Genomic DNA, 72,089 nt, shown 5'->3' on the forward strand with positions numbered 1-72,089 from the left:
CCACTAAAAAAATCTTAAAAACTTCATTTGGAACCATTATAAAATATTTAGCAAACTAATACCGGTTTTAATTGTTTTAGTTCTTTTTTACAGAAAATCAATTTTTCCATTAACATTTTAAATTACTTCTTAAAAGTAATTTCAAACATAACATGTTCTTACTTCACCGAAAGAAAGAAATTTAACGTGTTCTTGTAGTGCATTTTGATAGACAAATTAAACACTTGTATATCTAATAAACTTTCATTTGATAGCAATATATTTAACTTATATATACACTTATATATCTAAAAAGCATGGAAGGTTAGATAGAAAGGGGGTTGTTTTTTTTAGGGCGCATTGTGGTCACACGCATGTCTGCCTTGGTCCCATTCTTGGCTCTTTATTTTCGATCTGTGTATAATATTCCTTCAATTCCATGAATTTTCTTTTTGTTTTATATTTTTTATATGTTTAGATTTCAATTGTCAAAGAACCCTATTCAAACATTTGATGATAGCTGCACCACCACTACCAATACCATAACCCACGAGGAGAGTCCCCTTTTGGTGGAGTTCATGATGACATCAATCCCACCTTGTCATGACGTGTTCTCTTTTCAATATTAGTGCCCATGGTTCTCTGCAATTATTTTGCTATAACATTGGCCACCAACCTATGAAAAATATTGGCTTTTTCATATGAGTTGTTGTCCATGGTGGAGTTCATTCTCTTTTTCCTATGTACCTAAGTTTCATAACTCACAAAATCATGCATTTTTTATTTCTGTTTTCGTCGCAAAACTATTAAGAGGAAAGATGACAAGATATAACACATAACTTAGTATTTTATTTGACTTTCGATATTTGTGGCGTGTCTAGATCCGGTGATATAATAATAATAATAATAATAATAATAATAATAATAATAATAATAATAATAATAATATTATTATTATTATTATTATTATTATTATTATTATTATTATTATTATTATTATCAAAAATGAGAATTATACATATAAGTCATACAATTATAAATACATAGTTAAAATTAGCAGTTTTTTAATAGTTACATTACCACTTAAAAAGTTAATAGATTTTCTTTTCAAGTTTAATGATCATACACAGTGTAAGATATTTTTATATTATTTATCAATCACAATATTCTGTAATATTCATAATAATTATCATAAAAATAAATATAATTGTCATATATGATGAATTGTAAATAAATGATAGCGTAAAATTTTTTATATTATTATTGTATACCTTTATTTCTTTCCTTTAATATTAACCATTTAAATATCATCTTAATGATTCATGTTTTCAATTTTTGCATATTAACTAAGTATTCTTAGATTAGTCCTCTCTCTCTCTTATATATAATTTACACCTATTTATTTTTAGAAGAAATATATTAATAAATTATAAATATGATTCTCTTAAAAAAAAAGGCATAGTTTAAATACATATTTTTTTCTAATTTGTATAATCTACTCTCTCTAAATATAAAGATTTTGTTTTAAGGGGTGATGTTACTTGTCATATCCATATTCATTTCCTTAAAAAAAATATTAAATGAGTTTATTTTATTTTTAATTCAAACAAATATAATTATGATAATTAATATGAATCGTGTAAATTAGAACAATCGAATTTTATATTTATTCTATTTTTTTGAATTCAAATTTTGTAATTATTCATACTTAATGGATAATAATTACAATTAATTTTATTTTTTATTTATTTTATTCTTCTCTATTAAATACAATCAATTAAAATATTGTTATGATGATTACATTAACAAATCAATTCATTAAATCTTAAAAATGTTTTTTATCATAATAAATACAAAATAGTTATACGATTAGCCTAATTATATGTTTCTTGATTATTTCATTCTAATTACCACAAAAAAAAGAAAAAAAATCACAATTTCAACTTTTTGATGTTAACAAATCAATCCATCAATTCAGTAAATCTTAAAAATCATTTTTTCCCTATCATAATAAATATAAAATAATTATTCAATAATTAGATCACATGTTTCTAATTAATTCGTTCAAATCAAAATTGAACTACATCAATTTTTTTTAAAAAGTCAAAAGAAAACATATAAAATATCGTTAAAGTGAAAAAGATTATACTTAAGACAACACTTTCAACAATAATAATTTTCAGAAATATGTATGTATATAAAAATATATTTAAATATTTATTTACATATCTTTTGATATATTTTATTAAAAATCAAAGTATGTAATTAATAATATATTAAAAATTTAAAATAATATAAAAATTTATTTATATAAATTATAAAATATGAATTTAATAAGGTATAAACGATAAACTAATTTGTGGTATAATTTGTTGATGTACTCATTTACTTTTTATGAAAAATACTTTAAATAGTTATAAATACGATTATTTTAACATCCACTAAGATGTAACATTATATATATTCTCGTACTACAAGGAAATGTTAGTTAGATTTTTTTAGTTATATAGAGATTTGAATCATCGGATCCGATTGTTCTTTATCATGATACTACTGGATTTGATTTTGCACATGTCGAGTATATTTGAAAGCTTTTACCACTAAAATAACACCTAATTTGTACTGAAGTACTACTTTCACATTTCAACCAGTGTGTATCTGAGACGAAATATTGGACTAGATTACCTGTATTTATTTATTTTTAAAGTGAAAATCGTTTATCCTACCAAACAGTGATTAAGAGGGATTGATACCAACAAACGTGATTATATAAACAAAATCGTACAAAAAATTATACCGAAAGATCAGAGCGTGAATAAGTATTTATTTGAACATGCACGTTACGTGTGATGATGGCTTGAATAAGTGACTTCTTCGATATAAATGAAAACGACTATATATCTAAACAGACTCTAAATCCTGTTTATCCAAACACTAATATAATAAACACTTAATTAAGTTATTTATTCGAACAGGTCCGAAATTTTTAATGATGTATCTCATATGAGCTGAAATCAAGTAATGATGGCCAAATTTTTCTTTACATTTATTTTCTTCAACTGTTCCAAAAATACAAATATAATTTAATATTAATTAAAAAATATTGCTGGGCTTGCCTCAGTACAGATTTCGTTTAATTTTGACAATTTTGACAATCTCGCATGGGACATGGATTTTGGTTAGTCCTTCCAAGCTTGTATTTATTTCTTCTTTTGCAGTAATCAATAAATTTTAGGCCTGACGGTAGGGGATGGATCGAGTTTAGGGTGTCAACCTTATGGGATGCTTCTCTTAATCCTATATTATTTCATGTCTTTTTTCAAAAAATTAAAAAAATATTGCACCCGTAGTAATATGACATGCATGTTTGAACATTCTCTCAATTTCTATAATACCTTTGCGCAAATCTAGATGCTATCACATATTTTTCTGTATTTTATTCTGACAACCAAAAAAAATGCTGAAGCACGATCTATATTTAAGTATTTGTACATTGATATAACAATAGTGGTCAGGTTTTCTGTTAGGCTACTCATTCATAAGAGTGCGTTAGTTCTTCCGTACGACAATATGGATGAATGGTCTTTAATTTGGTGGTGAAAGGATGAATATATCAAATCGCACTTTCTGTCTTGTTTGGTATTTTATATTACGAACACGAATGCACATATGAGGAGGATCAAGGATAGATATGTAGCCCTATGAGCCAATATTGGCTTGTGGACTAATCTTTTTTAGTTTTAAATCTGCCACTAACAAAACATGAAAGAGAAAGGGGAATCCAGGCTACCCACTATAGATACTTGCCGTAATGTGACAGAATAAATAAAAATATGTTTGTGCAATAAAAATAATTAAAGAAAAATATATAAAACATTTTTTAGTTTGTTAAAATTGGGTTGAAAGGAAGAGTAAGAGAATGAAAGAAAGCCAGCTCCAAGGGCGGTAGCCGGTAGGTTCGTCCCACATTTGGGATTTATAAAATTTTATTATTCACTTAAGATTTGATATGTGTTTCCATGTGATTGTTAAATCATCTTGAGAGGAAAAATTTACTTTAATTAATCTACTTCTTCCTTGTATTAAGGTGATGATATTTTAAGTAAAAAAGATCTTACAATGTATAAGTGTTTTTGATGGGTAAAAATTCAAAAGAAGAGGATGATATTTCATTTCAAGACTTAAAAAGTTTTGGGACTTAGAACTTTATATGGAAGAGCACACATTTACCTTATTCTAAAAATAAAAAAAAATAAAAAAAACATGAGAAAACTTCAACTTGTGACTTATCATATGCAAAACTCTCTCTCCCTTTACTTGATCAATCCCTTAAGATTATCTACAACTTATTTAATTGAATAGGAAGAAATAATTAATTAAGTAAAATGGTAAATAATATGATATACTAAAGAGTAAAGAGCTTCTAATGCATGTTTTACCCAGAGGCGCATGTGTTTTATACTCAGCTTTAGAAAAGATCAAATGCAGCTTGTCCCCTGGAACACTTGAATTAAATTTCTCTGTTATTATAGGACATCAATCGAAGGGAGCTAACATATATCTATACTAAATTTCTTCTTTCTCAATTTCTGACAATTTTTTTAACGGAAATCACATATATCTTTCAAGAAACAATACTACTCAAAGCAAATAACACACAATATTGAAATATTTTTAGATTATTTCCATCATAACTTATTGCAGTTACAATTAAGATGAAGTCACCGGCTTCCACTTTGCTTGGTAAATTGAATAGATAGAAAAAAATGACCGTTTGCTCCTTAATTATTCCTCATTTGGCACAGATTTAAAGAGGTAGAAAAACAGGAATTATATGCTTTTGGAGCCTTTAAAACCGTAACACAGACGCACATATATATAATGAATCATTTACATATTATACAAACATAAGTAACTATATATATATTTGAAGATTCCGGAGATCTTCTACAAGAACTAAGCGAGTACCGATATATATTAACAGGCATGTGACTCACTTCATAATTCAAAATCTTAATGTATTTTTATTTTTTATTTTTGGGGTTTACACTTCATTGTTCTCTCTTTGTATATCATTTTTTTCATAAGCAAAAGTAACAAACAATATTTGTATATCAATTTACACTATGAGACTATACTTCTAACACTAATAGCTACAACTCAAAGGCATTGCTCATCATTGTACAAGAAAGTAATTAAAATGTCAGGATAACCAATTCTTAGTTTTCGTTCAGTTTTAATATATAGAGCTACAAAGGATCTTTCTTGAAGATGCACGTGGTCCCTTGAAATGGATATTCACGTACATATATTAGTAGGAAACATAATATAGATCGAATTTGACATTTGAGTATATATCATATGCTTCTTTACATGGAATTTTCCTTCTCACAAAAGCTTTGCTACAATCAGAGAATTTTCAACCTGACTTTTTTAATATTCAAAATACAGACACACAAATATATATATATATATATATATATATATATATATATATATATATATATCAATGCTATCACAAGTTTTTCTTATTAAAAAAAAAAACACGTTGTCACAAGTTTAAATGTTTATTTTTGTTTGGTTCCATAGATACTCGAACCATGTTATTGGGTTTCAATTTCTTTCAATGTTCCTGCTATTCTTTTTAATTTCTAGCCAATTACCTTTTGACAAATCAATAAAAAAAAATTCCAAAAAGTCATTTTCACTTTGTGCTCTTCCATGTATAGGTACTACCAAAACTGAACCTTTCCACCTAGATCTTGTATTAGAGCCGACTCACATAAAAACTATTAGTTTAGGATTTTATATATATATATATATAGTATAGCAGTATCATATCAACAAATCATTTGGGAGCACAAATTACCCCACTACTGAATTTTGATAAGGTTGATTCCACATATGAATGAAGTGCAAAACTAAAATTTAATGGAAGTGCGCATGGGAACTTTTCTGACCCGGGAATATCCAACATTTTGCAATTAGTTGAATTAATGAGCTCATCTTTCTTGTTTTTGTATACAGCTGCAAACCACATCCTTAAATATAACTGAAAACTCTAAAAGATATTCTTGTTGGTACTTAAGTATCAGAGTGCTAATATTGGATCAACCTTGCCCAACTAAAATCTTCACCATTATTTTATGATTATTCAGAGATTAGAGTGTTTTTTGATCGGTAAAAACAACACAGGGTATATAAGGGTAATTCAACCCATAGACAAAGTTCATATTTTTTATAAGGCTTTCATGCAAAGCATATGATCCATTAACTCTCATGGGCGGTACTCGCAAATCCAAAAGAAAAAAATGATCCATTAACAAATTAACTTGTTTTTTTTTTAAAGTGGAAAAATTTATTTCAAACATTGATCCATTAACTAATAAAAAAAAAGAAGAAAAACCTCTCATTAGTCGTTATAGCAGGTAATAACAACTAAGATCTAAATTTTATTAAATCCAGCACATACTCAACATTACAAGATCTTGCTGCAGATATATATATATATATATATATATATATATATATATATATATATATATATATATATATATATCATGTTTAAAATAAGGCATGAGCCTATACAAAATAATAATAAAAACATTAAAAGATCCTTCTGGTGTTTATAATAATTAAAATCATATATAAATTATGTTTATTTGGTCCAATCATTCATAAAAAAAAAAAAAACATATCAAGTTTAAAAACAACATATGTAAAAAAAAGATTAAACAATAAGTAATATTATACTTTTTTGATATAGTCAAATAATTAAAATTTCGGAGAGTCTTGTTGCTGGTCATCCTGTTGTTGTCGCTCCTAGTCCCGTAGTGTCGTCCCTTAATTGTGCTTGCCACCATCAGCTTGGGCCTAACATTGAGTCCTAATACTCTCCTCCAAAGTAGGTTCAAGAGGGCTGGTTTCTACTTCACAAGCAGATAATGCAACCTCAGACCTAGTGTAACACCCTGTTATACTAGACACAACCCACACTAATGTTTTTATTTGTTTTAGTCATTATAAAAATGAGGGTAAATTTTTTGCGATTAAATGAAATATTTATTAAGCTTATTGAAAAATGTTGGATTAACAATGATGTAAAAGCATAAAGTATCATACAAAGAATCGTAATCCTCTTTTAATTAAACATTAGTTCATGATATTAGAATGAAGACAAAGTTTAACAAATACAGAGAAATTATGTACTAGCTACTCCCAACCTATACATCAAATAACCTAGTTAGAGCAATACATAATTCTACCCTAATCCAAACATATACATAAGTAAAATTGACCACTGACTCACGTATCTTCACACCAATCTCTACAATCTTCAAAATATCTGCAACAACAAACGGATTTGATCATTGGGCATGACCATCATCTTCGTGTATGCATCAACAAGCACATACATAAAAAAAGAAAGAGAAAGAAACTAGGGAGGAATACTGGTTTCACACTTATTTATACATTGATAGTAGGGCATCCTACCGTTAATCATAAGATTGACAAGACTCTATGGGGGCTAAGACTTGTCTAGTTATACAGTTTTAATCCTTGACTCTATGGATCCATACTTCTTATTTTGGAAGTGTCTTGGAGCACATACGCCTTAACTCATGCCAAAAACCTTTATCTGCCATAGATGAACTAAATTTATCTTGATCCATGATATTCATAATCTTATGTATATATAACTTGGGCGTACCCTCACACCAATCTACAATGAACTATTAAGTACCAAGTCCTTCCTTAGCTAGAACCTACCCAAACATGCACGCCTTCCTTTGTAAGTCTTGAAATCTACACGTGTCATTTTAACTTATCTTATACTTCTGTTTCTCAACAGAGAACATAAGAACATACAAAGTATCCTATATTCTTGTCTATCAACAATGAGTATACGAACACAACAAAAGAATGTCAAGTCCATAACCCAGGTCTTGATAGGACTAACTACTCTCATATTATGACTAATACTTTATGATCTATATAATTAAAAAGTGTAGATTGTAGATAAAATTCTAAAATAACTATTAAAATGAAGATTATGCATAATTATTAATCACTACTAGAAAATTGACATCTAACATCAGTTATAAAAATTGATGTTGAAATTCACTATACAACATCAATTTTTACGAAAACCGATGTCGTATGATAAAAAATATAAAAAATGCAAAAACTACATATACAACATCGATTCTTTTATAATTGATGTTATTTATACATTTTTTTAATATACTGTTTGTTTTATTAATTAACCCGATGCAAACAGTATCCAGGCAGTGCAAATATATATATATATATATATATATATATATATATATATATATATATATATATATATATATATATAAACATGATGTCGTTAGACAAATGAAGAAAAAAAGAAACATATACCATTGAACTGTCAATGAATATGCAAAGTAACCAAAAGGAAAATTAAACATCAATTATCTTAAAGTTGAAATCAAAGTTACCCTTTACCAATAATTTGATTCAGCCTCCACCTTATGAGCAAATCACTAAAAGCAAATTAGCATGTGACCCCAACCAATGACCTTTCATCTATATATTGAAAAATTATTGAGTTGAGGTCTAGATTAATAGCAACATTAGTGGCCATTTACTGAAATGTCAATTATCACATACAAAATTAAAATTGCACTTGCGAACAAATCTTAAAAGAGCTTTTCGAATTCTATGATTCTGGGGTAGGTAGCATATGACATTAATAGTCCACATCCACCGTTAACATGGTAGCATACATGTATAAAGTAGTGAAATGCACAGGAAGAATACCAACATACCAGAACTTTTGCACTCCCAAAATCGCAGAGCTTGACTTGGTGTATGAGTCGATCAATCTACAGAACAAATGGAAAATAGGTTTAGAATAAATAAATGCTACTCCTTATGGAAAAATAGCAAACTAATAACTTACCAAAAGATTTTGAGGCTTCACATGTCTATGGTAGATTCCTGGTGCAGTATGGATATACGCCAGTCCCCTAAAGATCTAGACATCACATCCCAAACTCAATCATTATAAAATTTCAAAAGAAAAAGTGAGGAACAAGAACAACACATCAAACCAAATTGCAAACAGAGAAAACCTCATACTTGATATGTATATAATTTCACATAGATTAGGGGAATTCTCTGTTTCATGCTACTGTAGTGCTTTATAACACGGAAGATCGTCTCAGGGACATATTCCATCACCAAGTTCAGAAAAAAGTTCATCTCTACTTGTTGTAGAGAAGAAATAGTTACTCAGGGAAATTATATTTGGGTGATCCATCACGTGCATAAACTGCAGTTCATGATTTTAGTATTGCCTGTCCTGCAAGCCTTCTTTATAGTCACGGCCTCGCCAATCTCCAAGCACTTCGCCTTTGTTTCAAGTCAAAAAGGAACATAACCCAAGGGTGTGAAGCAATATGAGAGACTTGACAACAGAGAAAGCAAAGTAGGAACAGTTATCACCTAATGAGGTAATTACTTCACTTATCCTTACCTGGAAAACAATTCCGAATGATCCAGAGCCAACAACACGTTCGGCCATGTAACTGATGGTCTGCAAGTGGCATTAGAGCACCAATTTATGAAGAATAAAAGAAATTGAAACCCGTGGATGTCATCATCAATCTTAAGCATTCAATTTTATTCAAAAGTCTTCAAAACTGTACCTTTTAAGGCCAAAAATGGGGAACCAAGAACAATCAATCAATGGAAGGGGGAGAACAAAATTAAATTAAAAAAAAAAAAAGCAATTAGATTAGATAAGCATAGAGGAAATTTGCCAACTTCTAGCTGACTACCAATATTATATTTTTGGATGGATCCATAATTAAAAGGTTTACTACCCAAAACCACAATGTAGTTCCTGTTAGTTTCAAAAAGGAAGTAAATATGTATATATAGTACAAAATGATTTTTTTTTAATAAAAATTGGAAGTAAAGAAAGGTTAGAACACGCTGCACTTGTTTAGGTTCGCCATTTTTGCCTGAAATTGTGGTTGAGATTATGTGACCAGTGAGTGCATCATTACCATCTGCAACAAGAGTTGGCATTTCCTGCAATTTGTACCAATAAATAGATAAATATATTTAATATTGTAAATCAAATCTCTTAATAGAGAAATAGAATATCAGACTCTTCTTGATACAATATCAGAAATTGTTTATTGAGTTATTTTCATTGAACTTTGTCTTAATAGCAATTATCATCAATAATTTGGTTTAAAAACATTTAGTTAACATAGCAACATCATATGCCTATGGACATACATACATTGATTTCGACATCCATATGCTCGACCTATAATAGAATATCAGGACTCTTCTTGATACAATATCAGAAATTGTTTATTGAGTTATTTTCATTGAACTTTGTCTTAATAGCAATTATCACCAATAATTTGGTTTAAAAACATTTAGTTAACATAGCAACATCATATGCCTATGGACATACATACATTGGTTTCGACATCCATATGCTCGACCTATGCATGACTTAGCAAAGTCACTAATGGACATACATACATACATTTTACATAAACAACAATTTAGAAGTCAATACTTTGCTTTCGGCACCTACTCCTATGCTGCTTGATTAAAAGTTTCATATGATAAGAGAAAAACACAGCAATGGAACAAAACCAGCAGAAATGAATAGATAGTCACCAATCAATAGGCGAAGTTGAAGATAGGTCAAGTGTAAAGAGCTCCAAGGTAATAAGGTATATGCACAGACAAAGTCAAATAAGGTTACCATGGTCCACAAGAAAGCATCAAATGCCAAAGAAAAGCTTTGATATCAATTACGAGTCAACACATAGAGAGAATCTAGGAACACTTATTACCTGGAACAAACAAAAACCGTTTGAACAACAATCCCTAATAAATGAAGGAAATCCCATTTTAAACAAGGAACCCAAATTTAAAAAAGAAAATATACCAAAATTATACAACAAAAAATATAGAGATTAAGTGAGAACAACCTGGCCTAAAAACTAAATGATGAACAACTATTATCACAGAGTACAGTAGCGGCTAGAGAATTACCTTTATAAGAACCAAACCTTCAATTGAATAGTATATATCAATCAAGGTGGAGACTAGGGTGGGAAAGTAAAACATCTTTTCCACCATGTGTAAGTGATTGGAAAACAAATATTGAGCGTAGGATATGTATTCTTTAAAATTAACGAGTAAGATAATTAGAGACTACCGTAGACATGTTTACACAGAAATAAATTAATAAAAAATTAAAATGCATTGTCCTCCTTCCTTTCATCTTCTCTGTTGTTTTGCCGGCATCGTCGGCACCACTCATGGTCAAGCGTGACCTTCCCTTGCAGCTTGGTTTTTGTCATCGGAAAACCTTCCCCCATGGCCTAAAATCCCTAAGCTCGAACCTATACACAAGTGCCAGAAATCGTCTCGGGCGGCGGCAAATGGAGGTCGGCTGTTTGAGTACGACCACAATGCATTTTAATTTTTTATTTTTTTTTTTAAACATGTTCAAAGAGTGCATATCCTATGCTCAATATTTATTTTCCAATCACTTAGACATGCCACCCTAGTCTCCACCATCAAGCAAAGCAATATCCTATATCAAAATAAAAAAATAAATAAACACTAGCATCAATTTTCAGCACACAAACAAAACTTTCATAAGTAACGACACTCAAACTGCAAGCATAACAAAAATAATAATAGAAAAGTACCTTGAAAACGTTTCCATTGACATTGCATTTTAAAATGGCCTTAACAAGGTATAGAACAAATCCTTGAGAGGAGAAGACGAGGCTAGATTTTCAACCACTTTCTGACAAGTGTCCTCGCTCACAGGATTATTCTTCTCTTCGATTCCGAGAATCTGAAAAACTCTAAGAATTGCGTATACGTCTTCTAGGCTGTGATAAAATAACAGATCAAAGAATGACAAATAGTTGACTTCAGTTACGCAGAACGGTTCAAAATCTAACAATAATCCTTTCACAGTTTCACGTCCTTAGGATCGGAATCAAACACAACATTTTAAACATTTATTTTTTGGGAAAATTAAACGAAATTGACGGAATCAGAGAATAACAATGCAATGTGTGGGATCGTGATGCGAGGGAGTTTAATTATTAGGGTTTTTGGTTTTGACCTTGTGGGAGTGGGAGCGAAGAGGTTGTTTGCAGCGGATCGGTGAGAATGGGAGATGGAGAAAGAGAATGGCGTGGTCTAGCTGTCGGATCCCGTAGTCCAGCTCTGGAAACGATGACGACGTCGCAGCCTCGAATCCTGGCAGGAACCAACGCGATGGATCTGTGAGGCCTTGAATCCCAACAGCGCTATCGTCGCAATACCGACAGTGAGACCGAGACCACAGTGACAACGAGTAGAGTGAGAGTGAGGAGTTGAACCGCCATGGAGAGTGAGAAAGTGAGAGCGACAGTGAGATGACACTGACAATGAGAGTGAGAACCGCCATGGAAAAAACACAACATTCATTTTTACACGAAACTGATCCAACATCTTTCAAGTCCGACAACGGATTTTACAACAAGCCTTACAGGGAGCTCTAGGAACTCTAAAGAGTTGCTTGAACAACGAGTTACATTTACGTACTGTCAGTGCTAATATTGGCATGTTTGGGATGATGAAAGAAAAAATAACTGATTAGTCTTTCTATTATAAAATAGAGTATAGGCATTATTTTTTTCTTCTAAAAAAATAAAATTAAGAAATTTTCATGGTAACCATTCGTGCAGATGAAATTAGTAAAATTATCCGTATTAAAAAACCGATGTTAATATTAGTTTTGAAAAATTGATGTTAACATGATTTTTTCAAAAAATTGATTAATATGGGCTTTTGAAAAACCGATATTAACATCGTCGTGTTAACATTAATTTTTTCAAAAATAAATGTTAACATTGTCACATTAACATTGATTTTTTCAAAAATCGATGTTAACAAAATCAATTTATTTACAAAAATGTCATCACCTTTTCGTTAACATCAGTTTTGTAAAAAATCGATGTTAAAATTGAAGTGTTGAAAACATTCTTTTTAGTAGTGAATATTTGTGACAAACGTGAGAATAAGTATCAAATAATTATAAAATATTTGTTGAACTTAAAATCATGTTTTGTAGAACAAAATATAGTTAGGATAATTTTCTAAAAAATATTAGAGATTTATGAGAAAAATTTCTAGGACATCCTATATGTCCGCTTGTCTACTTGTCTGACAGTGTGTTTAAGACATATTTGGGTTAATGAATTTCATAAATTCAATTTCATATTTGGGTTAATTGATGAAGAATTATAAAGCAATCGCATATAGATACACATTATAGCATGTGAGTATAGCGATAAAATGTAAAATGTTATTGAAGACAAACTTGTATTTGCATTCATCCCCAGAGGCGTGTGGCTTGATGATAGAAACCTTTAATTACTCTTGAGAGGATTTTTATCCACTTTCTAGGGGACTTTTAAGAGAATATGACTAAAAAAGAGACAATCATATAGTTTAAATTTGCTTAATGGGATAAATTTATAATCCCCTAGCAGTAGGTATTGACCTCTCAATGAACTATTTACTGGATGATTGATCCAACGCATCACAAGGTCAATCTTATCATTAATCTCATCTAAAACAATCTATAATCCACATATGATGATTATCATATCTTTAATTGTTGATTGATGATAATAAAAGATAATGTATTAATTCTTCATTGATACTAATCCACAACAAATATTTTAACATTCTCTCACTTGGATAGTATTAACCAATAATATGAATCATCAAGGCTAGAACAACAATTTCAATCATATGTCGACAACGATGTATGAAATCTAAAATCTCAAAGTCACAAAATAATATTCGATAGGGATACACTTCCTAAATACCAAATAGTCATATTTCTCACATGAAAAAAGTATATGAGATAGCATGGTCTAATAGTCAAATATGCTATAATGGTCCAAGAATCTAAAAATGATACAAGAGATGTTACTAAGATAATATTACTTTAATTTATACATATCTCATGAGAGAGTTTTCAAACTCCCCCTGACCCAAAACATCAAAAGACTTAACCAAACACATGTGAGCTGCAAAAAATTCTCAAAAGCTCCAATAGTGAAGTCTTTAGTCAATGGACCATGCCACTTTAAGCATGAAAAGTTGTAAATCCCAGGATGAAATCCACATGCATCTAAATGCTCACGATAACCTAATAACAAGAGTGATCACATATAGGCTAAATCAACAAATGCTCTTACTATATTTGACATTCTATTAACATGAGTTTCACAAAATAAGTCACTATGCAATCTCAAAGACAATTAGAAAATACATTAATTTCCTACTCGGGTGACATAGACACCTAGCTTAAATTGATTGATACTCTAGATCTAGATTAATGTGGCCAAAAAATGTCAATAATGAGCAAGCACTTAGATCGATCATGGGTCCAAACATAAAATTTATAAGTATGTTAATGGTGCAAAATTGTACTCGATAGGAGTACTATCATCACCAACAACTTGGCATTGTAGAGAATCATACTCAATAAGAGTATTGTATTTACAATATACTCATAAATTTTGACCCAACAAAATGTGAAGTTTTAGGTAAAAGAGATGCAGAAGATAATTGCATGTCAAAAGACTAATTATGCAATTACCAATAAAATGGTCTTGACATCTACTTAAGATGCCTACTAAAATACAATGAATTTTATGTGTCTCAACACAATAGGACAAGAATTAATAACAAAGTCCTTAGAGTATGTCATATGATCATTAAATGTGCACAAGAATATATGACAATACAAATTTGATAAATCTCGAGACATAACACAAGATTATATACTTCCTCGAATCCTTTATATGCCATAATAAGATTAGGATTCTCATTAGAATTAGTTAGTATTGAAATACTCTAATGATAGTGGGGATCATAACTCTAAAAGATATTACTCAATGTGAATCATAACTCATTGTTTTGTCTCTCTCAAAGAAGTATTAGAGAGAAGTAGAGTAATGTAGGATTAATGAGAGAAGTGCTTAGAAACGAGAATATGAAACACAACATACAATCCATCTATCAATTACATAGCTTTAGAAAATGATTTCATAGCTAACCATGTGTTAATTCTAATATTGACCCTCAAAAGGATCACGTTAACAAGGTAATCATGAGTGAGATAAAAAAAATCGCCTAATATTTTGGAGTAGAGAGTGAGATCATTTGAAAGTTTTCAACATAAAATCAAGTTCTACAATTATAAACAATATCCACACCCTTGAGTAAAAGATTTGGTTACACTCAGTGGAAGAACATCGAATATATACTTAAGAAATATTAAGGATATAACAACAAATATTCTCTAACTCTCATCACAAATTATAATGGACATATATTTATCTATATATCCCAAATTAAAGCATATATAGCTTTAACAAAATTGTGAAAATACCATCAACAACGATACAAAATATGGTATGGAGAGATTAATCTCTTCAAATTTGGGATTCCTATATTGTTCTTACAAGAATTGTCTATGAATAATATACGATAATAGAGAGTTATCATACAACAACATTCTATAAGAGACTAACACACAATTCTTAATGTAGGTCCCAACAACAAAATGATCACAAATAGTATGCAACAAGAAAACATTTTATTAAAACAACTAAATTTGGTTGCACATTTGTGATTAATTGGACATTTGAGGTAGAGATCTTGTATTAACATCATTCCATTTATAGGACATTACTTTCAATATGCAAGATTAAATACATATAAATATAATTTCTACAAAAACATTGGATATTTATCGAGTTTAAATAAATTTAATATGATATTTAGACTAAAACTACCAAAATAATTCAAATTAATTATAAAAATTTAACTTAATTCACAAAAAATATATATAATCATGAAAAAATAAGGTCTCCATAAAGTTTAAATAAAAATTAAATTAGCTTACTATAAATATTAAATAATTCAAGTTGTATGCTCATAAATAGGTGTTGGCACTATAAATGAATTGGGAGGCCTCTAAGTTGATACTTGTATGATTTGAGTCACCCATAGACCCTTTTTTCATATGAATTTTGTGTTCTCTCTCCTCACAATTAAAACATGTTTTAAGATTATGTCATTATAAGTGATGCAAGCCTTATGATGTCTTATTTCTTTCTCTCCAAGCTATTTCTCTCTATTTATGGAACCATTCAGCAACTCCATTTTCATCTTCTCGCATACAACACACATACACCTTGTAAGTTCCTTTGGTTTCCATTTTTCTCACTTCCTCTACAACATACCACGACACCACCTTAACCCATCCTCTCCTACGTCTAATTTCCATCAAAGCTAGCTTTCTTCTTCCAACAACAAGCCTTGGAGCAAGCTTCGTCTTCCTTTCCTCTCTTTTCTCAGGCGTCAAGGAATGGGGAGAGCAGAAAAAATGATTTCTTGTTGCATGTTTACATGTTGGCGGTTCCTACCACAAACCCTTAAGTTTGTTTTCTAACTTGTACTATTTGATTTATTTCCTTTTTTGTGGAGTACTAAAATTCATGAAATTTGTGTCTATATCTTCAAATGAATGTTGCCTACAACATATAAAATTTGCAAAAATTAGAAAAGTATTTCCTTAGGAAAGTTTACCTTTTCTAAACCTATTTAAACTTGACGTTTAAAATCAACCAATGGAGATGCTTGAATTTTTGTGATTGACTTTTTCATGATATGAATTTTTTTTCTATCTTAAACTAGACACATAGAATAGCCTTCATAAAACTTATCATAATTTTTTAAGACCTTTTACTTAAAAAAATACAAGAAGTATACTCTAAAGTCGTTGCTTTCTGAGGTGTTTTTTTTTGGAAAACTTTGTCTTCTATTTTGAGTTTACTGGGGAAAACTCAAGAAGTTTCTGAAGTGAATCGGTCGGTCACTACAAGGGTGTTGAAAGTGAACCTTCATTGATATGGCTAATTTTTGTAGAAGCATACTAGATTCTGATTTTCTTCTCAAACTTCTTGATTAGAGAAATTGGAAGTCTACCAAGAGTAACATGTTTTCTTACAAGTACTTGGATAGATTGATATTCTTAATGAAAAATCACCAACTAAACTTTTGGTTACTACTTCAGAACCCACTCCCAAAAGATACAAAATTCATTAATTACAAATTCTGATTTCTCCTAGATAGCTCAAAGTAGGAGTTTCTTCTGAATAATATAGTTTTATGAAAACCCCTGATCAAATATAAAGTTTAAGCTTTTCAAAATAGGATTTTGTAAAAACAATTTTAAGCACACAACAATTAAAAGACATGAGGTAGTATGAAGGAAACAACACACAAAAGAATTATATTGCTTCACCCAACACGGGCTATGTCAAGTACTTACACCTATAGTCTTTCCACTAAGACCAATCATTGTGGTATTGTTTCTTTTCTGAAGCCTCCACAAGATCTTATATCTACGGTTTTATTTCTTTTCTAAAGCCTCCATGGGCTCCAACCCAAGTATTCTTTCAAAAAGTCTCTCTAGGCTTCACCCTTAGTAGCACCTGCTACTAGACACACAACAACCTGATGTGTTTCCCTAAAACCTAAGAAGCCAAAGTCACCTGATTGCTCTTCTAAGTTCTCTTCAATAGCACTTGCTACTGGACATGCACAACATGTTGTGTTCCTCAAAACTTCAAAAGCAATAGTCACCTGACTACTCTTCTAGGCTCTCTTCAGTAGCACCTGTTTACTAGCTACACACAACTACTTGCTATGGTCCCTACACACAAAGGGATAGGTGAACAAACACTCCTTCAAATTTGGCACTACTAGATCCACCTAGAGTATTTTCAGCTAAGGAAGTCCCTTCAGATAAGGGGTTTGTCAACTAACCTATATTGTCTACTTTGGTAATCTTCCGTGCGAATTGCTCCTTTGAATTTGATTAATTTATAGACTTGATCAGGAGCTACTCGTTGGGGGTTGAATTCAAATGTTACATGAGTTGTCCATAAATTGATTTCAAATTTAGATACTTAATTGCTTTCCTCATAAATTGATCTATGCGTTTTTAAATATCCTTCTCCAATCTCTACAAGAACCTAAAGAAAATATGATCTCACTCATTCCTTAACTTCTTAAGGCTTCTCAGTCCAAACTCCATCAACTTCTAACAAAGATTTCTTTTTTGACTTTTAAACATTTAAGAAAGAACGATGAATTTGCATCTCCTTCATTGAGCCATTTAAACCTACCTTTTTGTCTCAATAAATTACTATTTTTTTTGCCTTTATTATGACCCTAAGCTCCCTAATTGTTTATTTTCTTTTGATGATTTCATCCTTAGCATCATTACCTTACAATCAGCCTTGAACCAAGTTAACTTTCTACTTGCTAAAGATAAATTAATTAAGTCTTCCTCTTTAATGAAAGAATCAAACTCTATCATTTCACTTTTTTTAGGTAAACATCTGTTATGGAATTTCATTAATAATCAAGGATTGAATACAAATGGGAACAATATCAAAGGTATGGTTACAAGCATAAAATCTGGATGCCTTTGTCAAAGTATAGGCAACATGATTGCTTGTCTCCCTTTAAACTCACCCTAGAGTTGGTAATATTTGAAAGAAAAGCTCTACATTTAGCAAATATTACATGAAGTTCAATGTTTCCCATAAGAGACTTATTGCAAGAATCAACCACAAATTTGCAATTTGATTCAAAAATGACATTGCGGAACTCGAGATCAGTTATCCATTGGATTACTAGAAGCAAGGCTCACTCTTCTGCTTGAGCTGGTGTTGGACTGCCATTGAAGATACAATTTCTTGTTTTAATGAAGATTCCATCTTCTCCTAAAATACAAAAGCCTGAACCAAAAGCTTGAATATCATCAAATAAGGCTGCCTCTAAGTTGCATGTGAGAAAACCTGTTGGTGGAGGTTCCCAAGTGGTTCGCTGAACATGAGGTTGGTGAGGGGAAGAGTTGTTGTGGATGCTTCTATCATGTAACCATTCTGAGTATAATTTGCTAGTCATTGAGATGGATGTTGCTGGAGGGATGTCAAGATCATTTCAAACTTTTCATTCCCGCTTTTCCAAATTGATCATAAAATCATGAAAATTTGTAACACCTCAAATTCTAGTTCAAAACATTGCTTGGAAAACTCTTGTTAATTATTTTTATTCTTGAAATGTGTGTTAATAAGTTAATACCTTCTTCAAAACTCAAGTAATTTTTTTTAAAACATATGCAAATAAACTTTATTGTAAAACTCGTGTAAATAAATTCCACTAAAACATATAAAAGCACATTAACATCATTTCTTGAAAGTCAGTACAATTTAAAAAAATTGTAACATGCTTACAATAACCACGACCTTCGGAAAGATATGAACCTTGCAACAGAATAATTGAATACAAGGGTGAAATAACATAGTCTTCATACATAATAATAAAAAGTATCATAGTACCATGTCACAGGAAAATAAAATGTAATTACAACTCATAAATGTCTAAAAGTAAGTGTAACAAGTAAATCTATAACAAATATGACTATCTAAACCTAGGTACACCTTACTCTAAAATGGATACATCCAAAAGAAAACCTAGGTCTCAGAGTAGACATCTATCCGACCCAAGGTACCAAACTGTATCTAAGATGAATCCTAAGAAGGATCATCCTCATCCTCCTTAGATGAAGGCTCTAACTGTACAACAACTATTTGTACTCCTCTATCTTCGCAAGCATGAGATCACTATGGTCTCTTCTAATGTCGATACCTTAAAATTATTGGTTGTAGGGGTGAGTCCTCTGCTCCTCAAATGCCACAAACAACACACAAAGCATACAACTTACATAATTTGTTTTTTTTAGGCAAACAATACTCTTGATGCCCTAGAGCACATAACTATCACACTTGACATAAATGAATATAGTACTTAACATCACTGACTATAACTCTTGACACAGTCATATACTACACTTGGCATCTTTATAATCACACAAGACACAACTGATTGTCACTAATCGAGGTCGTACCCGAATCAAATAAACATGAAAATGCAGTAACTAGGAAGTGATCCTAGGTCGTTTTCCAACGAGCAATGATAAACCAAATGTTCATAATATACTTGCAGTAACAGTTACGATTAAGGGGGGGGGGTTTGTTTGTTTTGTGATTTAAAGAACAGAACAATTAAACTGAAATACGAAACTAATAATATTAAAAACGGGTTGTTTCCTCTAATTCAGAAGTCATTCTCTTGTCCTGGGTTATGGAGAATTCGTCCCTAACAGTTAACCACTTAATCCAACCCTATTTCAATTTACCAAGCGAAAATCAACTTAAGGTTGTCAATACGTGATTAGGGAACACATAAACCAGTTAACCCTTCATCCATTAAGCATGAACGCAAGTTAGGCTCAGAGGCAATTAATCGAACACGAAGCGTGCACAAATTAATATTAACGAATGTGGGTTAACTGGTGAAGGGAAAACTACCAGGAAGCCACATTATAAACAAAACCTCGAAGAGAGTTGAGCTTCGTCCTCAAAAGGAAAAAACACCAGAATATTTAGCCTTCCATAGATTCAAACAGAAAACGTAAATGAAACTAAAAGCAGAAACGTAAATGAAGCAGAAACGTAAATGAAACAGAAACATAAATGAAACAGAAACGTAAATGAAAGCAGAAGAAGAAACAAGAACGAAATTGTAATTAGAAGCAGAAAATGGAAAATTGCATTACATGAACAGTAGCCTTAGAACAGAAAAACGTAAAACCCTAAACAATGCTCTAAATACTGAATAGCCTAACAGAATAGCCTTGCACGAATCCCAAAGCTACTATTTAAAAAGATTCACTCAAAGTAGCTGGGTCCTATTACATTATTCTGACCCAAAACGAAATAAACACTGAACCACATAAAATAAAATTGCAATCTCCTATTTAGAAATTAACTAAAGTAAGCGCTGCTTTATTTGCCCTCTTCAAGTCCACAACCAAAATCTGGATTAAGCCCGATGTTTCATTAATTCCTGAAATTAGATTAAAAACATCAAATTAGTTGAATGAGCCCAAATAATAAAACTGCCTAATTAATTTGACAATTAAGACTAATCAATAATTAAAATGGTGCAAAAAGGGTTTAAGAAATAGAAGAAAATGATGGCACATCAGTCACATTTGACACATAACAGGGCCCAACAATGCCACCAAGCCTCCCGGGTATTGGTGGTCATACACAACCACATGGATGACAGTTAAGAGTGATAGCCATATATGGGTACAAAGTATACTGACCCCCAAGCTCTCAACTCCAAAAAATATAGTCTCGGAGCTTGTCAGGAGTAGTAAAGTGAGGCCTGTGAGTTCCCGCACCAAATGTTGGGTAGTCACCCCTCGCTAATTCTCCTAAGTTTTTTGAACCTCTCTACCCACTATACCCAATATACCCTGTAAATCATTCATTTCTCAACATAAACCTTACCATCTCATAGATGGAACATAACCACATACCTCATCATCTCATAGATGGACCATATATACCTCACCATCTCATAAACGTAATCTAACCATAACCATACCATCTCAAAAATGAAACCTAATAACAAAACACGTCATCTCACAGATGAAACAGAATTGATGGTTCCTTACTCTTCCTTTAATATTCTTACATCTTTTTGCCGCATTGCGTGTGTAGCCCTCATGTCGCGTACATCACCCAAAACAAACATTTATACATAGACAGAGAAAGAGACAAGGCTCAAGCCTATATACTACTCTCAAGGAACCATTCTAGGCCCCTCAAGTGATAGAAATCACTTTTCACACAAATTTATCAAAAATTTGGCAGCATAACAATTGTATTTACAACATCCCAAAATTTATAACAAGCAATTTGCTGAGGGTCAGACACCCCCAGACTCAGACCAAAGTGTGCACAAGTGAATATCAATATATTGCCGAAATATAAATCACACGCCATAGATACAAGTGTTGGAGTTCAAACTCTCTCGGTCTTAAGCATTCATAAGCAATAATAAAAATTCATCGTTCATTCATATCTTAGCAGACACACTAGCAGGCAATATATTCACTTAAAGCATAACAATAGCCATCGAACATGCATACAATCAATCTTAGCATTGAACATGACATTCACCTTATATCTCAACAATCACATTAACGGTATCCATAACATTTTGAGGCATAATAGTAACCATTAGAGAACAATTGCAATTAATTTCAGCATTGATCATACAATCCACAAACATTACATACAACATCAAATTACAAATTAGAGAATTAATACAAGTTGGTCCTCATGGGCTTAGTAATTTTGTTTGTCTTAGATTACAAGTTCACAGTGGATCCTAGAACGGTTCTTTGGGCTCCTTGATACTTTCCCTAGGATTTTCTTCATTCTAAATCCATTCTTAGTCTTACAATTACCAAATTAAGTCATCTAATGTCCAATATCAAGCTGCTGCCTTGTTTCACAAAGTTTCACTCTTAAACTTATCTTCAAATTTCTAAATGTTTTGGAAATCGATTTTTCATAAATATTACATATTACCCTATATTTTCACACCTAATAACTCATTTTTGAAGTCAAGTATTTAAGAAAAACAGTCCATACAACCATAAGCACCATTTTAATTTCGTGACAAATTTAATCCTACAAAATATCCTTAAACTGGTTTTGTTCATAACTTTTGCTAGAAAACTCTAATTTAAATGAAATTTAAGGTTAACCCTAAGAACTCATTTTTAACCTTAAAACACTTCAAGAAAAATAACATATCACACAGTTCCAGCCAAGGGAGCAACTACAAAATTTTGAACACCAACACAGCATGCAATGAAGTCTAGCTTCCAAAGATAGCAAGATCAAGGTTCAAGAAGTGGAAACCCCCCCCCCCCTTTACCTTGATGAAGCTTTCACGAAAATGCTTAGATGAACCAAGAACTCAGATTTGGATGTTCCCAAGTTTGAAAGGATGAAAAAGAAATTTGGAACCAAGAATGAGAGTTTTGCACGAAAATGGCGAGGAAACAAAAAGAGAATGAATATTAAGAATCTCTCTTACCAAAGCTTTAAGGGAAGAAACCTCAAGACCACTTGTATGAAGCTTGGAAGAAGAAGAAAATGGATTCCTCTCCTCCCCTTGAAGAACTCGTGCATAACAATGGAGAATGAAGGTTCCAAGTTTGATATTTTTGGAGAAGTGAAGAGATAAGGCTTTAAGGCTTGGTCCAAATGAAACTTGGTTAGGCTTAATGTTGATAAGATCAAATTAACAACATGAATGACCATTTGATAGCCATGGTGGACGTGCCAAATGCTGCCATATATGGGTATTTTGTCTTTTAAATTTGTAATCAGAAATGGCTAAAGTAGACTTCAGCAAAAATGGTAAAAATTGTTTTTGCTAAAACCGGTAAATCTTATCCTAATATTCTAGATTAGTGTGCTAAACTCCCTTGGGATATGTGTACTCAAAGTGAACCTTGCAAAAAATCCACTCACACAGAGACAAATTACACTGCGACTTAATGCACAATGAAATTCTTGCATTGATGGAAATCTAGCTTAAATAATTTTTATTTCTCTGTCAAGTTTTACTAAACCAATCACACACACGCGCACACACACACACACACACACACACACACACATATATGTATGTATATATACATGACATGAAATTCTATAATTAAAAACATATAACTACTAAAATTAAATTAATACATGCACAGATGACACAACACAAAGTTTTTTCTATTAGTATGAGTTATAATTTTTCAAGGTGTTATAACTCTAACTTATTTTAATTATTCTACATCATATAGTTAGACACTTTAATTGGTCACCAAATAATTAAACTAAAATTCTGTTTTAAAACTAATTGTATAATCATTTATGAAAAAACCCTCCACTTTAAACTCTTATGACTTAATTACCCCTTTTTCTAATTCCATGATATCTAGATCACCATTAATCAACCTTAATTATCTCCACTTAATTTTTAACCTTACATTAATTACTAATTTCTTCTTTCAAGCTTCTAATTTTTATTTCTAGACCAAAATCCAATTATTTACTTCTAGGCCATTAATGAGTTGACCATTATTTGACCAAAGAATTTTCTCTTAACTATCCTTATTCTTTTTAGACTTTAGCTTAAAAATTTAAGAGATAACCATGTTAAGGTATCCTATGGTAATATCTCATTTTCTACCATTTCAATAGTCTAAAAACATTACCCAATCACACAACAAAGCAATAACATTTTACCACACACACATGGAAAATTAGGATGTTACAAAATTTGCATTTAAGATCACTTTGTAGATGAAGGAGAAAGCTAAAGATCAATGCTTGAATGTTGTCCACTTTATGAATTTTTTTTCAATATGATTCCACAGTCCAGCTTCATACCAAAACTACTTTGCTTTTTTACAATCAACAAAAATGTGTCAATCATCCTCAAGAAAGTTCAAGCAATACGTGCAAGAAGGGGGGCAGAGAATACCTTTGGAGTTTAATTTTTTCCTCATTGGAATGTAGCCTCTTACAAATCTCCAAAGAAAATCTTTGATCTTAGGAGGAGAATTAAGATTCCAAATAGCCATCCATTTGTCAACAACTTTTAGATGAGCATCATCAAGCATGGTATTCATAATGGTGGAATAATCACTTTTAACATTGTAAATTCCATTGTTTCTATACCTCCAAATAAGTATGTCTTCTCCATGAGTGTTGAAAAGAGGAATTTGTTGAATTCTGGTTAAATGCTCTTCACCAAATAATGAGTCAATAAGGTCCTCTACAAGAAAATTTTTAGAACTAGGAACAAGAGAAGATGTGATGATATAAGAGTGTTCATGAGATTGTAACCAAGGTTAATTCCATATGTTCGCAGATAAGTCATTATCAATCCTCCACCTTATTCCTTACTTTACCACTACACATGAAGCATGAATACTATGCCAAACAAAATTTGGATTTTGTCTAAGAGGAGCATCCAAAAATTCCTTAATGGAAAACATTTAGCTTGGAAAACCTTAGAAAGTATATTATCTTGGTTGGTCATGAATCTCCAACCTTGCTTCCCTAGCATGGCAAGATTAAAAGGATGAAGATGCCTAAAGTCCATCCTTCCAAATTATTTTTTCATTGTCAATTTCTCCCAATTCATCCCATGAATACCTTCTCTAGAATTATTTTTAATACCCCACTAGAAAGAATTAATCATTTTTTTTCTAAATCATCTTGAAGAGTAGAAGACAACAAAAAGACACTCATACAATAAGTTGGAATGGATTGAACAATTGACTTTATGAAGATTTCCTTGTCTGCCTTTGAGAGAAATTTTGTAGCCTAGTGGTTGATGTGGTTCTAGAGTCTATCTTTAAGAAAGCCAAACTTTCTATGATAGATGGTAGCCCCAAGTATTTTCTTGATCCAATACATTTTGTAACTCCAAGGAAGGATGATATGTTGTGCCTCATATTGGGAGAAGTGTTGGAGCTAAAGAAAATTTATGGTTTTTGGAAGTTAATCATTTGTCTAGAAGCCTACCCATAGGTATCCATAATATATTTTAGAATAGAAATTTCATGCTCATCAGCCCAACAAAAAAGAAAACTATCATCAACAAATACAATGTGTGAAAGGATTAGTGCCTCTCTACACACCTTCACACCATGAATATCTCATCTTCTCTCATGATATTTTAGAAGTGCTGAAAGATCCTCAATACATAAAATGAAAAGGTAAGGAACAGTGGGTCACCCTGCCTTAACCCTTTCCCAGGTGAAATTTTCCCAATTGAGTCATCATTTAGGACAATGCTGTATTGAAAAGTTTTGAGACAAAGATGAATCCATCTTAGCCATTTTTCACTCAAGCCCATTTTTTTCATAACACTAAGGAGATAGTCCCGGTCTACTTTATCAAAAGATTTGCGAATATCAATTTTCAAAGCCACATTTCCAATTTTCCTTTTCTGCTTACATCTCACGTGATGAATAATCTCAAAGGCCAAAAGAACATTATCAAAGATGGACTTATCCTCTACAAAAGTTGATTGCTCAGGTGAAATACATTGAGGGAGGACTTTTTTGAGATGGTTGGCTAAGGATTTTGATATAATTTTATAGATGACATTACAATGAGATATAGTCCGAAAGTCTTTGATGTGTGTGGGGTTTTTTTATTTTGGGAATAAGAACAATGGATGTGGAGTTTAACTCATCAGGAAAGGTGTCAATTTCAAGCCAAACAATAACTAAGTGGAAAATTTCAGGACCTCGTAAATGCCAAAAAAAAATTATAGAAAGTTGGGTTTAGACCATCAAGGCTAGGGGTTTTTTTCAGAATTCATGTCAAAAAGGGCCAAACGAAATTCTTCCATTGTAAAAGGTGTTAAAAGTTATTCATTGTCATAAGACGAAATGCAAAATGGAATATTATGGATGATGGAAGAAAATTGATTACAATTATTCTGACTTTGGAACAAATCATTAAAATAAGATGGCTACATCAGACATATCTTTTTAAGCATAGACCAAGGCACCATCTTCACGAGTGAGAGATGAGATGTTGTTAGAGGCTTTCCTTGTTGTTGTGTGGAAAAATTTAGAATTGATGTCCCCATCAACATCTTTGCCTTTTGACGCCAATATGATTCTTCTTGAGCTATCAACATTTTTAGTTGCTTTTGAATTTTAGAAAAACGAACAACATCATTTGCATAATGGGAATGGCAAATGGCTTCAAGTTCTTGCCTACAAGAATCAAATTTATCACAATATTGTTTCCTCAAGTGGCGGCCCTATTTATCCATTTCTTCAATGCAACTATTAATCTTTGAGATAATATCATCATTAAAGGGTTTGTTCCACCTTAAATGAACAACATCATCCAAGTCAGGTTCCAACAGCCAATAGTTTTCACACCTAAACTTCTTTTTTGTGAAAGACCTCTTCAAAGCATCTAATTGAAACAAGATGGGAGAGTGATCTGATCTTGATGCTATGCCATTAGAGAGTTTGCATTTTGGAAATAAATCCAAAAATCAATTGTTGCAAGGCCTCTATCTAACTTCCCTTTGACATCATCATACTTTCCGCTATGTCTTGCCCAAGTGTATTGATAGCCCTCCATTGGAAGGTCGTGCAAGTTACTATCACTCACTGCCTCACTAAAACCAAGAACTAGCCAGTTGGGGTGATCTATTAGACCAATTTATCATCATTTGTTAGAAAATCATTGAAGTCTCCAAATATGAACCAAGGATGGGAAGTGTTAGTAGATAAGGAGCGAAGAAAGTCCAAAAAATTTTCTTTTTACCCTCTCAGGGTAACCATAAAAGCTAGTTAGCCTCTAGTCATAAAAGCCATGTTGGTGAATATAACATTGATAAAGTGAGAGGAAAATTTCAGAAGTTGGTCGTGAAAAGGCTTACTCTAGAGTAAGGCGAGGCTCCATCCCCTATCAATAGGGTCAACAACAAAGGAAGAATCAAAGTTTGATTGGGAAAAAAATTGTTCAATCTGGTGAGAGGAGACAAGGATTTCACAAAGAAAGATAACATCCACATGGTATGTCTGGGCAAGGTCCTTAAGGATTGGAATTGCACTCAGGTTGCCCAGACCCCGACAGTTCCAACTGAGTAAACTCATTGTCCCTAACGAGCCTGGTCGCCAAGGCCTACCAATAAAAAGGACTTTCAAATTAGGTCTTGAGGAAGGACTAGGGTTTTTAGAAGAAAAGGTTGGCTTATGTGGATTGGGGTTTGGAGAAGAAAAGGTTGGCTTTTGTGGAAGGCTAGGTTGAGTTGCAATGATCTGGACGTTCATATTCCCAGGAGACATGATCAATGCATCATTTTTTTATCCCCCACCACTATTTCATATTCATTAGTTGTCTCAACATTAATGTCATCATTATTTGTTTTCGTTTTAGCACCTTGATTGAGCCTTGAATTTTGGAATTGTCTCCTTTGCTTTCTTAATAACCTTAGCTATAAATTATGAACATTCACTACTAGAAAAGTTGCATTCTACATCGGTTAATTGGGTCATTCTACATCAGTTTACGACCAACGACATTGTAAAAAGGAGTAGGCTATTCTACATCGATCGCGAAGACCGTATTAGAATGAGTATATTTCTAGGACGACCACTTGTGAAGAACTGCCTTATAATGGTACGCATTCTACGACGGTTATCCTAGAACTGATGTAGAATGGATTGTATTCTACGATGGTTTTCCAATAACCGATGTAGAATGGTACTCATTCTAAGACGGTCCATCACACGTGACCGTCTTAGAATGGATACCATTCTACGACGGTCTTTCTAAAATCGATGTAGAATGTAATTTTTTTTTGGTGTAATTGTGTCTCTCTTGTTCTTCTTTCCTTCTACTATTTAACATAGAAAGTAGCTCCACACAAACTTATGACTCTTCATAGTCACTAAATTTCATAAGAAATAATAATATTAAGCATACCTTCAACATCAAGGAAGAAAATTAACCTTGGAGACATAAAAATATATGAGTAAGGGAGAGGAGAAGAATGAAGAAGGGATAGTAAGGAACATTAGAACGTCTCCTGTAGGCTCTTAAGGAGAGACAAGAAAGACCAAACAACCATTTCAATCCATTTTGTTACTAGTTACTATAGTATGCATCAAAATGAGCACTCATATTTTGGATCAAGAGTACACTGCACTGATTTAAAATGCCTCACAAATAGAATGCATTAGTTGAAGTTATCCTGTTTTGATATAAGATAACATACCTGCTCATGGATCAAGAGTATTGTTGAAACAACAGCCTGAACATAGTCTTGGACAGGTTCCTCAACATAATTAATTTTTACATTGAAGCCTCTGCCCTAAAAATCATAAAGCTTAAAGCATAATAATGTATTTTGTATATTGAAAACTTTAACCTAGAAATCACAAAGTCATAGCAATGCCCCACTTAATTAAAATATTTCCAAATTATATTGTAGTTCAGAAAAGTGAGGTGTTTCTTTGTGAAAATTAATATTAAATGGAAAAGAAATCCACCAGGGAGATGATATGAACATGCAGGAAAAATTAAATAATAATAATAATAACAATTGTAAAAAAAAGAACAAAGGAAATAAGGAAGATAGCAATACAATAGCATCCCAGTTCTGTCATTGGATCAGATACCACACTAGAACAATCATAGGCAAAGAACTAGAGAGAAACCAATACATAACCTTGTTGAAAGCAAATTCAAGGGCAAGGGAGATTCAAGTGACCTTAAATATGAATATGTTTTGCTTCAAACAAATGCACCTAGAAAACAGTAGGCATGAAAGCACGAGTCATAATCCCAAAAATAGTACCTCAACTGATAAGATTACAGGTTCCACTTGTAGTCCATACTCCTCGTTTTCAGGTTCTCAGCGCTTTTTTCTGTTAATAGAACACATTGTTGAATAAGTGACTGCTTTATTTCTTCAATTCCAACACCAACCTTACTAATAAAACAAAACGCATCTTAGTAATTGCTACCATTTCAAGCCTAATGGTCAAAGAGTATATTTAGGCCATTTATGTTACAGTTTTTGTTTTAAAAATTACTAGTATTTCTTAAAAATATTTGCTCAACTTGAAACAAAAATTTAAAGCAAATATCTTTTATATAAATCTCCATTATTAGTGGCTCAACTTTTTTTTCTTTTTACATATATACTATTTTTTGAACTGAAAATCGAGAGAGTAAAATATATTAATCTTTAGAAAATAGATAAAATGTACTAAATTATCAATGCGATAATAAATTAAAACAAAACATAAGATGATAAAATATCAAATTCTATAGTTCAGGTAATAGAGAATAAAGTATTTTATGCCAAATTATAAGAAATTAAAATGTAATTTATCTTTTTTTAATTGAACTGATAAACAAATATTGGAATGATTGGCTTCGCTTACACCACCATATGAAAATCCAATGTTGGTAGCCATTATTAAGTTTCAGACACATATGAGTCATGATAGAACTCTATGTATTAAAATCCAAGATGTAAATCCCATAGTGGCATAATTCTTAGTTGGCACCCACATGGCCTGATATGTGACTCAATGAGTGTAGCGGGCCATGTTTAGGAACTTTAGAGCCTTAGGAAATTTTCTTAAGAAACTTAATATTATATAAATTATTTCTCAAACTATTTTTTTAGTTTTTTATGACTTTTTTTATCATTTTTATTTGCTCTTTATGAATAGTAAGACATTTATCAAGAGTATTATATATTGAGATTGAATTAATTTTTTAACTTTTATTTTTTATTTTAAGTTTTGAAAACCAAGTTTATACTTTTTTTTCTATTACTACAAAGTATAAGAATAAAATAAAGAAGCAATACACAATATAAATAAAATATTTTTAAAAATCTGATATCAATTAAGGTCTTGAAAAATATGAAAATGAAGAGGTAAAGAGAGAAACAATGAGAGTGTTGAATAAAAGTTATTCTTAATTAAAGTGATTGATAAGTCATGCATGAATATCTCTAATCTTAACGCAATAAAAAATTATCTCTAACCTTAATAACCATGTTTCTAATTAATGGTATAATTTCTCATAATAAGCTACAAATTCAAAATTTCCGACATTATTCTTTTAGCCTATCATCCAACATTATTCTAAGCACCATTCAACATGTTATGATAGAGACAAACATCGTTGTTATGGTGGGCCTAGACCAGAGAACCAAACCAACCTGTCTCATTGAATTCATTTTATGTAATTATAGACACAGAAATTTTACACAACCCTCACCTTTTCAAGAGAAAGTGTGCGGCCAAGATCTAGCTTGAGGACATCATTGATGACCGCCTTGTACCTCAAAACCAAGTCTTGGTTATTTTTCACAATGGCATCTGCAACTTCCCTACTTTTCTTCAACAATTGAGCCTCTTCAACGATATGGTTCACGAAACCCAACCTCTTAGCTACCTCTGCAGTCAAAGGTGTGGCCAAGAGAGATACCTGATTCATGCATCTTGTAACATGAGAAACTTCTTAGCCAAATGAGAGGAGTAATTTAATTATTTAATCTAAAATACATTTAAACTATTCTACTTCATACATACAAAAAGAAAAAAAAGGGAGAAAGAAGAGGCAAATAAATGAAGGACTTTCTACAAAATTACAAATCATGCATCAGTACATTCACAAGAGTCAGCATGCACATTTATATAGTTGATTCCCTCCACCATCCACAATCACATAAGGGTAAATAATTAACTACCTTATTATACATTACATATTGAGTCTTCTTAATTTCAACAATATAACAGTGTTACGGACACATTTAATATTCTTACCATAATGTAGAAAAGTAGAAGTGAAAGACCAGAAAAAACTTCTGACCATTCTAACTTTGTAGAAAGTTTGAACAACCCAAAGTGGTAAAAAGTCCACTTAAAGGTCTCGGGGAATTCAATAGGAAGTTGACATATGTACACCAAAATGATATTGAAGCCAACATAAAATAGAAGATATCTCCACCACCTACAAGTTCATAAAAACCAAAGTTAGTGAACTTATTAAATTCAAACTCTATATTTTGTTGTAACAATTGAGGAAGGGGGAGCTTACCGAAAGATACCCAAATAACTGCTTGTCCATGACCAATCCACAAGTCCTATACTGCTACCAATGAAAAAAGGCAAAGAAACCCAAGATACATGACTAATCCCAACAATTAATTGTACAGGTGGCAACAATAACCAGCATACGCCCTTGAGATGAGATCATACAACCCAAAAATCAACATCCATTTATAATTACATAGAGCCAAGCAAATCAATTTGTTATTGTTATTCAGTCATTCACAATTTTATTTTTAAAAACATAAATTAAAATCCTAACCACTTAACTATTAATATTATGTACAATGATTTGGTTTTTAGGCTATTAAACCAAACAACATAGTATAAGTGCAGATTGTGCTCATAACGATTATGTGGATGTGGATCAATCTAAAAAACACAAGGAATCTAATTAGTTTGGTTTAATCTAATTAATTGTACTGTTAATTGAATTTAAAATTCTGAAATTAATGAAGATGTTGACATATAAACTTACAGGTTCAAGCCAGTGCCTTAGAGGTAATTTCTGCGCCTTATCATCTTTGGACAAACCTTTTTCCACCTACCAATAAGCCCAAAAGGAAAAAAAAGGGTATAAAAGAAAAAAAAAATTTATGTCCAGTGAAAGATATATATTTGGAAAAGCCAAATTATGTCTAGTCAATTATATTTCAAGCAACTACTGCATCTAATTGGAAACTATCATATGCACATAAATAGGCCATAAAGATATATATTTGCAGGCCATAAACAAACATATTAAACACCTTGATTGCCTCCAGGAGACTGTTAATAGGCTCCTGTTCATGAGCCCAAGGCTTCTTGAAGTGTTGAAGTGAATTCTTTCGTGAACTAACAATTAAACCCTGCATTAGAAAACTGAATCAAATTGATGCAAACAAAAAATGAATGTGAAGAGAAGTGATTCCCTTTTGAACATATCATGTTTCTACTACCTTTGAGTCTACAAGCCATACCTTGATTGATAGCTGGGAAAAGTGCCCAAGACCAGCAAACATGGCTTCTGATCCTGTAAAATTGGAAGAAGGCATTAGAAAACAGGAAAATTGGCATACAATCTGATTTTATCAATCACCAAGTAAAGAAATGAACCTGTTATGCACAACAAAATTCCACAAAGGGCCATCCAGCCTCCTCTTCTAGTCTTCCAACAAGGTTGATCAAACCTGAGACTAATAAAAGTTCAAACACATTATAATCCTCCCAGAGATATTTTACCTGGATATGTTACTATTACCTACTATGTTGATTCTTCCGACCTTGCTAATCACCATGCTCTTTTTCCCATTTTCTTTGGTTTGCCTTGAGTTTATTTGGCAACAACCTCCCTATCTTGCTATCAATGTAAGGCATACTTACCTGTGTATAGAATGATGCAACCTTGTTGGGTTCAAATGTCCACCAAGTAAAGAAATTAACCTTGTTTGTGCCATAACGTTGAAGGGCAAACAAGCCTATCAATATGATGCATGCACCTAGAACTTTTACACCTGTCAAGTTTTACAAGTGCTATTAGTGAGTCATGTTCCATATAGAAGAGTGATATCAAAATTCTATATGCAAAGAAAAAGAACAACTAGATAAACAGTAAGCAAACATAAATCAAGTCAATTCACATTTCACAAGCTTAATTTTTTTGGTTTAAGATTACAGGTATCTTCTAATGGATGCAATCCTGCTCAAGCTGGGTAGTAAGATCACTAAGGGTAATAAAACTGTCCTTTCGAGTATTTAACGTAGTTGCATATCTATGGCTCCTAGGAGTCAAACTCGAAACCATTTATTTAAGCTTGAACAACCCCATGCCAGTTAATCCATAGCTCTAAGTGGCATTTCAAAGGCTTATGGTGGGTAGCAACTTTTTATTTCTTAATTTGTTTTATTCTTATGGTGGGTAACAAGTTTCTCTTATGAACTTATCCTTTTCACCAAGATCTTTACACATAAACCGATTTTCAAACAGAATAAAATTTGTGATGGACATGCAAGTCCACTTTGGCCTTGTGGTAGTCCTAATTCCCAAGCTAGGAAGCAATAGCAATGTGACAAAAGCGATTTCCTTTGGCAGATAAAATACATAGATGCCAAATCAAAAAATCATTAGAAAAGAGTCGTGTAGGTGTATATGCTTAAGTTTCTTTTTCCACACAATTTAAGTTTCAATGAATGTCTAAAATTAATCACAAAAAATCAAAGCAGTTCTCCCTCTCCCTCCTACCTACCTCTGAAAAGTTTAGTTTAAATAAAACTATAAACTCACCAAGTTCTAATAAAAACTATTGGAGGATTGCCAGTAAGGAAAACCCAATCTAATAAGCTTTTGCCTTAAACTAGAACAACCTATTGAAAATGATTCACTTCTGTTTCTTCTGACACCATAAAAATTTCACTAGTCAAAGTCTAGAAGAAAACTATCATTTGCATTAAGGGTCTTCATTCTTGCAACATCAAAAAAGCTACATCTCAGGCTATGTCAGAAATGATCCATACCAGTATCAAAATTCACAAAGTCACCATGAATATATTACTTAGAAGTGACAATCATCATTTCATGATCCACCCAATTATCAAACTCCTTGTTAACTTGCATGCTAAAACATGCCATGACCAAACATAGAAAGTCTTGATGATGAACTTACATCTGTGATGCTCCTTGGACATTGAAAGCTCAAGACCAGACACTGCTGAGAAAACTGCATTCAATTCTCTCTGGTGCCATGCCACAGTTGTGTTTTTTGTACTCTGAGAGCTCCTCATCGGCCAATTGGCAATTAGGAAACAAGCCAATCCATATTTCGATGCGGCAACCAGCTGATGTTAGCTTGTTCACATTGATTGTCTTCATAACACCCTATATATATATATACACATATATATATATATATATATATATATATATATATATATATATATATATATATATATATATATATATATATATATATATATATATATAAGTAAAAGAAAGTAACTATAATGTAATCCACACCACCTTCAAAAGATTCCATTCCATTCACCTTGGAATTCAAGTAATCAACTGCTCAATATAAGTACATAATATGAATATTAAACAAATTTTTGAGAATAGAGATTTATTGACTTGAGCAATGTGCATTCGCCCGGAGGGTTCGAAGCCATCGTAGCAAATGGGTTTGGGCTTTTTGGTGAGAAGGTTAAGGAGTTCGTCTTCCTAAATGCACTCTTCTCCGACGCTCCTCACAATTTGAAACTTCTCATCGGGGGTCAACTTGGGAACAAAAGAAAAAACAATGAAATTGAAACCCTAGAAAACGGAGTTAATGAGTGAAAGAAACTTACAAATGAGTTGGATTGGGATTGGATGATTGGGGGATCTCAGGGTCGGAGACGGATAAGGATTCCACGGCTTCGGTGGGTGGTTGCTCCATTGCGTTACTCTCTCAAAGAAAGATAGTCAACACCGGAGAGACGAAGAAGAAGCCTGAGTATGAGTATGGCCAGGGTGTATGTATATGTCTTAAACAAATCAATTAGCGAACGTGCTGCCTTCACCATTGTCATTAGCTTTCAACACTATGAACACATACTTCACCAAAGGCACCAATGAGAGAGTCCAGAACACCAAAGACAAAACACCATAAATCTCTTTATTGGTCTCTGAGTGACCAATGTCTTCAGCAAATGTGTTCCTGTACACGTAGAGTGAGAATGTTTTGTTTTCCTGGTGTCGTCGCGGGTGAAGAGATCGGAGAGGGTGTTGTGGGGGAGGACGGCGCAGGGGCGACGGTAGGGGGAGGGAGCGGGGTCGGAGGTGGCAGGGCGGGAGCAGGACTTGGAGCGAGTGAGCGAATGAGTATGAGAGTGTGAGGGTCAACTGAGGAAGGTTCAAGAACTAGCTAGGGTTCAATGCGAAAGGAGAAGGTGGGAGGACACTGCTGCGTGTTTTGCTTTTTTTTTTTCTGAATTACGACGGGTTTTTACCAAAATCCGTCGCGAATTTAATTACATATAACATTCTAAGGCGGTTTTCAATAACCGTCTTATAATGTGTGTCTTAAAATGCTCTAATCCTTACAATAATTACAAAAATGTCACCGTACCACTTTCTAAGCCGGTTCCCATAAAACCGTCGTAAAATAGGTGTCGTAAAAAGCTATTTTTGTAGTAGTGATTTTTTAATTCCATCATTGATATTAATTATGTTTGAATCTTTGTAATTAATACAATGATGATTGCTGCCGGAATTTGCTGGAGTCTGCCATTGGCTGGTTGCTCCGCCGTCATGGAGCCATTTGGAGCCACCACCACCGCCTTGAGGTCGCTGTTCAGCTCACAAGTTAGGTCCCCATCCATGTAAACCATTGTCAAATTGCATAGTTAACATCTTAGGGAAAAAATCATCAACGTGTCCAAGTAAACCAAAAAGATAATAATAAGGCGCAAGTCTTTCATACTTGAATTTAACCTCTCTTGCATCTCCTTCTGGTTTTTTAATTCTCTTGGACTGTCTGAGTGGCTTATGGATGTCAATCAAGACTTGAATCTGCATGAAGGGTCGTAGATAATTAGCGTTTTTTCATCAACAACAACAACAACAACAACAACAACAACAACGCCTTATCCCACTAGGTGGGGTCGGCTACATGGATCAACTTCCGCCATAATGTTCTATCAAGTACCATACTTCTATCCAAATCATTAAGTTCGAGATCCTTTTTGATAACCTCTCTTATAGTCTTTTTGGGTCTTCCTCTGCCTCGAATTGTTTGTCTTCTCTCCATCTGGTCTACTCTCCTCACTACAGAGTCTACCGGTCTTCTCTCTACATGCCTAAACCACCTAAGTCTATTTTCCACCATCTTCTCTACAACAGGCGCTGTTTTTTCATCATCCCAATGAAATTTCCAAGGCTCTCTCCCACTTGTGCAGACATGAAACCAATTGGTAGGTTATGGATTTGGATCCAAAATGGAACGAAAAAGAGTGGAACAAGAGCAGGGTCTTCTCCTTCCTTCACTGTGCCCAGAATAAGTAGATGTTTATCAAAATTCCATGAGCCTCCATTCAGCACCCACAAGTAATCACGATTATGGTAGAAATCGAATAGGAAAATAGCAGCAGGCTTCAGTTATGTGATTGTGACTCCCTCAAGTGGCCTCCATACATTAGCAAGTTGTTCCTTCATGATAGGAACTCTAATGTTCTTATTGGTCAGAAATCGTCCTACTAAGCACAAAGAGAAATCAACTGCCTCCTTAGTAAGCTGGAAATTTATCTCCGTATCAACATCATCATATAGGCTTAACCCTTTCATAGTTTGGTCACCCATGGAAAACACTTGGAAAAACTCACCAGAAAAAGGAAAGATCTCACAAAGAAAACTAGGCTCAAAAGCTCACCGGGAAACCCTCACAAGAAAAGAACTATCAGACGAGAGAAAACTATCAATAATAATAATTAGTTTTCAATTCCTTTAATTATTTAGCCGTGTAAATCTGTTATTTCCAATTCTGATTTGTTGAGAATTATTAGGAGATTGGTAGCTTGATTCACTACATATTAGGGCTCTTCACTTGTATATATATCACTGTAAACTAATATAAAAAATTAATAAAAGTTACAAACCTATTCCTCTATATGGTATCAGCCTAAACGATCCACCCATTCCCTATTTCTTCAATTAAGGACGTCGTTCCCCACCCTTGCCTCCCATGGCCGACAACAACTCCTTCATTCCCAACCCCCATGAGCCATCCAAACCCCTTGCTTGCATCACTTTCACCAATGTCACCAAACTTCTTCCCAACAATTATCCTAATTGGAAACAACAAGTTGAAGCTCTCCTTGATGGCTATGATCTCCTCAAATATCCAGATGGATCTTTTCCTGCGCCGTCAAAAACGATCCTCACCGCTCCAACATTTTCGACGCCGACTCCGTCGGAAATGATCCCCACCACTGCATCACTTCCGGTAACAACTCAGAATCCTGCTTACCAAACCTGGTGTCGACAAGACCGCCTTATATATGGTGCTCTCCTCACCACTCTCTCTAAAGAAGTGGCCTCCCTGGTGTCTCAAACCAAGACCTCGCATGATCTCTAGATCCTTCTCAAAAACACCTATGCCAAAGCATCTCGCAGCCATCTCAAGCAGTTAAAGGAACGTCTCCGTACGGCTTCCAAAGGTACCCAATCCATCACTACCTATATGCATCACCTAAAGCAAACTGCAGATCTCCTTGCATCACTTGGCTCTCCTGTTTCTGTTGAAGACATGACTGATTATGTCTTACACGGTCTCGACGACGGCTATAGAGCAATCATTGATGCCGTGAATGCAAGGGACACCCCAATCAAATTTGATGACCTCCATGAACGGCTTCTGATTCAGGAACTTTCAATTGGTGCTGCTCAAAGACAAACTCCTGCCCCGCTGACAGCCTTGAATGCTCAGGCTCGACCCAATTCCAATGACAAATCTCAGCATGGACAAAACCCTGCACAATCAACTCAACGCACTGGCACTCGCAAACCTTTTCTCGGCCGCTGTCAGTGGTGCAACATCAAAGGTCATGTTCTCTCTCAGTGCAAAACCTTCCAGCAGCAGCATCCTAGTGTCCCACCGCCACCTCGTAACTCTCCGGCTCACACTGGACAGGTTCAGGTCAATACTGCAACTGTCGGCCCATCGCAACATGATTTTCTGTTTGACAGTGGAGCGACACATCACGTAACCAATGATCTCGATAATCTGGCGCTTCATCATCCGTACACTGGTCCTGACTCACTGTTTATGGGTAATGGTTCAGGTTTAAACATCACTCATTCTGGAACACTTTTACTTAATGATTTATCCTTGTCTAATGCTTTGTGTGTTCCTTCCATGAAACAAAAAATAATCTCTGTCTCTAAACTTACCCAACAAACTAACTCTGCTGTTGTTTTCCTGCCAAACTCTTTTTATGTGAAGAACTTGCAGACGGGTCACACAACCCATAAAGGCTCATGTGTGGATGGACTCTATCTCTGGCCCGCCACCTCACCCTCCGTCCACACGGTTCGAACAGAATCCTCTGCATCATGGCATCATAGGCTTGGGCACCCTTCATCTTCTATTTTCAAATTTCTTCAGAAACATTTTTCCTTAGGCTCAAATAAATTTCCGCAATCCGATTGTAAATCGTGTCAAATTAGCAAAAGTCATAAACTTCCATTCCATGAATCCACTCTTAAATCTTGTTATCCATTAGAAATAATTTTCTCTGATGTATGGACTTCTCCTATTTTATCAATTGATGGTCTTCGCTATTATTGCATGTTTGTTGATCATTTTACTCGCTATATTTGGCTATATCCAATGAAACGAAAATCTGATGTGCAAACTATATTTCCCAAATTTAAATCGCTCGTTGAAAATTTCTATCATCACAAAATAAAAATTCTTTACACAGATAATGGTGGCGAATATATTGGTCTTCGCCCTTTTTTACTAAATCATGGTATAAGTCATCATACAACGCCACCTCATACACCTGAACATAATGGAATTTCAGAACGCCGGAATCGTCACATTGCTGAAACCGGTCTCTCTCTTCTCCATCATTCGGGCTTGCCCCTCACCTATTGGCCTCACGCCATGACCACCGCCGCTTATCTCATAAATCGCCTCCCAACTCCAATTCTTGGGTACCAATCACCCTATTCTAAATTGCTCAACATTAGTCCGGATTATCATAAGTTAAAGTGTTTTGGATGTTTGTGTTTTCCCTAGATTAAACCATATGCTAACCATAAACTTGCACCAAAGTCTGCTATGTGTGTTTTTGTAGGTTACTCGGCTGATCAACATGCATATCTGTGTCTCGATCCCACAACAGGAAGGATCTACACCTCTCGGCATGTGAAGTTCGTTGAATCTGAATTCTCGTTCAACTCCCTAGTAACTCACGCTAGTCCAAGTCCGGAGCAACAAACAGGCCCACTTCAACTCTCCATCTTACAACCCATGAACCCACCGGAAGATTCATCTCCTGCCCCTTCCTCCCCATCCATCACCAACTCCCCATATATGGCCCAGTCCTCCACCGAACCCACAAACCCCACTCAATCTCCTCCTCCAACCTCACAATCATCCCCGCAACTCTCTGCTCCACCACCCCAAACCATTGTCAACCCAAATGGAGGTGGGATCATCACTCGGTCTAAAAACAACATTATCAAACCCATCCAAAAGCATAATCTCCATGTCCAAGCCTCCTCTCCCATTGAACCCAACACCATCACCCAGGCCCTTCGCGACCCTGATTGGCGCTCAGCCATGCAAGCCGAATTTGATGCCTTACACCACAACAACACTTGGGATCTTGTCAGTCGGTCCTCTGATCAAAATTTGGTTGGCTGTAAATGGGTATTTCGAATCAAACGAAATCCAGATGGATCAATTGATCATTACAAGGCTCGGTTAGTCGCCAAAGTGTTTCACCAACGCCCTGGTTGGGACTATACACAAACTTTTAGCCCCGTTGTTAAACCGGTGACCATTCGCATCGTCAAGGGTGGCCCATACGTTAGCTTGATGTCAACAATGCATTTCTTCAAGGGACACTTAAGGAGGAAGTCTTCATGATACAACCACCTGGTTTTGTCAACAAAAACTTTCCTGATCATGTTTGTCGCCTCAAAAAGGCACTCTATGGGCTGAAGCAAGCACCCCGCGCCTGGTATACGGAGCTTCGCGTATTCCTGCTCTCCCTTGGTTTTGTCAATTCCACTGCAGATGCATCTCTTTTCATCTACCAAAAACCAGAGGTTACACTTTACTTATTAGTATATGTTGATGATATAATTATGACTGGAAATTCATCTGCAGAGCTGTCCAAACTCATTGCCACACTTGCTGCTCGGTTTTCGTTAAAAGATCTTGGATGTCTCAGTTATTTCTTGGGTGTCGAAGTAATTCCTTCCGCTGCAGGAATGTTTCTTTCACAAAGGAAATATATCATTGATCTGCTACATAAATCAGGCATGACAAATACAAAACCAGCATCCACTCCTTTCTCAGCGAGTGTTCAATTACTTAAGGATTCTGGTGATCTCCTACCCTCTCCAAATGAGTACCGCACATTGGTTGGAAGCCTTCAATACTTGAGTCTTACACGTCCAGACATCGCCTTCAGCACTAACAAACTCGCACAGTTCATGCAAAATCCAAGAACGGCGCATTGGTCTGCACTCAAACGAGTGCTCCGATATTTGGCGGGCTCTTGTGACAAAGGAGTCTTCATCTCAGCGACGGCTCCTTTGACCTTTCATGCCTACTCAGATGCTGATTGGGCTGGTGACAAGGATGATTATGTTTCAACCACTTGTTACTTGTTGTATCTCGGTAACACTCCCATCTCCTGGAGCTTCCGCAAACAACGTTCTGTTGCTCGATCATAAAAACATATTCATCGTTGATCCCCTCCCCTTGTTCTTTTTTTTTTCTTTCTCTAACCACATTAAAATCCCCCGTAATACAAATTAAATCTCCTGAAAAATCTTCAATTGTGTTAATCTTTCCTCATTTTTTTTCTCATGCAACAAAGAAGAAAAAAATTCCTCATTTTCCCTAATAGAAAACATTTTACCATTTATTTTCTCCTTTTATCCACTGAGAAAGCATTTGAGGATGACACGTTAATAATAACACTCTAGCCACGCCTATTGTGATCTTACTAGCTAGTACCACCGTCTAGAGATATAAAAGTTCCAAACGGTGTTGCTATCAATCTAAAAAATTATTCGTTCCATGCATGTAAATTTCATGGGAATCATAAAGGGATGAAGAGAAGATTTAGACATTCATTTGTAGCTTTGTGTATTGATTTCAATGGTTACTTTCATTAACTATAAAGAATTTACTAAGATATTTTACTTGAAAATAGAACAATAGCATAATAATATTTTATTTTATTTTTTATCAGTAAATGTTAATTATAAATTTATTAATTTTTTGTTAACACAAGAGATGAATTCATAATTTTTCTCTTATTTTTTTCTTTTTAACCACTCTATCAATCTTATACCTCTGGATCATAACAAAATTATAAAGTTTGCATTTTGATTCAGTTTAAAATTAATGACAACCAAAAAAACAACATCGGCATGTGTGGATCACATAATTGTTCTATGTAACAAATAGCTTGAGTATTTGATTGTATTGAATACTCAAACGTTAATTTATAATGGTCTTATTTTACTGACATTTATTTTAGCACAAAATTGTCTCATGTGAAAGATGTACGTGATCTTTATGAAAAAAATTGAGAATGAAAAATAGCTGAATAAAAATAACTAATTGTGTTCAAAATCGAATCAAACCGTTCATAAATCGTTAAACCAATCAAAAAATCAAAAACTACAAAACCCAAAAATCTAAAAATCTAAAAAAACCTCATTTTTTACGGTTTGGTTCGATTTTTGGATCTTGTTTAAAAAACCAAATCAACCTGAATAAATCACATATTATAATTATATTGATTTTTATTGTGGAAATTAATAATAAGTATTAAATAATTTATTACTTTTTCTTTGTTTTATAACCAAGATACATATTTTATTTTCATATGTTAAAAAAGAATGTACTAATATTATTTAAAATAGTATTAAATATCAAGTGAAATACAAATTATCATTATGCTACAAAAAATAGTTGATAATATCACTTTATATTAATGTTAAACAGAAGGGAAAATAATAATTTTTAATTAAAATATGTTAAACAAAATTTAATAGAAAATAAAATTTATTTTTAAAATAATATAGCATAATAATTATACAAGTTTAGTTAATAGATTTTAAATTATGATAATAAAATAAAAAACAAAAAATCATCAAATAGAATTGAATCAAACTAAAGTTTGATTTGGATTTGATGTTATAGTTAAACCGAGTAAAATCCAATCACATCTTTATTTTATGTTTGGTTCGGATAATTTTTTATCTAAAAATTGAATCAAACTATACCGCGAATACCCTTAAAAATAATAATTTTTCTGTCAAAGTTTGATCAGTTTTTCAATTTTTTTTAATTGATTTAGCGTTTTGCGACAATTTAAGTTTATGCTATCGGTTCGAGTATTTAATTGCCTATTTAAGGTGAGGAAAATATAAATTTGTTTCATAAGTGTTTTTTAAGTGAAAAGACTTTCCTTTCCTAAATTTTTATACACCCAAACAAAATATAAAAATATATTTTTCATTCTTGTAAATTAGGAAAGTTTGGATTTTATTTCTATAAATTTTAGTTTAAATAAAATTATAGTATATTTTTTTTTTCGAAATAAGATTTGGATATCTGAAAATGTATAATTAATGTAAAAATTATCACGATAAATTTGAATACAATCAAATCTTACTTAAGTTAATGACACATTATAATCTTATGATAATTTTTTTTTTTTTACAAAAACAAACACAATTTTATAAAAATAAAAAATATATTTTAGTCTAAAATTAATTTAAGTATCCTTGGCTATATTAAGAGGATCACTCAAAACCCTCTGGTTGATAAGCCATTTTGCAAAGGTGGTCCGCTGCGAAGTTTAATTCCCCCGACCATTTTGTTACTTCATGTTGTTGCATCATGCACATGCACATGCACAGGCTGTATTCAAGGAAAATTTGAATGCCCACACTGACACACAGTCATCTTTCTCCTTAATCAGCTTTAACTTTAAACTATAAACTTGGTGATAGGCCGAAAATATAAGGCAAACTCAATTAACTTAATTAGAAATCCTAAAACTCAGTTATATTAATTAATGGATTTGTTTGTTCTGATACTAATCCACAAAAGTTCCTCTGCCTAGTCTCTACAGTCGCTTATTAACATTGATGCCGCAGTGCACCAGTAAATAATAGTAGTATATAATTTGGTTCTTTGTTTTTCGAAAATTTTCCTTAATTTTATACAAACTCATTCCCAAAACTTATAACTAAATTGATAACCAGTAACCATTTCACTCAACCAAAGTTATATTCAACTATAATGGGTTCATTTCTTAAGAAACCAATTTGTATATACATAAACTTTTGGGAATAAAAAACAATACAGATTAAATAACATCTTTTAAAGTCTATATTTTGTTTATACTTGATTAATTTAATATATTTTTCATTAACTAGATTACATTGGTTGAACTTGATTAAAGTTTTATCATATATGCGTCAAAGAATGTTGCAGTGGTGAGACTATCTCTAGTTTCAGTGGTAACTTCAACTCAAACCTCCATCCACTTCCCAGGAGCGCAACGACGAGACAATGCCATAAGAAGCTAAGTCATAATTCTAAGTAAGAGTAGAAGAGTAACTTCATTATCTATAGCAAAATTGCACGTAACAATTAGAATAGGGTTATGATACAAAATGAACAACCGATAGCATTTTCTGCATCAATGAGTAAAGGAAAGAACTAACATGGAACATATGGTTGACTGGTACACAAAAGTAGGTACCTTCTTTGATTGAAATGTTTGCTTGACCCAAAAGCTATAAACAACTTTTGCTGGTCCCCTATCTCCAGACAGAGTAAACATTTACAACCATATATGATTACCAAGCAAGGGGACTAACAATTTTGTTCATCACGTGATATATCAATAAATCTACCAAAAGTTAAAGGGATATATAGAGCACTAATAAATGTTTCGTTCATTCGCCTACTTTTTACAGGGGTACTACAGGGTCAAAAGTTCAAATAAGAGGATTAATTTTATTTTTCTTTTTTTCATTTGTATTTTGTTATATTTAAAAGCATCTTGATATATCTCGAAGTTTTTGTATAGAAAAAAATTTAAAAGACCGTCCTATAAAAAAATTATTCTTAGGACGAAAAAAATATTCTTATGAAATTAAGATAATATAATGAAAAATGAATTTGAAGGAAATTTTAATTTTTTAAAAAAAATATAAGAATAAAAAAATATCAACTTGGATAGATCGAATTAAACTTCACGTATTAGAGAGATTTTATAAGATGAAAAAAAAGGTAAAGTGTGATAAATTTTAAGAGAGATACATTATTAGTAATGAAAAACTAAGATATTAGAATAATATTTTTCTATTAGTTATCGGATTTAATGTAGTTATCAAATAACGTCTTTCTATCAATACCTTTGAAATTATCTATAATACAAAGACTGTGTTTGGAAGGAAAAATGAAAATAATATTAAAAAAAATTTTTGTACATTTTTAATGGGATTCACACTTTTTATACTCTACTTCAATTCAAAATTTTCTTTTATTTTCATATTTTTTATTTTCATCCTCTAAGTTAAACACACCAAAAGAGTCTCACATGGATATACCACTTAATGGAATGCTCCCTTAAATTGTACTAGATTTCTAGGACATGGAAACTTTAAATATAAAAAGAAGGAATTCAAGCGAAAACTAAAACTTAAACATATATCACATGAACCAAATTGATACAAATCTCTTGGCACTTAGGTGTCATACGTATACAAAACATGAACATAGATACATTAAACATAGGCTACTCCCATACAATGGAGATACAAAACTATAAACTCTTCCTCGAGCAACAACTCCAAGCCCCAAGCCCCAAGCTACTCTCAAGAAGACGTTAACTGTTTTACCTGTAAAACATGAAACTGAAAGGAACAAGACATATAATATCTTAATGAATGCTCCAAGGACTCCAAATTGAGTCTAATATCCTACGTTATCTAATTCAAGTCTTACTCTTTCCTTTGATATCAACTCTCACATATACTATTCAAACATATTATCAGTATTTCATATCACTATATTTTATTTCTTTTTCTTGGAACTTGGAGTTGGTCTCCATGGTTAAGCCTAAGTCCGTTGGGGCATTGGGCTCCTTGCTACCATTGCTATGTGCTCTCAAGGGTGTTGCTAGGAGCCCGAGGAATACTGCTTGTGCACCTAGCATTAAAAAATTCAAAAAAATATTCTTAAATATTTTTTTTTATGATTTAGTTAATCCGTATAAGTCCCATATAATTTATAAGTATTTTTTTTTAAAAAAATTTCAAAACAATTTTATGAATTAATTTAAAATTAATAGTTAAAGCAAGAGTCAAACCTGTGACTTTCACATTATTAGCATGACACTCTAACCAACTAAGTTAATAAGCCAATTATGTTATAAAATAAATAATGTTGTTATATATAATACTAAATTTTTTAATATATATTTAATGTGCATGTAAATTTAAATAATAAATTTTGTGACAATTAATTTTGATATAACTCATACAGATTAGTTAGTCTGTAAGTTTTTTTAATTTATTAATAAATTAATTTTATTTATTTTTTAATAGTAAATGTTTTTTTATTTATAAAAATATTATTTAATTTTTGTTTTTAAATAGTTATTTTTTTATTAAATAGTAATTGCTTTTTTAATTGTAAATATATTATTTTTTTGTTTGTAAATAGTTATTGTTTATTTTTTTAAATAAAAATAGATTATTTTGAATTATGTTTTTAAATAGTAATTTTTTTAATTGTAAATATATTTTTTTAATTTTATTTTTGTTTTTAAATAGTTATTACTTCTTTTTTAACAATCATATTAACATATTTATAATTTAAAAAAATCAAAATTTTAATATTTCTTTTAATTAACAAAAAATTAAACGGATTAGTTAATTCACATGAGTTATATATGATTATAAAAATCCATATAACTAATTAAAAACATAATTCAAAATAATCCGTATGAGTTATATCAAAATTAATTGTCACAAAATTTATTATTTAAATTTACATGGATATTAAATATATATTAGAAATTTTAGTATTATATATAGTAACATTATTTATTTTATAACATAATTGATTTATTAGCTCAGTTTCGACTCCTGTTTGAGTCATTAATTTTAAATTAATTTGTAAAATATATTTTAATCCGTATGAATTATACGAATCATATAATCCATAGAAATAGAAAAAACTTAAAGAACTTTTTTAGAATTTTATTTTAAAGAACATTTTTAGAATTTTATTTTAATGTTAGGTACACAAGCAATATGCTTGTTGCACCTAGCAACACCCTGCTCTCAATTGCTACAATAATACCAGAAGGCCCAAATTCTTTTGAATCTGCTTTCTATGTGCTCTATACTCTCTTGGTTAGTCATCCAAATCCACATCATCTAAACTCAGTATGGGACCGTGACTGATGCTGCTATTACAATTGAACTAACTACGTTGTCATACAATAAGGAACTCAATTTTATATTCATTAAAAAAAGTGTTACGAATCACCTCAAGTGTGCTCAATTTTGTACAATACGAATAGCAAACTCGTCCATGTGGGGACATAGCATAGGTCACATGTGAGAGTAGTAAGTAAAGAAGTTTTGCTCCCATCTCGCCAGCTGGATCATCTGCAATCACATTACACAGCTTCAATCACTCATCTCTCTCTCTCTCTCTCTCTCTCTCTCTCACACACACATACACTTTCCTTTCCCATATTGTGCGCTTTACCTTTTATTAAATAGGTCACCATTTATGTCCTTGAATCTGCAATTACCCCTTCACTGATCAGCATGCTTTGGAGGCCCCTTTTTGGGTCCCACATGTTTTGTGGATTAATGCAATCAAGGGTTGGTCGTATGTCTGGTTTGGTTCGATCGTGGACCTCAAGACTGAGGTTTCCTAGTTATATAATTAATGCCTATGCTTTTGGTCACATACTTCACATGGCTCTGTAAGGTAATGAAGGCCTAGCTAGTGGGTTATGCTTTATCTGGCCCCTTTTTACTGCCAATTTGGCATGCCCAACTTCAATTAATTCCATTTTCTTTCGTCTTTCTTTGATCCTTATTGTTTCTATATGAATAATGACTTGGTGGCAAAATCTTCCTCCTTGCATACTTTTAATATAATCTTAATAGGAATTTATTATTTACCATTATATATATATATATATGAAGTATTCATTAATTTATTATATAATTTTAATATGTATTTTTTTCCAACCACCTTAATCACACATTGTCATGTAGTATTACGAAATTTTGTAAATGATAAATTTTTTAACTTTGATGATATTTACTTTCAAAGTCATATTTATTATTATATTTTATAAATGTTAACTAGTATTCTAAGAATACTAATTAAGAAATTAAAATGAAATTTTTTTATTGGAATGTAAAAAAAAAATATGTTTTCTATGATTTTAAAATATGCTGCACATTATTTACAATAAAATATTTTCTCTTTTAATTCCTTTATGAGTTCCTTAGTGCATTGATTATTGATTTGCGGTATATAAATATTTACACCAACAGTATATGAAAATTAAAATTCTTAAAATTAAAATAAAATTGAACGTTGAGGAAGAGAATTGAACTCGACATTTTACTACTTTTTTTTAGTAGTTGAGTTATTTTTACTAAATAATTAAAAGAATAAAAAGAAAAATAAAATAAAATATGCTTGGGTTCATGTAAAATTTGAAAAACATTAAATTCATTCTCATAAAAGTTTCATATTAATTAGATACTTGTAATAGTAAAATATGTATTTATTGATCCCCAATAGTAATTTCATTAGACAATAATATAATATAAGTAGTAGATTTACACATATAATTTGATTATAAATAAATTAAATAGTTTATGGCGGTTAAAACCTCTAAAATGAATTAAATAATTTTTTATGGTCGAACATTATCATAAATTATAATTTTTTGTCACTACATAGTTAAATTTTTCGCACTTTTTAATGAGATTAGAGAAAAAATGAAACAATGATGAATTTTGATATCATGTGAATGTGTTTGAGGATGTAGAGAGAGAAAATAACTAAATGTGTTAGTCAATATAATAGAAAATTGTCTAACAAAGTTACAAATAAGAATCAGCAAAAATATGTTTTACTTTTATAGAGGTTAACATATATTTTTCAAATTTTAGAGGACCAAACATATTTAAAAAAAATATTTCCATGATTTTGCAATTGGCATGAAAGCATTGGTGTGCCATTATAAATACTGAAGACCGTTCACAACCACTTGCATGGTGCATTTATGTGAACGCACGTTGAGTAACCGAAAAATGAGAATCTGGACACTACTGAGATTTCATTGAATGTGAAGAGAAGAAAGAAATCCGCTGCTACAAGCTTGTCATTTGCATTTATTAACTAGTACCCATCTAATTATAGCAAGTGGCCACTGTCGATCTCGTGAATCAAATGATTATTATCCATTTTCATTTTCTATTTTCTTTCATTTGGAATTTTTTTTTTTTATCATTGTACTAAATTTTTACTCCTAAATTTGTACTACTAAATTTCTATAACAAGCGTCACGTTTATACATAAATTTAATTACATGCTGATTTAATGTAATGAATCTTTATATATCTGATTATTATAGCTATCACTTTTGTCTAATATATGTATGTGTATAGCTTAGCCCAAGTCATCCTTATAAATCTTAAACTCTAAGTTTTAAATTCCTGTATATGTATGTGTTCAGTGTTCACCTCGTAATGAAAATTTAGCAGCATCCATCTTAATCTTGTTTTTAAAAGGTAAAAAAAATCATATATAAGATTTTATATGATAGAAAGTTGGCAGCAAAACACTAACTTGTCCAATTTCATCAAGATGATTAATAACATTATCCCCTCTGCATTCTTCATCATAACACTTATTAATGTCAATCAAAACGTCGAACCTAATTATAGACATGAATGTGTTTTCGGTACAGACTTTCCTTAGAATTTGGAAGACCTAACCAAAACATTCAAATGTATGTATGTAATCTACTTTGTCTCTGGAATATATATTCATTCATGCATGGAGTGCACCCTTGATATTCTCGAGAGTGATTTTCTCATATCCCCTTAGTCATCATCCGAGATCTCTGATATACATCTTAGGCAGTTCCACCAGTAATATAAACGTGGCATTAGGATAAGGCTAAAGTGTTGATCCTTTCTATCCTAATGAGGTCAGTCGGCACCCAGACAATAAGTCATTGGCATCTGGACCAAGGGTTAGTCGATGACTAACAAGCATGGTTCACATATGACCAGGAGGTTACATAGTCTCTTGGCCTCGAGCACAATAGCGTGAAAAGGTTAGAAGAAAATCATAAGTATGTTGACATCTGATGTAAACGGTACACAGTCCCTCAATTGTAAACACGATAACCCAAAGAGGCTAGAAAATCATAACCTAGTTGGTATATGACATGGAAGATAAATAGGTATAAAATGATTCCAAAAATCAAACCAAACTCAATTAATTTCTTTTCATGATAAGAAAAAGAACTAAAATAACCCAATTTTTGTGTTGCTCTTACATGTATATCTATCTCTATCATTTTGTTGTTACCTGTTTTTTTTTCTATAAAAAATTATGAAATCTTAGCCAAAAGAATTCAGAGTTAATGCTTTTGCAAAATAACTTATCTCAACTATAATCACCCTCACCACCTATGTTGCTAACTTGTAGTATTTTAACATATGCATTGCAGAGGCTAAATGATTATTTTATATAACTAAAATTTAAAATAAAAAATATTTTTAAATATATAAATTATATTATGATTAAAATATGTAATTGATAAATATAATTGTACCTATAAATTATATATTAATTTATGATAAATAATTTATATTATGATATATTATTATTTTTAATTATTGATAATAAATATTCAAATTCATGATAGAACTAAAGATAGTTTTTTTAAGGTAGAACTAAATATAATAAAAATGATATATTGAAAAAGATAAAATGTTAATTTAAATAATTCAGTTGATATTAAAAGTATAAGAGAAAATATATGAGATACATTAATGTAACTCCATGTAGAGCTTGTAGGTCTTGGATCTTCTTCATCAATGGAGTTCTATGCTTCTTGAAGATCAATGGCAGTGGAATGGAGAAGGAGGAAAGGTGATTAGAAATGCCACTTTAAGGAGAAGATGAGTCAAGAACAAATTCACCACCATAGGAAGTCATGGATAAAAGCTTGAAGGTAGGAGAAGATGAGTGGAGGGAGAGGGAGAGAGGGGAACGAAATTGGAGAGAGAGAAGAGGGAGAATGAGGTCTGAAATTTGAAGTCTAATTTTTCAAATGATCAAATTTGAAAAAATACACACACAAGACTTTTATTTATAGCCTAAGTGTCACACAAAATTGGAGAAAAATTTAAATTTCTATTCAAATTTTACTTGAATTTGAATTTGTGGAGCCAAATTTGGAGCCAAAATTTCACTAATTATGATTAGTAAATTTTGGTTCAGTCCACTAATCCAAGATCAAGTCTAAGATTCTCCACTGAGTGTGCTTAGGTGTCATGAGGCATGTAAAACATGAAGGACATGCACAAAGTGTGACTATATGATGTGGTAATTGGGTGTAACAAGCAAATGCTCTCACCTCCCCCTTAGATTGGTTCAAAATTTAATTGGATTGGGCTTCTCCCAATTCAATTAAATTTTTCTCCCAACGCACATATCAAATAGTTCACTTAATTCATGTGAAATTATAAAATTATCCATAATACAAAAACTAGTTTAGGTGCCCTAAAATACAAGGGCTGAAAAATCCTACATTACTAGGATACCATTCCTACACTATGGAGCCCTAAATACAAGGCCCAAAAATAATGAAACCTTAATCTAATATGTACAAAGATAAGTGGGCTCATACTTAGCCCATGAGCCCAAAATCTACCCTAAGGCTCATGAGAACCCTATGACCTTCTCCTACATGTCTAGTCCAACCTTCTTGGAGTCTCCTAGCCATTGCTCTGGTGATGGGTCCCCTCCTTGGGAGGATTGCATCATCCCTTCCTTCTTGAAGAGGATTTTTCCTCAAATCTGCAGACCCCTCATCATCTGAATCAGCTACACCTACAAAAGAATCCAAATCAATAATGTTAAAGGTGTTGCTAACTCCATACTCCTCTGGGAGGTCTAGCCGATAAGCATTGTTGTTGATCCTCTCCAAGACCTGAAAAGGGCCATCACCTCTTGGGCTAATTTTGGACTTTCTCTTAGTAGGAAATCTATCCTTCCTAAGATGGAGCCAAACCCAATCCCCTTCATTAAGCACTAACTCCTTCCTTCCTTTATTGCCTTTAGTTGCATACACCTTTATTTGGTTCTCTATTTATTTCCTAACCTTGTCATGTAATTTCTTCACAAACTCTGACCTAGATACCCCTTCTTTATGTATAAAAGAAATGTCAAGTGGAAGGGGAATTAGGTCCAAAGGTATAAGAGGATTGAACCCATAGACAACTTCAAAAGGTGATTACCTGGTAGTTCTACAAACCCCCTGTTATAGGCAAACTCCACATGAGGAAGGTACTCATCCCAAGACTTGCGATTGCCTTTTAGGAGAGCCCTTAACAATGTGGATATAAATTTATTCACTACCTCTGTCTGCCCATCAGTCTGTGGGTGACAAGTGGTGTAGAAAAGGAGCTTAGTTCCTAACTTAGCCCATAAAGTTTTCCAAAAATGGCTAAGGAAGTTATCATCTCTATCAGACACAATAGTCTTAGGCAAACCATGAAGCCTCACAACTTCTCTAAAAAAGAGTCTTGAGATGTGACTAGCATCATCTACCTTGTGGCATGGTATGAAATGTTCCATCTTGCTAAACCTATCCACCACCACAAAGATAGAGTCTACACCCATCTAGGTCCTAGGAAGCCTAAGGACAAAGTTCATACTAATATCTACCCAGGGTGCAGATGGAATGGGTAAGAGTGTGTAGGGGGGTAAATTAAGTCTTACAAAATTTCCCACTAACAAACTTTTAACCCCTTTTAAATGATAGGCTCAAGATGCAGAAGAAGAAGCAACAATCAATTTAATAATGTTCTTTAAACATGTAAGACAAAATTGATTGCAAAAAAATAAATAAGATAAGGGAAGAGAGAATTGCAAACTCAATTTATACTGGTTCGGCCACTTCCCGTGCCTACGTCCAGTCTTTAAGCAACCCACTTGAGATTTTCCACTATCTTTGTAAATTCTTTACAGAAATTGAACACAGCTTGGGATCCTTCACCCTTGTGTTCAAGATTTTCACACTCCAAGAGACACATCATCTCTTGATTACAACTGAGTTCAAGAAATGAACAGAAAGATTTCTCTCCTTTAGAGTAGATGATACAAATTGAAGATCCTAGATGAATTCTCAATAGATTTGTAAGTGTTGGGCCAAAAGTTATTTAGAGAGAATTTTACAATTAAGTTCTCTTATAACATCTCTCTCTTTCTTTTTGAAGTCAAACACACATATATATAGACCCATCCTACCTTTTCAAAGTGATTTGAAGAGATGTGTCTTTTCAAAAAGTTTTTCTGAAGTTTTCTCACTGGTAATCGATTACAGGTTTCTGGTAATCGATTACACAGTTATATTTTGAAGGGTCATGACTTTTCAAAGCATTTTCTGAAGCGTCGTTACTGGTAATCGATTACAAACATTTGTTAATCGATTACAAGATTTAAAATTCAAATTTCAAAACCCTTTTGAAAAGCTCATTTGAAATCTTGTCTTCTAGTAATCTATTACACTGTCTGGTAATCGATTACCAGTGCCTTGATTTGTTGGCAAATAACTGTTTAAGGCCAAAGCTGATCAACCAGTGAGATTCTTTTAACAAATGAACTAAGGCCTTATCTTTTTCTTGATCTTTTTGCTTGACCTTGAATTAATCTTGAAGCAATCTTTGTTTGCTTAACCTTGAATGTTTCTTGAAGCAATCTTGTTTGATTATACTTTTGGCATCATCAAAAACCTGTATTCATATATTTACAGTGTGTCTCCTAGAAAGAGCATCTGCAACTGCATTGGTCTATCCCTTTTTGGATTTGATAACATACAAAAATTGCTCTAGGAACTCTACCCATTTTGCATGCCTCTTGTTTAACTTGCATTTCCCTCTAATGTACTTAAGTGATTCATGATCACTATGAATAACAAACTCCTTGGAAACAAGGTGATGTTCCCAAGTTTGGAGGGCTCTAACTAAGGCATAAAGCTCCTTATCATATGTGGGGTATTTGAGAGCGACACCACAAAGTTTCTCAATAAAGTAAGCAATAGGGTGCCCACCCTACTACAACACAACTCCCTACACCAGAGGCATCACACTCTAGCTCAAAAGTTTTAGAAAAGTCAAGGAGAGCTAGAACGGGTGCCTTGGTGAGCTTTTCTTTGAGCAAAGCAAAGGCTTGCTCTTGTCTCTCACCCCATGTGAATGCCACATTCTTCTTCACCAACTCATTGAGCGGCAAAGCAAGTGTAGAGAAATTAGGAATAAACCTTCTATAGAAACTTGCCAACCCATGGAAGCTTCTAATATCTCCTACACTTTTTGGGGTAGGCCACTCTTGGATGACCTTGATTTTCTCAGGGTCCACATGGACCCCATTTTTGTTAACCACAAAACCTAAGAAGACTACACTATCGACACAAAAGGTGCATTTATCTATATTAGCAAAGAGAGAGTGTTTCCTAAGAACCAAAAGAACTTGCCTTAGATGTCCTATGTGATCATCTAGGTCCCTACTATAGACTAAGATATTATCGAAATAAACAACTACAAACATACTTATGAACTCCCTTAGGACATGATTCATTAGCCTCATGGAGGGGCTTGGTGCATTAGTAAGCCCAAAAGGCATCACGAACCACTCATATAACCCAAACTTGGTCTTGAAAGCGATTTTCCACTCATCACCATCTCTCATCCTTATTTGGCGATAACCACTTTTAAGATCAATTTTGAAAAATATGTTTGCACCATGCAACTCATCAAGCCTAGGAATGGGGTGCTTATACTTCACAGTTATGTTGTTGATGGCCCTACAATCTGTACACATTCCTCACTTACCATCCTTCTTGGGCACCAACAACACAGGCACAACATAAGGACTTAGGCTCTCTTGGACCCAACTGTTCTCCAACAATTCCTTAACTTGGGATTCAATCTCCTTGGTCTCTAAAGGATTAGTCCTATATGCTAGCCTATTAGGAAGGCTTGTTCCTGGGACTAAGTTTATTTGGTGTTCTATTCCCCTAAGAGGAGGTATCCCAGGGGGTATCTCTTTGGGAAATACATCACCAAATTCCTGTAAGAGTTCTTGGACCTTTGGGGGAATGGTCTCAAGTGGGGGAATTGTGGCAGTGCTAAAGGAAGTCTCCCTTGAGAGGAGAAGGTAGAAAGATTTCTTGAGAAGAAGAGCTTTCTTAATATCTCATTTTGTTGCAAAATGACTCTCATTCTTTACAACTTTCTTAGAGGAACACCTTCCGTCTTTTTCCTTCTCCTTGACCTTTGGAGAAAAGGCCTTATTATCCTTTTTTTTCTTTTGTTTTTCTAAATTTTCCTCATCCGTCTTGTCCTTCATTGTAAGTTGATTCTTAGCTACCTGTGAAGGTGTTTGAGGATGCAACACAAATTTAGTGCCAAGATGGGTTAGGGTAATCTCATTAGTTAGGCCATTGTAAATGATCTTCTTATCAAATTGTCATGGCCTTCCTAAGAGAAAGGTACCTTCACTTGTTGGTTAACTATCATTTTCCTTTGCTCATTGAGCCATTGAAGTTTATAAGGTTTTGGGTGGGGAATGATAGTGAGGTTCAACTTGGAAACTAATCTTGTTCTAAAACAATTGCAACAAAATCTATTATCCACAATGAAAGAACAACTTTTATCTAAAATTTTGCATCTTGTATGAAAGATGTTCTCTCTTTGGGATTGGAATAGATCACAAGATTGATCTCCAAGGAGCCTTCTAACCATTAGGAGGTCACCTTCATGGGGGTAGACTTCCTCACTAGACTCTTCACCCCTTACTTCATCTTCACTTCCACTAGAGGAAGGGGAAAAAGTAGTATCCTCTTGACTATTATAAATGTCTTGACCCCTCATAATCATGGTTTTCTTTGTGGGGCATTGAGAGGCAATGTGACCTCTCCCAAGACATTTGAATCATTTAATGTTGCTAATCCTTACTTGGGAACTAGCCTTAGGGGTAGATTTCTCTATGGTCTTACCCTTATCTTCCTTGGGTTTTGAAGGTGCAACCCCCAAAATTCCTTGGGCTTGGTCCTTCCTTGGATAAGAGTGAAAGCCATAAGATTTTGAAGAAGGCTTTCTTTGAAGTTGGTGCTCCACTCTTACACAAAGTTGGACTAGCTCATCTAGGTCTCTATATAGAAGGAGTTCAACCTTGTCCCTTACTTCTATATTAAGCCTACTAAGGAACCTAGCTATGCTTGTTCTTTGCTCCTCCCTAAGTCCAGCTCATAAAAGGAGTAGTTCCATTTGTTGTCTATATTCTTCAATACTCATACTCCTTTATCTAAGCCTTTGGAGCTTGTCCTTAAGCTCCATTTCATAGTATGAGGGAATGTGCCTCTTCCTAATGGCACCCTTAAGATCATTCCAATACTCTACTAGAGGATCCCCATAAATCCTTCTTTCCCTAACAAGGGAAATCCACCAATAGAGGGCATACCCTTGAAAGCTAAGGGTAGCCAATGGAACTTTTCTCTCTTCACTAATATGATGGCAAGCAAAGAGTTGTTCAACCTTTATTTCCCAATCTAGGTAGGCCTCAACATTATCTTTTGCATGGAAATATGTGAGGCTAATGTTAACCTTTTGAGGCCTTCTATCCTTTTCTCTTCTTTGGGAGTGACATTTAGTATGTGACCTATGCCGCCCTCCATAATAGTCGCTAAGTTTTTCACTTAAACTCTTGCAAGAGTCATGACTACTATAGGAAGCATGTTTTTCTCTTTTCATTTCTTTTATTATTTTTCTTCTTTCTTCCTCTCTTATTTTCTCTTTTTCATCTTAACTTATTTTTTCCACTCTTTTTTCCTTTTTCTTTTCTCTCTTGTTTTTCTTTCCACAATTTAAGGGATCTTAACTCATCTAATATCCTATACAAGGGGTCCTTAGGAGCAGAACCCTTACCATTAACACTAGATGAAGAATGAAGACTCATGTTGGTTCCTAAGTTGTGGTTCTTTCTTGTTGGGGGTTTGAAAACAAAAGGTAAAAGAAACTATGGTTAAAACTAGCCAAAATAAACACTAAAAGAGATGTGAAAGATAAGGTAAAAAATAATTGGTAAAAAAAAGCTATCTAGGTGGTTTGACAATGGAAGGTAAAGGAAATTTAAAGCAAGCTAGACGATTTCTTATGTGAAGGCTTGGATGACCCTTTGGAGGTCCCAACTGGCTCTTCACTTAGTCTACACGGTTTATACTAAGCTATTAAACACAAATAGAGGTTTGGGTGGTGTCTTGGAGACTCCCAATACACCCCTAAAGAATGTACAAATACAAGGAATTGCAATAGAAAAAATTCAACACTCAATTGTTCTATTACAACAAATTTAACAAAGCAATTAAGGTCTTCAAATTTGTCTTCAATGCTTGTTTGATTTGTGAATGTATGAATACATGATTTTGATGATGCCAAAGAAGAATCAAACAAGGTTGCTTCAAAGGATAAGCATTGCTTTAAGATTAATACAAGGTTGCTTCAACAAACAAAGCTTTGCTTCAAGATTAACTCAAGATCAAGCCTTGCCTCAAAACAAAGTGTTTCCAAGACATCTAAGGCTCTGGCAGGGTAATCGATTACCAGAAGAAAATTTTGAAAAATAGCTATTAAAAAGGGTTTTGAATTTGAATTTTGAACCTATAATCGATTACCAGATGTTTGTAATCAATTACCAGTGACAGAACTCTTGAAATTCAAATTCAAAAGTCATGACCCTTCAAAATATAACTATGTAATTGATTACCAGAAACCTATAATCGAGTACCAATGAAAAAATTTGGAAAAAGTTTTTTGAAAAGACACATCTCTTCAAATCATTTTGAAAAGGCACGAAGGGCCTATATATATGTATGTCTAATTTCAAAAAGCAAGAGAGAGATATTCCAAGAGAACTTCATTGTCAAATGCTCTCTCAATAACTCTTGGCCAAACACTTGCAAATCTATTAAGAGTTCATCCAAGAACTTCAAATTGTATTATCCACTCTAAAGGAGAGAAATCTCTCTGTTCTTCTCAGAAAGTCAATTGTAATCATGAGACTGGTTGTCTCTTGAATTGTGAGTTTCCTGAACACAAGGGAAAGAGATTTCTTGGGTGTTCAGAAGTTGTAAAAAAGGATTTTTACAAAGATAGTAGAAAATTTCAAGTGGGTTGCTTGAGGACTGGACGTAGGCACGGGAAGTGGCCGAACCAGTATAAATCAAGTTTGCATTTCTCTCTTCCCTTATCTCATTTATTTTATTGCAATCAATTTTATCTTACACGTTTAAAGAACATTGTTAAATTGATTGCTTCGTCGTCTTCTTCTTCTTCTACATTCTAAGCCTATTATTTAAAAGGGGGTTTAGGTTTGTTAGTGGGAAAATTTTGAAACTTAATTCACCCCTCCTTCTTAAGTTATTGAGGCCACTTGTCCAACATGTTTTCTCAAGTGTTTCACTCAAAATTTGGTGAGGCTTTGTGATGAGGACATCAAAGACCAGACCCAAGCCCCAAAGGAGGCCCAAGACCCAATACAAGGCATAGGAGGTCCCATGACAAGAGCAAGGGCTAAAAAGACCCAAGAAGCTTTGCAACAAATAGTGGTTAATCTGAGGAGGCCTGCATGCATGGGTTGCTAGCTACATGTATTGCTTGCTTGGAGTGAGAATAGAAGACAATTATTGACTAAGGCATTTAATAAAAAAACAATAATAAAGTGTTTGTAACTAGTTTTGAGACTTGGACCTCAAGCTTAATTATGCCTTACTTAACCACTAAGGCATTTTAGTTATGCTTACAATGTTGAAATTTTATGTTTTTTTATTTTATTTTCTACCAAGTACATAAGAACTGATTTGTATAAATCAATTGTGAAGTGAATGGAAAGGACTTTTGGCTGGTTTATCATTGAAGCGTGAGAATTGTCTCTGCTAGGGTTCTCCTTGAATCATTTGATCTTATCAAGAATTGCTCAATTCTTGTGGTGATCCTCAAGGCTTAGCAGACATCATTGTTTGTGGCACCTATCTTGTTCTTCCTTTTGCATTTTCCGTATCCTTGTTAATTTCCGCAATGCTAATTCTGTTCGAATTTCTCATTTTCATATATCTCATTTTATTTAACCTTTATTGGTGTTTTTTATGCCTAAATTGCATTTCAGAATGTCCTCTTTCATCTTGATTTGTAATCGTCCCAATCCGAGTTTTATGGGCTGAGAAACGAATAAAAGTTAAAATACGTTTCTGGCTCAATTGGTGTGCGAATTTCATCCTAGAATTTATCCAAATTGAAGCAAGGCAATGGGGATTCACATCACTTTGGCTGCTTCAAATCCAATGGTGCTTCTAGGATGGTTAACCTCCAAGACTAAAAAATCTTCCTTCAAGCAATGCACCAATTTCCTCTTCTTATCCTTATTGTAGGCAACACTTAAACACAAAAAAAAAAAAAAAGACAAGCAAGAAAGCAAAAGATGAAATTAAAGCTAAACCAAAAGGAAATTTAACATGACATTAATTCAATGAGATTCAAGGAAAAATAAAGCAAAAGGATAGTACCACAAGCCAATGTGGAACACAAAGGAAGTCCTAGAATGGCACTAGATTAGATTGACAAACAAAAAACAAGACTCAAAGAAAAATTCTAGTTATGTCAATTTGGCAACACATCTAAAAGATGAAAAACTCCAAGAAGTCAAATAGGCTTGTAATACGACTCAAAATAATGAACAATTTTCAAGCAAATCAAGCATGCACATTTTTTTTTCTGGACATGTATTTTGATGTTAATCTTTATCACCTTTTCTTGCTCATTTCTTTTTCGTTTTTGTTCATTCTTTTTCCATTGTTTTCGTCCAGATGTCTATTTTATCCAGTTAAAATTTCAGCTAAAAAATCAAAGTATTCAAGCCATAGAGAAGTTAAGAAGACAATGTGCCAGAACTGACAACAACCAAAATTTTAACCTAGAAATCAAAAGTAGTGTTTATGTTGCTTAAGGCTTGGATAGTTACAATTTGTGTTTGCTTATGCTCAATTGTCTTGGATAACACAACTCAAGAGAGCTTAAGACTTATTTTGAATCACAAATCTAGCCACAACCCAGCACCACAACTCAATTTCTTCATAGGCATCATATAGGAAGCTTAGAAAACAAAAAAAAAAGTTCAACAACAAGACTACTTCTAGGAATTGATTTAGAACATGTTATGAACTAAATAGCATGCATGAATTAGACTCAAAATTCAAATGATAGGCCAAGAATTGCAAGAATACATGAACAAATGTATCTAGAATTCAATCAACAAAATCAAAATTCAACACAAACTTATAACATAATGTGACAATTATTATGACTAAACATGACTCTAAGACAACATGAATGAAGTGATTTACACTTAGTTTTTTCTATTTTCTTTTCCAATCAATATTTTGCAAGAAAATTGGGATCAAAAGGTTCAGCACAAGAAGATTATGACTGAAAAATGACAGAACCTAAAATTAACACAAAAAATGATTCAAGAGTATATCTATAAAATTTGAACCATAGAAATGTAAAAACAAGTGTAAATCTAAGATTTAATCTGTTTATTTGTTTGAATCTACTCTAAACAGCACCAAACCACAAGACAATGGAGGAGATACATGGAGAAAACGATGAAGAACAAGGAATTAAAGTGAATTGACCGATCAAAAGATAGAGAAAGCAAAAGAACATCACCTAGATGAAGATGCTCTTGATACCACATAATGTAGCTCCATGTAGAGCTTGTAGCCCTTGGATCTTCTTCATCAATGGAGTCCTTTGTTTTTTGAAGATCAATGGCAGCGGAATGGAGAAGGAGGAAAGGTGATTGGAGATGCCACTACAAGGAGAGGATGAGTCAAGAACAAGCTCACCACCATAGGAAGCCATGGATAAGAGCTTAAAGGTAGGAGAAGATGAGTGGAGGGAGAGGGAGAGAGGGGACAAAATTGGAGGGAGAGAAGACGGAGAATGAGGTCTGAACATTAAAGTCTAATTTCTCAAATGATCAAAGTTCAAAAATTGAACACACGAGGCCTCTATTTATAGCTTAAGTGTCACACAAAATTGGAGGGAAATTTGAATTTCTATTCAAATTTCACTTGAATTTGTGGAGCCAAAATTTCCCTAATTATGATTAGTGAATTTCAGCTATGGTTCATCCCACTAATCCAAGATTAAGTCCAAGATTCTCTACTAAGTGTGCTTAGGTGTCATGAGGAATGTAAAGCATGAAGGACATGTACAAAGTGTGACTATATGATATTGCAATGGGATGTAGCAAGCAAATGTTCCCCTCCCCCTTAGGTTGGTCCGAAATTTAATTGGATTGGGCTTCTCCCAATTCAATTAAATTTCTCTCCCAACACACATATCAAATAGTGCACTTAATGTGTGTGAAATTACAAAACTACCCCTAATACAAAAACTAGTTTAGGTGCCCTAAAATACAAGGGCTAAAAAATCCTGCATTACTAGGGTACCCTCCCTACAGTGTGGAGCCCTAAATACAAGGCCCAAAAATAATGAAACCCTAATTTAATATGTACAAAGATAAGTGGGCTCATACTTAGCCCATGGGCCCAAAATCTATCCTAAAGCTCATGAGAACCCTAGGGCCTTCTCCTGCATCTCTGGTCCAATGTTCTTGGAGTCTCCTAGCCATGGCTTTGGTGATGGGTCCCCTCCTTGGGAGGATTGCATCATACATGTTAGAAGAGTGTTTGAATTTTGAAGATACAATATATATATATATATATATATATATATATATATATATATATATATATGAAATTAGTTTTGATATTCAGTTACAGCTTGTTAAACGAGACTTAACCCAATACCTTACGGCATGAGCTAATAGCAACCATGCACCACCTGCATCCGTGTTCCCTAAGGCACCCCTTTCTTTTAAGAGGATTCAATTGATATTAAAACCATAAGGAGATATATTATTGACTCCTACATATTACAAGCGTATTTGAATTTTGAAGAGTGTGTGTGTGTATGAAATTAGTTTAAGATAATCAATTACATTTAATTGTTTGATTGATATTGTAGAAAAAGATATATCATATTCATGTTGGGAGACTAAAGTATTGTAAATGCAAATATGATAAGAAGGGGGATTGAATTGTGATTTCAAGCATTTTTAAAACGAAAAAAAAAGGTTATCGTCCAAAATATAACTTTGTAAGATAGATAACAGATTTTCGCAAAAGCGAGTTCGGATGATAGAAACAAATTTTGCAAAGTTGAAAGAGTTTTCAAACAACAACAAATTCAAACCCTAGATCAGTTTAAAACAAGAGAGAAATAGAAGCATATAAGACAAAGAGATTTATACTAGTTCATCTCTACCATTGAGACTACGTCTAGTTCTTGACTAACCACCAAGTTTCACTAACTTCACAAAGTTACAAGTATTTGTCAATGCTACTTCTAGCTCTTACAACAAAGCTTATCACAAAGCTTTCAATAACTCGGCATCTTTGTCCTATCTAATCATTGTTGGCACTAAACAAATCAAAATATTTGTAGTTTGTTTGCACACTGACTAACTCTTAATGGTCTTACAGACAAATATGGAATCTTAGCACTTAGTATTTTCTCTTGAGATGATCAAATTATTTTGAGAGCTTTTTCAAACTTTACAAGAATATACAGAGAGCTTTTTACAAAAGAAATTGACTGTTAGCGCGTAGGTTTGTAATCCATGTCTTTAAAGCTTCTAATATTTATAGGTCTTTGTTAACAAGTATTTCTTGTCACTAAACAGACAAATTTCTTCACTTGAGCTTGCATCTGAAGATTGTGGCCATTGGAGCATTTAATGCATGTACTTCTTCATGCTAGAAAACCACTCTGGTTAACTTTCATGCAAAACACTTTAGCAGGAAACCTCTTCCTTTTTGTCAAAGCATGTCTGTCACAGTAGAGCGCATCTTTTGATGTCATTTGGAAACTTCCAAATCTTAAACTTCATTTATTCTTCATAGGATTTGATAGATCCTAGAAGAATGTCTTGTGAGACATTTTCTGCAAAATGAATCTTAGGCACAGAGGATTAAATGAGATCTTTAATATTATCTTTCATGTTGCATCAAATCATTGAACTTCTCTATTATCGTTATACAGAAAAAAAATGCAAGTGTCAAGGTCTAATATCACATAAGATGCAACTTTTAACCTTTTATTTATTTGCATCTAATCAAAAGAATTATGGGTCCTTATTCATCTTGAGACACAAATGTCTTTTGACTTAACAATCTCCCCTTTTTTTATGATGCCAAACAAATACAAATTTAAAAGTTGAAGGCAAACTTATAAGATATATCAATTAAGAATGAGCCAGTCTTATCAGATGCAGACCTCTTCAGCATTCTTCCTTATAACCTACTCTACAAACAGAGTCTTTAGAGTTTCCATAACCACATCATCTAGAATTTCTTTAGAGTGCTTGCCTACCAAGGCAGCTAGCCTTGTATCCTCAGCTAACTTCCTTTTATTTTCTTTCGCTAACAAAGTCTCAACAGATGCTAAGATGCCTTGCCCCATCTCAATAGCCTCTTTTCGCTCCAAGGAATAATCAAGTTTGGCTTTCTAGCTTCCTTGAGTTAGCCAAAGATTTCTTCTTAGCCATAACAAAGGCTACAACTTCTTTTCTGCTAATGGGAGAGAGAACAAGTTTAGATCAAGGTTGAGGAGGTGGAGATTGAGGTGAAAGGGCTAAGAAAGGTGAAGGTTGAGGGGTAAATGTTTCAAGAATCTCAACATTAGATTCTTATTCTTTAAGGGGTGAGGCTGGTTATGGTCAGAGTGATTCAAGAATCTTAGACACAAATTGTTGTGGCTTAGGAAGTTAAGATGGTGTAGATTGAGGATGTTTGATTTTGATGGTTGGCCCCTTAGGTGTTGGTTCAAATTCAAGTTCAAACTTAGAGTCTAGAACCTTAATCTTTTGGGAATTTCTAGGGTCTGAAGGTTTAGGATCTGAGGGTGGTTGGTTCTTGAGTTTATTTGGTTTGTGGTCTGGGGACTTAGGGTTAAAATGTGGTGGAGGTGGGTCTTTTCTTTTATTGAGGAGTTTAGGTTTGGGTTGGCTAGGCTTTTCCTGAGGTGGTTTGCATTTAGGTAGGGTTTGCTCCCCTTAAGTCTATTGAGATGAGGCTTCAGATTCAAGATCAAGGGTTGATCTTAAGCTCCCATCGTCTGACCTACCATAGATTATGGTTCCTCATTTGGTTCTTTCTTGATCTTTCTTTTAATATGCTTTTGAAAGTTATCAACAATTCCAATCTTCAGAAAGGTCATGCCTTTCAGCTATGTTGCTACAGCACACAGTGCCATTCTAGATACATTAACACCAACGTCCCTTATAATTTGTGTCAATAGCATACCATAGGAACAAGGTTCTTCTTTACCTTAGGGTTGAATCTGTCTTTGAATGTTTACATCCATTAGTAGAAGATGACTTCTGATAGATTAACCTTTTCACCCATCACCACCTTGTACATGCAAAACATGTCCCTATCGCTGACAAAGTCTCTAGACCCCAATATGGGCATCACCATGTTGAAAAAAAAGCTATATATGAGTTTTCACATATATGATAGGTGTGCAATCCTCGAAACCTAATCGTCTAAGCTCTATCATTTGTGACTAGTCGTGAACCACCATTGATCATTTTGTTCACTATTTCCTGGGATATCTCATTCACCTATTCTTTGTCAAACACCAACCCTTCTTCCAAACATCCAGATGTAGCAACAAGGGTTTCTAGAGAGATGATCACTTCCTTTGCTTTAACAGTGCCTCTGATACTAACTCATTTTTATCGAGCAGTCCTCCCAAAATAGAGCATAAGGGCCATAACCTAAGCATTGAACTTTTGTAGAAATCTCGTCCATCCAACAAAATAAAGATATTTTTTATAAGAAAACCCTCTTCCTCTTCACTTTTAAAATTTACCCAGCATCCACGGATGAAAGAATCCTCTGGAAACATTCTCTTGGCATCATCTTCGTTGTTGATGCCTAGAATCACAACTGCCTCATTCTTCTAGGGTTCCACTGATCACAAAGATTGAATCTTTTGAGGGGGAAATAATAGATTTATGAAATTTTAGTTTCTCATACACAAACAAAAACACAAAGAATTCTAAGAACTCAAGGATTTCAAAAAGGTCACTTGAATGCCCGTCTTTGCCTTTTATATGTTTTGAAAAGATAAGAGAGAAATATGTAGTAATAGTTCAAATCACATTAAATGATTTTTGAAAACTCTTATTTCAATCGTGGTGAAAAGGGAAGAGCACAGATTTTAAGGGAAAATGAAGGGTTTTTGATATCTTTGTGAACATACTTCCCCTTTAGTCTGTAACTTGAACGTACAATTAGTCCAAATAGATTAATGAAAGACTATAAGACGATGTTATCATCTGAGATAATATGGCGTGCATCATTAGTCTAATAAACCAACCATATTTAAATATTCTCTAATATAGACGAAATGATCTTCAGACAAAGGCTTAGTAAAGACGTCAACTCATTGATGATCTGTATCTACAAACTTTATATCAAAAACACTTTTTTTGCACATAATCACAAATGAAATGATATCTTATTTCAATGCGTTTAGCCTTTGAATGTTGTATGGTATTTTTGAATAGATTAATTGCACTAGTGTTGTCACAATATATAGATATATTATTCTCAAAATTAGAGTAATCTTCTAACTGATACATTGCCCAAAGAAGTTGTGAACAAAAACATGCAGCAGACACATACTCATCTTCTCTTGTAGACAAAGCGATAGAGTTCTACTTTTTGCTTGGCCAAGATATTAGACAAGATCCAATATAGTGACATCCACTAGTTATGCTTTTTTGTTCTACTATGTCTCATACATAGTCTGCATTGCAATATCCTACTAACCTGAAATCTTCATTTTTCTCATAAAACAGACTTTGGTTAGTGGTATCTACTAGATAACATAAGATCCTCTTAACAACTTTGAGATCTAGTACACAAAAATACATTATACATAATATCATCTTTACTAGTAGTCAAATACATAAGTGATCCAATCATACCTCTGTAGATTGTATGATCTATTTGATGTAAGCTTCATTGGAGCTTGTAGGCCTAGGATCTTCTTCATCAATGAATTCCTTTGCTTCTTGGAAGATGAATGGCAGTGGAATGGAGAAGGAAGAGAGAGAGGAGACGCCACTTCAAGGAGAAGATGAGTCTAGAAGAAGCTCACCACCATAGGAGGCCATGGATAAGAGCTTAGAGGAAGAAGGAGATGAATGAAGGGAGAGGAAGAAAAGAGCACAAAATTTTGTGCTCTAAAAGTGCTCTGAAATCTGAAGTTTAATTTTCAAATGATCAAAGTTGAAAAAATGCACACACATGACCCCTATTTATAGCCTAAGTGTCACACAAAATTGGAGGGAAATTTGAATTTCTATTCAAATTTCACTTGAATTTGAAATTAAATTTGTGGAGCCAAAATTTGGAGCCAAAATTTCACTAATTATGATTAGTAAATTTTAGCTATGGTTCAGCCCACTAATCCAAGATCAAGTCCAGGATTCTCCACTAAGTATGCTTAGGTGGCATGAGACATGTAAAGCATGAAGAACATACACAAAGTGTGACTATATGATGTGACAATGGGGTGTAGCAAGCAAATGCTCACCTCCCCCTCTATAATTTAATTGGATTGGGCTTCTCCCAATTCAATTAAATTTATTTCTCAACACCCACATCAAATATTCACTTAATGCATGTGAAATTAGAAAACTATCCCTAATACAAAAACTTGTCTAGGTGCCCTAAAATACAAGGGCTGAAAAATCCTACATTTCTAGGGTACCCTACCTACATTATAAAGCCCTAAATACAATGCCCAAAAATAATGAAATCCTAATCTAATATGTACAAAGATAAGTGGGCTCATACTTAACCCATGGGCCCAAAATCTACCCTAAGGCTCATGGGAACCTTAGGGACTTCTCTTGCATCTCTGGCCCAATCTTCTTGGATTCTTCTATCCAATGCCCTTGGGGGGTAGGATTGCATCACTATTGGTTTCCCTAATTTGTCTTTGCTTAGAGGATTCGAAGCATGCATAGGGGTTTTCATAGGTTTAGCACCATCCATCTTGAACCTCTTCAAAAGTTATTTGGTATACTTTTGTTGATGAATGTATATACCCTTACTATCTTGCTTAATCTAAAGCCCCAAAAAGAAATTGAGTTCACCCATCATGCTCATTTCTACTTACTCTTTATTGTATTAGAGAAATCCTTGCATAGAGATTCAATAGTGGCTCCAAAAATAATATCATCAACATAAATTTAAACTATAATGAAATCCTTTCAAACTTTTCTTCTCAAAAAAATTTGTATCAAATTTGTCTCTCATAAAACCATTTTCTAAAAGAAAAGAACTCACTCTACCATATCAAGCACGAGGTGCCTATTTCAGACCATACAAAGCCCTTTTAAGTTTGAAGGCATGATCTAGAAGAGTATGATAATTAAAACTAGGATTGTCTAACATAAACGTGTTTTTCAATAAAACCATTTAAAAAGGCATTCGTGACATGCATTTGAAAAAGCTTAATGTTTTTATGAGCAGCAAAAGCAAGCATGATTCTTATAGCTTCAAGTCTAGTAGTTGGAGCAAAGGTTTTAATGAAATTCACTCCTTTTTTTCTAGTTATAGCCTTGAGCTACTAACCTAGCCTTGTTTCGTACCACTTTACCTTGTTCATCGAGTTTTTTTATGAACACTCATCTTGTTCCAATGATGTTTTTCTATTCAAACATAGGAACAAGAGTCCATATCCCATTACTAGTGAACTGATGAAGCTCTTCTTCCATAGTAATAATTTAGTCATCGTCTGTCAGTGCTTCATCTATCGTCTTAGGTTCTATTTATGACACAAGGGCATAAGAAGCAAGATCTTTGAATGATAATATGGTTTTAACCCCTTCAATCTAATATCCTATTGTTTGATCTTGTGGATAATAGTTCATAAACTTCCAATCCTTCATCTAAGGTTGTTGGTCAGTTGATGTAGCTCCATGTAGAGCTTGTAGGCCTAGGATCTTCTTCATCAATGGAGTCCTTTGCTTCTTAAAGATCAATGGCAGCGGAATGGAGAAGGAGGAAAAGTGATTGGAGACACCACTTCAAGGAGAAGGTGAGTCAAGAATAAGCTCACCACCATAGGAAGCCATGGATAAAAGCTCGAAGGTAGGAGAAGATGAATGAAGGGAGAGGGAGATAAGGGGACACGAAATTTATGCCTCAAATGAGGTCTAAACATTGAAGTTCAATTTCTCAAATGATCAAAGTTCAAAATTTGCACACACAAGGCCTCTATTTATAGCCTAAGTGTCACACAAAATTGGAGGGAAATTTGAATTTCTATTCAAATTTCACTTGAATTTGAATTTGAATTTGTGGAGCCAAAATTTCACTAATTATGATTAGTGAATTTCAGCTATGGTTCAGCCCACTAATCCAAGATCAAGTCCAAGATTTTCCACTAAGTGTGCTTAGGTGTCATGAGGAATGTAAAGCATGAAGGACATGCACAAAGTTTGACTATATGATATAGGAATGGGATGTAGCAAGCAAATGCTCACCTCCCCCTTAGGTTGGTCCAAAATTTAATTGGACTGGGCTTCTCCCAATTCAATTAAATTTCTCTCCCAATACACATATCAAATAGTTCACTTAATACATGTGAAATTACAAAACTACCCCTAATACAAAAACTAGTCTAGGTGCCCTAAAATACAAGGGCTGAAAAATCCTGCATTATTATGGTACCCTCCCTACACTATGGAGCCCTAAATACAAGGTCCAAAAATAATGAAACCCTACTCTAATATGTACAAAGATAAGTGGGCTCATACTTAACTCATGGGCCCAAAATTTACGCTAATGTTCATGAGAACCCTAGGGTCTTCTTCTGCATCTCTGGCCCAGTCTTCTTGGAGTCTCCTAGCCATTGCTCTGGTGATGGGTCCCCTCCTTGGAAGGATTGCATCACAAATGATTCTCCAGTCTAAGGAATAATTTCATCAAACTATTTGACTTTATATTTTTTAGGTGTGACAGATGGACCAATCTGCATATCTACAAAATGTTGGATCGAGTGGCCTCAGAATAATTAAGAAATGGGGGTTGAATTAATTATTCCTAAACCTTTACTAATTAAAAAATTACTCTTTTAAGGCTTTTACTAAATTGTTAAGAGAATGAGGAGTAGAAGAGAAACTTAACAGAAAGTAAAAGCGGAAATTAAATGCACAGCAGAAAGTAAAAGAGTAGGGAAGAAGGGAACAAACACACAAGAGTTTTTATACTGGTTCGGCAACAACCCGTGCCTACATCCAGTCCCCAAGCGACCTGCGGTCCTTGAGATTTCTTTCAACCTTGTAAAAATCCATTTACAAGCAAAGATCCACAAGGGATGTACCCTCCCTTGTTCTCTTTGAACCTAGTGGATGTACCCTCCACTAGAACTGATCCACAAGAGATGTACCCTCTCTTGTTCTCAGTCAAACCCAAGTAGATGTACCCTCTACTTGTACCACAAAGGATGTACCCTCCAATGTGTTGAGACAAAGATCCCAGGCTGTTAAACCTTTGATACTTTGTGAATGGGGATACAAAAGAATTCTCAGGCGGTTAGTCCTTTGAACACTTTTGTATTAGGGAAAGGGAAGAATCAAAAGAATTCTCAAACTGTGTCGTTTTGAATTCTTTGACAAGGGAGAAGGGAGACACAAAAGAATTCAGGCGGTTAGTTCTTTGTTCTTTTGGAAAAGGGAGAAGAGAGACACAAAAAGAATTCAGGCGGTTAGTCCTTGGCGAATTCTTTTTGGCAAAGGGAGAAGAGAATGAAAAGGATGAATAGCACAAGTTTTCAAGGTTTGGAAAACCAGAAAACTTCAAAAAGCTTTTGGTACAAAGAAGAAGAAGAGGAAGTTCAAAGAGATTTCAAGGCTTGTAAAGGATTGATTGGAAAAGCAAAAAGTATTCAAGATTCTTGAAATGTAAAACAAAGCCTTGCTTTTATAGACTCTTCATGTCTGGTCAAGAAAACCATTTAGAAGAGTTATAACTTTTAGAAAAACTTAAAACCAATTTGAAAAAGTCAAAACCTTTTTGAAGAGTTACATCTTTTGATTTATTCAGAAAAAACATTGGTAATCGATTACCACATTAGTGTAATCGATTACACAAAGCTTTTAAGTGAAAGGATGTGACTCTTCACCTTTGAATTTGAATTTCAACGTTCAAGGGCACTGGTAATCGATTATCAAAACATTGTAATCGATTACAGCTTTTTGAAAATAATTGGAACGTTGTAAATTCAGTTTGAAAACTTTTTCAAACTCATTTTGCTACTGGTAATCGATTACAACAATATGGTAATCGATTACCAGAGAGTAAAAACTCTTTGGTAAAGGTTTTGTCAAAAACTCATGTGCTATTCAAAGTTTTGAAAAACTTTTTAATACTTATCTTGATTGAGTCTTTTCTTCATTCTTGAATCTTGAGTCTTGAATCTTGATCTTGATTCTTGAATCTTGATTCTTGATTCTAGGCTTTCTTCTTGAGTCTTGAATTCTTCTTGATTCTTTTCTTGAACTCTTGAATTCTTTGGCATCATCAAAATAACCTTTGAAGGCATTGCTTCCACACAAAATCATCCTCAAGATCTGATAGTTTTCTATCAGAGATTAGTCTATCATTGAATTTGACAAGGATGGATTCTTCCACAACTAAAGTCCTAGTATTGAACACTTTGTAAGCTTTAGATCTATCAAAATACCCTAGAAAAATTCTTTTATCCACCTTTGAGTCAAAATTAGCAAGTTGATCTTTGGTGTTAAGGATAAAAGACTCATATCCAAAAGGATGAATGTAAGAATTATTGGGTCTTCTTCATCTCTATATTTCATAAGGAGTCTTTTTTATCAATGGTTTTATCAATATTTTGTTTTGAACATAGCAAGTTGTGTTTACTGCTTTTGCCCAAAAGTGCTTAGGAAGTGAGTTTTCGCAAAGCATGGTCCTAGCCATTTCTTGTAGATTTCTATTTTTCCTTTCAACTACCCCATTTTGTTGAGGTGTTCATGGTGAAGAAAAGTTGTGGAAAATACCACTCTTTTCATAGAGAGATTTGAAGTCATCATTTTCAAACTCAGTCCCATGGTCACTTCTAATAGAAGAGATACAAAAACCTTTTTCATTTTCAAATCTCTTATAGAATATTTCAAAGACCTTAAAAGCCTCATGTTTATGTGCAAGGAAGTAAATCCCTATATATCTTGAATAGTCATCAACTATCCTAGATCCATATTTCTTTCCTCCCAGACTCAACGTTTTAGTTGGTCCAAACAGATCCATATGCATAGTTGTAACGGCCTGGAAGTGGAAACAACATCTTTAGATTTGAAAAAGGCTTTGATCTGTTTCCCTTGTTGACATGTTTCATAGAGAAGATGGGTTTTCTAATAGATCTTAGGCAGTTAGGTTACTAAATCATTTTTAGATGATTTTGAAATATATTTTAGATTGACATGCCCAAGTTTCTTACACCAAATCCATCTCTCATCTTCTTTGGACAACAAACTCCTTACATTCTGCTTACTAAGACCTATTAGATCAATCCCATACAGATTGTTGTGTCATCTGGCAGTGAAAAAACATGTGACATCTTTTATCTTAATTATACATTGTCTTTGTTGAAGGACACAATATAACCACTATTGTAAAATTGACTTATGCTCAGTAGATTATACTTCAAACCTTCAACATACAAGACGTTGTATATGGAGGCTCAAGAAGGAATAGCAATTATACATATACCGGTGATCTTTCCTTTGCCCATGCCTCCAAAGGCAACACTTCCTCCTTCAACTAGCCTTAGGACAAGGAACATAGACTTTTCTCCTGTCATGTGTCATGAGCAACCATTATCCAGGTACCAACTTAAACTTTAGCCTTTTCCTACTAAGGATATCCACAATAGGAACAATATGAGATTTTGGCACCCAAATCTTTTTGGGTCCAGTGGCATTAGTACCCTTAGCCATTTATTTCTTCTTATGGATGAATCTGAACTTAGAATATCTAGACTTACCGCAGAAGTCACATTTGTTTGAATCAAACTGTGACTTGGAGGATGATGCCTCTTTTACTAAGCCTCAGCCAGACTTATGATGTTGAGGTAAAAACCTGGGACAAT

The 72,089-nt window shown here is 33.4% G+C and overlaps 1 protein-coding gene, 2 long non-coding RNA genes and 1 other non-coding gene across 6 annotated transcripts; 1 reads left to right on the forward strand and 3 right to left on the reverse strand.

Annotated features, from left to right (window-relative positions):
- Positions 1 to 7,118: 7,118 nt before the first annotated feature.
- LOC100780188 (uncharacterized) lies at positions 7,119 to 12,773 on the reverse strand. 3 transcript variants are annotated; one of them, XR_003266683.2, is made up of 9 exons: positions 12,149 to 12,773; positions 11,721 to 11,909; positions 11,056 to 11,602; positions 10,675 to 10,887; positions 9,506 to 10,065; positions 9,109 to 9,381; positions 8,930 to 9,004; positions 8,796 to 8,852; positions 7,119 to 7,324 (listed from the first exon to the last, which is right to left on the reverse strand). It is a non-coding gene; the product is annotated as an uncharacterized lncRNA (long non-coding RNA). The 3 variants fall into 3 exon arrangements; XR_003266682.2 differs by lacking the exon at positions 10,675 to 10,887; XR_003266678.2 differs by lacking the exons at positions 10,675 to 10,887; positions 11,056 to 11,602.
- Positions 12,640 to 12,715, forward strand: MIR9726 (microRNA MIR9726). The gene has a single exon (NR_126759.1). It is a non-coding gene; the product is annotated as a microRNA MIR9726 (primary transcript).
- A 7,994-nt stretch (positions 12,774 to 20,767) lies between the features above and the next one.
- On the reverse strand, positions 20,768 to 31,965 carry LOC106798224 (uncharacterized). The gene is made up of 6 exons (XR_005889963.1): positions 31,701 to 31,965; positions 31,427 to 31,613; positions 30,879 to 31,088; positions 29,437 to 29,506; positions 28,855 to 28,950; positions 20,768 to 21,075 (listed from the first exon to the last, which is right to left on the reverse strand). It is a non-coding gene; the product is annotated as an uncharacterized lncRNA (long non-coding RNA).
- Positions 31,966 to 32,091: 126 nt separating this feature from the next.
- LOC106794614 (uncharacterized) lies at positions 32,092 to 32,910 on the reverse strand. Its single transcript, XM_026129441.2, has 4 exons — positions 32,807 to 32,910; positions 32,671 to 32,723; positions 32,461 to 32,559; positions 32,092 to 32,255 (listed from the first exon to the last, which is right to left on the reverse strand). Exons 1-4 carry the CDS (start codon positions 32,838 to 32,840, stop codon positions 32,121 to 32,123), a joined length of 321 nt encoding a protein of 106 aa, XP_025985226.1. The 5' UTR covers positions 32,841 to 32,910; the 3' UTR covers positions 32,092 to 32,120.
- Positions 32,911 to 72,089: the final 39,179 nt, after the last annotated feature.

This window comes from Glycine max, chromosome 1 (genome assembly GCF_000004515.6).
Source record: "Glycine max cultivar Williams 82 chromosome 1, Glycine_max_v4.0, whole genome shotgun sequence".
Classification (NCBI taxonomy): domain Eukaryota; kingdom Viridiplantae; phylum Streptophyta; class Magnoliopsida; order Fabales; family Fabaceae; genus Glycine; species Glycine max.

Excerpts from the sequence above, each read along its gene's own strand:
- LOC106794614 (XM_026129441.2), bottom strand. The coding sequence starts at position 32,840 with ATGGCCCTTTGTGGAATTTTGTTGTGCATAACAG. Across the intron at positions 32,724-32,806 it reads AATTTTGTTGTGCATAACAG|GATCAGAAGCCATGTTTGCT; the intron begins GTTCATTTCTTT and ends CCAATTTTACAG. Across the intron at positions 32,256-32,460 it reads GTCTCCTGGAGGCAATCAAG|GTGGAAAAAGGTTTGTCCAA; the intron begins GTGTTTAATATG and ends GCTTATTGGTAG.